The following is a 60,948-nucleotide window of genomic DNA, read 5'->3' on the forward strand; positions in this document are numbered from 1 at the left end:
CTTAAATTGATTGTGTTTAAGTTCCACGACAATTACATAGGATGAGTTTTGCATGGGGTTGATTTGTTAGCGTAAGGACTAAAGAGTCGTTCTCACAAGCTAATAAGTATGTCCTCTAAATCATAGTTGTTATCTGCTTGTATTCTAGCAATTGAATTTGGGTAAAAATTGTTATGCGGATCATCATTGGACAAATTGAGGTCTCGCTATGCTATAAGGGAAGGTGTTTAAACACGCTCAAACAATCGAGGTCTTTTTCGGCTAAGTGCTATGCGTCTTTGAATAGTATAGCATCCACGATCGTATTGTAAATGATTGGATATGAATGTGTCAACTTTATATTGAATTGTAAACAAAATAGCAAGCCGTGTAGGTAAGAGAAAACGAGATATATAGAGAAAAACAACGGTGAACTATAAACCTATAAGACTGATTGAAAGACACATGAAAAGAGAGAAATAGTTGACTGAGATCATGTCACGTAAGTAACATTCAATTATTTGGAGTATCGTTATAAGCATGTGAACTATCATTGTACTCGTTTAATAAAGTATTATTAGGTCGATTACACTACAAATTGACTTGTTAGCTATGCAGTGAAACTACTACATTCATTTTTTCAATATCTATGAAAATGCATGCCATGTTATGCATTGGCTAATTGCTTACTCTATTGCTTAGTAGTTAGATGCCTCTTCCATTGTCTTACTTATACTCTTTTTCAGATACGCTTGGCAATTGATCAGCTAACCTGCTAATTTCCTCTTTACACCATGTCTCATTACTTACAAAGTACTTACTTTAGCCCTAAAATGAAAGTTGCATTAGAATTAAGATCGAGATGTACAAGGGATAATATTGGACTGTAAAATAGCCAAGAATCTAAAAAGTAATCTAGAGTTTTAGGAGACATAGAGAATTTTTTCCCGAGGAGATCGGGATAGAAGGATAATAAAGAAATATACGTGTGAAATTCTTTTCTACACATGTTATAATGAAGACAATTATATATTGATATATACTTCCTCGGTTCCAATAATATTGCAATAAGGATGAAATTACGTATCGCAAAACACATTTTAAATGTTAAATTCTATAATTGTATAAGAGTAAAAATTATAAAAAGTTGATGTTGTGGAATTATTTTATGAGACGAATCTAACAAGATCTCACATGACTATATTTTGCTTAACGTATAAATCATATTATATGATCAAACAGTTGTGATGAATAATACAAAGTCTAATTTTTGCAATAAAATAATGGAGGAAGTATATAAATATTTCTGATACTTCTAAGCAATATTCCATATTTTGATAGATCAATATAAGATACACTACTATATATAAATCTATGATGTGATACACTGTTACTTAATAATCATAGATGCCCTCTTTCTTTTTTTTTTTTTTTATTAAATGATAAGTAAGTTGGATGCCCTATGTATGTGCATTTCGACAAATTCCAAATTAAAATACTACCAACTTTTTAAAAAAAAAATAATATAAAGGAATATACTAATTAATATGCCATTATACAACTAACTTATTCCCTAAGATAAATTGGAATTATGGAATGAAATTAGAGGATGAGATTGAGACAAATAGTGGAATTTTCCATCTTTTTTCATCCCTCTCATCTTTTCATTAGGGTTGGTAAGATTTGAAAGTTTTGAACTTTTAAATGAGTTTGTGAAGAAGTTAGGTGGATGATTTACTTGACCAACTTCATAGGCATGGGCAGTCGACTTTCTCCTAAAAGTCATATCAATGATTGTCATTTAATTACTTAATTAATTAAGGTAATTAGTTAATTACAAGTGGCTATATATTATTATCAGAAACAAAGTGGGTGCATCACATACTAAACTACTAATAATACTAAATAATGTATTTGGTCTTTCTTATTGGCATGTATTATTTTTTCTTTATATTTTTTTAAGTAGTATTTCTTATTATTATAGTGTTATCCTAATGTCACTAACATGTTTTTTCCATTCGACAAGCTTATACGTTGTACGGTTGTACCATGACTTAGATGAATTGTTTACCTCTTAATAGTTTTTCATTTAGTTTTTAGTATTTGGCAAAAAATTCTTTGTATCTTGTATCAATTATTGTATGTATATAAAGGTAGAAGATATATTATTTGGATCCATTAGTTCAAGTCATATTTGAGTGATCAATCTGATGAGTCAATCAAATCAGACATGACTATAACCATGCATGTTATCAACGTTTTTATTATGCAAATTTTAGATTGGACTTAATTTCGAATCTGGTCAAACTTGATTGTGTTGCTTCAAAAACAGCTCAATGTAGGATTTGCTTATTTGAGGCTTATATGATGAGGCAATTCAAAAATGGAGACATATAATAAAAGAGATAAGACAATAGTACATCCTCTATTTTATGATATGTTGCATTTAAAAAATAGCTAATTAATTCGGCTGCTTATGCTTTTTAGTCAATTAATGCATCCATTATCAAAACAACAAATTAATTAAAACAATGAGTAGGTATCTCTGGGATAGATTTTAAAAATAATATAGGAATAGGCCATGCAACTTATATGGCATGTGTGCGGTGTGCCTAATTGCCAAATTCTGTCTGCTCAATCTGGTACAAATTATATATTCGGGTGGTGTTATATTGGGCATTCATACATAATACAGGAAACTATAATACTATTCTTTCCAACTTGTGATGAGTTAATCTCTCACATTTTGTTGAAAATTGTTAATAAAAAATCATGATAAAGGTAGGTCTTGTTGATTATTATATACTCTGAGTGACTCGGATGTATGGTGCAATTAAGAGTATTTTTTTTTGCTCATTTAATGATTAAATATGCCTTCTTTTTTTTGTTAAAAATTGTTTATAAAAAAGCGTGGAAAAGGTGGCTCTTGTTATGCAAATTATTACACACACTCCGATGTATGATGCACTTTAGGGTTTTTTTTTTTTTGTTTGCTACTTGATGATTAAATATGCCCTTTTTTTTGTTGAAAATTGTTTATAAAAAAGCATGGATTGTGCAAATTATTATATACACTCGGATGTATGATGTACCCAAATTTTATTTTTTTTGCTCATTTGATGATTAAATATACCGTAATCATCATTAAAATAATCATATTACAATACCCTTGAGTGCACCGTCCATCCAGGTGTATCAGCGTATATTTATAAGAACTTTCCTCCCATCATGTTAATCATATAGATTTGATTGATTAGTGATGGTCAATTGGTCATTAGTTGTTAAGTTATACAAAAATCACTCAAATAGTTTTACTAGCACTCATTACTCTCAAGAATCCTTGTGTAACCATGCTGACACTAATTTATCATACAACCAATCTATTTGGTAAGTAATTAATAATAAATGATAGTTATAGTAATGAATTTGTAAGGAAAATGTCATATATTTTCATGGTACGTAATGCCACCAAACAAGTCGTAAGAATAAGGTTAAGAGTGTATTACTAGCTCTTTCATATATTCATTTGTTTAAGGCAATCAAGTAATATCACGATTATCTTTCTCTTGTCTTTTTTTAATCCATCATGCAACAATGTAATACTAGTTATTGAAAATGATAATTTCGTGATGTTTAATTTAGGAAACTTTACTTATGTGTTCATTAGTTCGACCATACGACCACCACATAATTTCAAGCTGTTTACACATTCGCATATACATGTTTGTTCTACATCAAATTCATAAAGCATCATCGTTTTTATTCAATAATCAAGACAATTCAGTTAAAAATTAAAGAGATAATTTAGGCTGTTTTTGGGTGTTTTTAATTTTTCTGCTTGCTTATATTGGTGAACTGATTACAGCATTATATATTAGTTCCTCTTGCCTTAAACGGCATAAATCACTCCCTATAATTACTCCTAAAATCATGGAGTAATTTCACACAATCTGCCTAAAGAAGGAAGGTAAATATTTTACAGAGTATTATAGAAAAATCTAATACATTCTGATATGTTCTAGCATATTCTGGTATGTTCTAACACTCCCCCTCAAGTTGGGTCGTGGGATCTCCAACACCCAACTTGCGTAAAGCTTCTTTAAAAGCTTGTGTAGTCACAACTTTGGTGAGGATATCTGCTAACTGGTCTTCTGATCGGATAAATGGCAGGCTTATTATCTTTTCGTCCAAGTGATCTTTAATAAAATGTCTATCGATCTCCACATGCTTTGTGCGATCATGCTGAACTGGGTTTTCATATATTCGTATGGCTGCCTTATTATCACAATATAACTTACAACTTCTTTTAGGAGCATGCCCAAGTTCAGTCAGCAGTCTTCTGAGCCATAGAACTTCAGTGATTCCCTTAGCAATCCCTCTAAATTCTGCTTCAGCGCTAGACATGGCAACCACTTTTTGTAACTTGCTTTTCCAAGAGACTAGATTTCCACCTACAAGAGTGAAATATCCGGATGTGGATTTCCTGCTATCACGATCCGCTCCCCAATCTGCGTCTGTGAAGGCATGGAGATCTAGGTGGCCATGGTTCTTGTAGATAACCCCTTTTCTAGTAGTACCCTTTAAGTACCTTAGGATTCGATACACTGCTTCTAGGTGCTGTTTCTGCGGTTTGTGCATGAATCTGCTAACAACTCCAACTGCATAGGCTAAGTCCGGTCGAGTGTGAGACAAATATATCAATTTTCCAACAAGTTTCTGATATTGTGTCTGATTTACTGGCTTAGCTCCTTCAACAATTTGAAGTCCATGGTTCATCACCATAGGAGTATCCGCTGGCTTACAATCCAACATACTTGTCTCTGCTAGGAAATCCAGAATATTCTTCCTTTGAGATATAAAGATACCCCCTTTTGACCTGAGTACCTCTATTCCAAGGAAATACTTTAGATTTCCAAGATCTTTCATTTCAAATTCTTTAAAAAGTTTTCCCTTCAACTGCTTTATTTCTTCTTCATCATCTCCAGTTATAATCATATCGTCAACATATATGATGAGACAGGTAGTCAATCTACCTTTTCTTCTGAGGAACAGGGTATGATCTGCATTACTTTGTTTATACCCAAACTTCTTCATTGCTAGGGTAAATCTTCCGAACCATGCCCTGGGAGACTGTTTTAACCCATACAATGCCTTTTTTAATCTGCATCCTTCTCCCTTTTTGAAGTCCTGGGAAAAACCGGGGGGGGGGGGGGGCTTCCATGTAGACTTCTTCAGAAAGCTCGCCATGTAAGAATGCATTCTTAACATCAAACTGGTATAGTGGCCAGTCTCTGTTTGCGGCTACTGAAAATAAGACCCTGATTGTGTTGAAATTAGCTACTGGTGAAAAAGTTTCATCATAATCTATTCCATAGGTCTGGGTATATCCTTTTGCCACAAGCCGTGCTTTATATCTTTCGATGCTTCCATCCGCCTTGCGTTTGATTGTGAATACCCATTTACACCCAACCGGTCTTTTCCCATTTGGAATAATACACTTGTCCCATGTTTTGTTTTGGACTAGTGCATTTATTTCACTTTCCATGGCTGTCTTCCAGTTCTTGCTTCTAAGAGCCTCTTCTGTAGTGTCAGGAATTTTTTCAGAATATATGGCCTTATTGTAGTCCTTGGCTCCCTGGGTCAGATTTCCTTCCCCTGGTTTCAGGACTGGATATTTTGACCTCTTAGCTTCAAGATCAGGGTCATATCGTTTCGGTGGAATTCCTCTTGTACTTCTGGGAAGAAGCTGATATTTGTCAGTTTCAGGAGCCGCCTCATCTTTACTTAGGCCTTTTGAGATATCTCCTGGTTCATCTGTTCCTAGTCCTGCATCACCTGATTCTAATTCTATACTCCTTTCCTCAAAAGGTGTATTAGTCAGCTCAGATCCAGAAATATGACAGATATCAGGAGTACATACCTCTTTATTGTGAATCGGATCCTCAGACGGTAGATCATTAGTCGTGGCAGTCGATTGGGTGAACTGTATAATGTCAGCAGTCGCCTCTGTGGTTTTGCCTACTTGATCTTTTGGATCAGGATCAACCAACTCTGGATAAACTAACCAACTGAGATCATCACTATTATTCGTCTCCCCCTGCGATCGAAGTTGGGGATAAAAATATTCTGTTTCGACGAAATCACAGTCCATCTTAGTATATAATTTGTTTGTTACTGGGTCGAAACAGCGATACCCCTTTTGATTAATTCCATATCCTACAAACACACACTTAACGGCTCGGGGTTCAAGTTTATTTCGGCTTCGTTTAGGTAGATGAACATATACAACACTTCCAAATACCCGAGGTGGCAAAGAATGAGAAGAAGGAACACTAGTATAATTTTTTAGTGTATCTAGTGGGGTGGCAAAGTTCAGGCTTTTGGTTGGGAGACGGTTGGTAAGGTAGTTGGCAGTTGCAATGGCTTTAGGCCAAAAATGAGCAGGCATATGAGATTCTATCATCATAGCCCGAGTCATTTCTAGCAGGGTTCGGTTTTCCTTTCAGCAAGGCCATTTTGTTGTGGGGTGTCGGTGCAAGTGGTTTGATGAATAAGGCCATTTGTGGAGATGAAGGCTTCCATATCAAGATTTTTATACTCGGTTCCATTATCAGATCGTAGGATTCGTATTCGGGTTTGAAACTGTGTTTGAACCATTTTGTAAAATGAGATAAAAGTATTACGAACATCTGATTTATTTTTAAGAAAATAAACCCAACTCATTCTTGTACAATCATCAATAAAAGTAACATAATACAAAAAACCATGATTATCAAATTCGGGAGCTGGTCCCCAAACATCCGAGTGAATTAAAATAAAAGGAGTATCAGTCCGACTACTACTACGAGGATATATATGTTTATGACTCTTTCCTAGAATACAGGCTTCACAATCAAAAGGTATGTTTAAATTAGATAAGGAAGGAAAGAGTTTTTTTAAGTACCCCAAAGAAGGATGGCCTAAACGACGATGCCACATCCAGAGTTGGTGTTCAACCGACCCGTGAACAAGCGCTGCGCTACCTTTTTGAGGCGTCTGATCAACATAATATAGTCCATCTTCCTCAATACCACGCCCAATAATCTTCCCCGTTTGAGAGTCCTGCACGATACATCCATGGGAATCCATAAAGACAGAACAGTTTAGGTCTTTTGTTAGTTGGCTAATCGAAAGTAGTTTATGGGAAAGATTCGGAATAAAGAGACAGTTGGATAATTTTATTTCATCAGAGATTGTAGCAATACCTGAGCCGTGAGCTTTAACAGCCTCACCATTAGCAGTCTGTATATAGTCTTTTGTGGGTTTCTGGATTTTTTCAAGGTCATTAGCATCAAAGGTCATATTATCAGTTGCTCCACACTAAAAAATCCACCTGTTATTTTTCTTGGGTTCACAGACTAATCCAGCAGATTTTTTGCAATAATTTGTTGTACTATAATTGGGCTTGTTCAAGGCTTCAAGTTTATTAATTTCGGCCCAAGGAGTCTTTTTTGTGATAATGGGTTTATGTATTGTGATAACGGGCTTGGGGGTTTTTTGGTTTGATGGGCTTTTATTATTATCCAGTTTTATCAAATGTGACTTGAGATGGTTCTTATTCGCCATTTCTGCTGGTTTTATCAAAGGTTTCGCTACATAAGATTCCTCAGATAAACAATCAAACCTATTTTCAAGAGGTATATCTCTAAAATATCTGTCATATGGAGAAGAAGGATCAAGAGCCATACCTTCCATGTTCTGTCCTGAGGTTGAAGAGGTCACGGCCGCCGCGGTGGCTGTCTCCTCTCCTTCAGTGGATGCTTCACCGGAGGTGTAGGCTGCCTTGCCTGAGCTCGCCTTTCCTCCCTTCTTTTTCCGATCTGCCCACCAGTCAGGGTAGCCCACCAATTTGAAGCACCCTTCCTTCGTATGCCTCGACCCACCGCAATGACTACACCGGAGTTTTGCCTTCTCATCTTCCTGCCGGAAGTTCGGTCTCTCGGTTCTTCCTTTGGCAGCGAAACCACCACCAATTTCCGATGAGTGGTTTGACGAGGGATTTGGTGTGGTCTTCATAATATTCTGGCGAGCGATTTCTCTTCGGATGGTTGAGTATGCTTCTTCCACGGTGGGTAGGGGCTCTCGATGGAGGAGATCTCGTCGGTCTTTGTCCTAGGATTCATCTAATCCTGCCAAAAATTGGTATAGTCGGTTTTGTTGAATGATTTGATTATATTTTGTTTTATCTCCGGGAGACTCCATGGGGTTTGGTTGCCTTCTGTCAATTTCTTTCCAGATTGAAACTAGTTTGCTGTAGTATGCTTCAATCTGATCTGTCCCTTGTTGCAGTTTGTTAGCTTTGACGGTGAGGTCAAAAATTTGTAGACCATCCCTGCCACTGCCATACATTGTTTCTATGCCTTTCCATAGTTCATAAGCTGTTGTATAATCGAGGAATTGATTCTGTAAATCGGGATCAATGCTCTCGATTATTAATGCTATGACCCCTGAGTCCCTCTGTCGCCACTTCACGTAGTCTGGGTCGGTTGTTGGTGGAGGGGAGGCAGTGATGTGATTGAGCCTCCCCCTTCCGTCAAGGACTAGCTGCATTATTTTTGACCACTTTGTATAATTGTTGTGGTTTAATTTTTCAGAGATTTGGACTATTTGATTTTGATTTTCTATGGACGTTCTGTTGGTGTTTAACTGTGTGAAAAGTTGCAACAGATCTTCCATGGTTACAGGCTTTGGAACCACGGCTTGCTCCTCGGTGTCCATGGTATATGATGAAGCTATCGGTTGCCGGTCGCCGGAGATCGGAACCTGGCTCTGATACCAAGTTAAAAATTAAAGAGATAATTTAGGCTGTTTTTGGGTGTTTTTAATTTTTCTGCTTGCTTATATTGGTGAACTGATTACAGCATTATATATTAGTTCCTCTTGCCTTAAACGGCATAAATCACTCCCTATAATTACTCCTAAAATCATGGAGTAATTTCACACAATCTGCCTAAAGAAGGAAGGTAAATATTTTACAGAGTATTATAGAAAAATCTAATACATTCTGATATGTTCTAGCATATTCTGGTATGTTCTAACAAATTCAATTGATACATGCAAGAAATTGGCCAATCTAAAAACTTTTGTTCAATTTCTAGTGGAGTCAAATTCATATAAGTAAGAGTCAAATAAATGACTCATTGACCTCTGATCTGATGATCTCCATGTAAAGGATACCGCAAGTATAGTTTCTGATGGAATCCTATTCTGATAGATTAATATCTCGTGTAAAATATCAGAAGAAAATGTCATGATTTTTTCCAAGAAATTTCCCTGAAAATTTCAGATTAATTCTTCTTTTGTACTAGCTCAAAAAAAAAAAAAAAAAAAAAAAAAAAAAAAAAACACTTCTTTGTAGAAGAAAACTAGTATTTAGCCCGTGCGATGCACAGTTAATTATTTTGCTATTTTTTTTTTCTTAAGCATTGTTCAATTGCATATTGAGATTGCTCCTGGATTGAATTTATGCCAAATACATGTGTACATAAAGATTGTATTTTAATTAGTAATTAGAAAGTAAGCATAATGCAAGGAATCAATCTACACCTTTTAAAAAATTCTATAGCATAGTAACATACAATAGCATATACTTGTACAATATTGGAAATCCAATATTTTTACAATGTAAAAGAACATGGTACAATCTTAGATATAAGCATCCAACTATGACACTTATTCATCTTTATTATATGTATTTCTTTTATGAAAAAAAAAAGACCTATACAGTTCTTCAAAAATAAATAAATTAACCTATACATTTCAAATCGGCAAATAGTGCACAAAGTCAAAGACCCCACATGAATATATTTTTATCTAACACTAAATTAAAAAACAAAATCAAAGTTATGTGAATAGTGCACAAATTCAAAACGTATCAACTAATAAAAACCGGAGGTAGTAACTCGGATAGATCAAAACTACAAATGGAAGTGAAAATTGATAAACTCCACTCATAACCTGTGCAAACCGATCACCTAGTCGAAAGCAAGAGTAATTGACAAACTAATGAAATTGATTTAAGAGCAAGAAACTAACTTGTTTCTGAAATACAGAAGGAAGAGATTGGCTAGAATCAAGAGGATTTGGAGAAGAAGTATGAACACCAAGTTTTGGTGATTTAGTTGAGTGTGATAGTCGATGGATCACATACAAAATCACAATACCTTCCACCGCAATTACAGCTAAAGCACCAACTATGATCCCCACAATCAACCACACTGAAATCATCACCATTTCCAATTCTTCAAAATATACCCAATTTCATTCATAGATTTATGTATCTAATTTTTGATGCAAAAATTGAATATCTCAACCGTATTATTATTTTATTCAATTCTGGATTATGAAGAATAATGACAAAGAAAAGGTAACAATTATAGACTTTGGGGGTGTTTGGTAAATGGGAATTGAAGGTGGAAATGGGACTTTTAATCCCAAATAAAAAAAAAAAATCTCTTGTTTGTTAAATAGGATTGAGAATAAAGAAGGGAATGGGATTGGGAATAAATGGGGTGAATAAATGGGTGGGAATGAGAATAAGTGAAAAATGATATTTTTGCCATTAATGAAAAGAATGGAGGAGAAAGATTAATAAGGGTAATTTTGTATTTTTACTATTTATTCTCCATCTATTCTCATCCACTATCCAAATAAAGTATTATCATATTTTTATATATTCCCAACAATCAATTCCAATCCCATTCCCATATTTTAATCCCCAAACTCCCATTCCCATATTCCAAACGGCCCCTTTATGTATAATAAAAAATAAATAAATAAATAAAAACTGATGATACAAACTGAATTTTTCAAAAGATAATAAATAGACCACATACATCATCACAAATTGCATCTGTTTTCTTCCAACATAATTCAGAAAATTAGAATTTAAAAATCAATCATTTTATTTAATCAATAAATTCATCAAAATTAAATTTAATTGCACAATCGACACGAAAAAATCATAACCAAAAAATTATAGAGAAACACACCTAATTTTGTGATATCAATGACAAAAATGGCAAACAAAAAATGCCAAAATTAGTATGGTTTATGACATAAAAACTGTAAATTAGAATCGCCCATCAATCCCATAAACAGAGTTCAAAGGACACATAAGGAAATTGAAATTTCTGACAAAATTTATAGACATTAAAATTAAAATTTACTAAAAATATGAGAAATCGAGGGGAAAGAAAATTACAACTAAGCTTGAATAAATTGAAGAGATTATCTGGAAGGGAGTGAAAAAGGTTGCTCGGGTAAAAGTGACTAATTAGAATCAATTTATGTATAAAAAAAATAGTGAAGGGAAATAACGTCGTTTGATAATCTTAGACAGGGATTGAATGAAGTGTTATTTGGAAGAAATAAAAGGATAAAACTAGGAAAAAAACCCCTCTCGAAGAAAGAGGAAAAAAAAAAACTAAGAAAAAAATTAGTGAAACGCTGAACATCGCCCGCAATTTACCATATAAAGCCCACAAATATGATATGGTTTGACCATTATGCCCTTTTTCTAAAATTGAAATAATCTCGGTGTAAAAAATGTGGAGCCGTACTGGCTCGCCGGGGGAGACCGGAGGGCAGGCCGGAGATGCGGGGGACGCCGGAGGTACGTCGTCGTCGACGGAAAACGAGGTAAGTCACCGTTAAAATTCACGGTTTACCGTCGGAGTGGCTCCGGCGCCTAGGGTGGACGCCCAAACCGTAGCCTGGACGTCCAAGCCAGACGCCAGAACCACCAGAGTGGCGTCCAGCCCAGACGCCCAGACCACCAGACTGGCGTCCTGGGCAGGCGCCACTCCACTAGGTGAGGCGGCCCTGCCAGGCGCCAGTCCAGTGGTTGTGGCAGCCCTGGCAGACGCCACCCTTATAAATTAATCGCGTGAGACTGTCACCACACCGGTCAGAGAGCTAGCTATTGCGTTTCTTGGGTCGTCATACAGACATTTCATCCGACTAGACATGTCAACCGATTTTCCAGTGCCACCGATTATACCTCGGTGGTACAACATTCGCACAGCGAGCGTAGAGGGTTGGGATGCGCTATATCATGACCGGATCCACGAATGGAACACCCTAGCTGCATTTTAGTTTTTCATGTTTACATTCTTTATTTGTAATCTTATTTGTACGTTGCTCTTTTAATGAGAACATTAATATTTTATATTGTATTGCTTACTGCATTCTATATGTTGCATGGGTAAGTTGCGCGGATCCACGAACGGTTATATCAAAATTTAAAAACAGCACTGATAATATGTTTAAGTTGGAAGCTAAAAGAACAATGTAAAATGTTACAATTTTACAACATAATGTCCAACATAATGCTCTATAAATAAAATACAATAACCATCAGTAATCCCTCCTCGACGACGACTCCCACTGCGCAAGGGTCTGTTCCAGACTATCAACAACAGCTCTCCCTGTTGCACTCATGCTGTCCTTCTCAAGAGAGAGTTTCTGTACGTCCTGCATTGTCTTTCCCATCCACTGCATACAACAAAAAACAGAAGATGAAATACAATAACAACATATAAAACTTAATTAAAAGACAACGATAAATATAATAAAAGACATACCGCTTCCGTGGCAGTAGGCGGTGGCACGTAATCATCATCGCTGTGCTCGAGATCTGCGATCAACCTCGGGTGCGAATACCGGTTGAACCATTCCATGTAGTAATGGTCACACATGGGAGTAACCCCAGAGGGCGGCCGCTGCAACTCCGCAGTCCATAAGCGGGCCACCATCGGAAATTGGTCCCACGTCCCGGTCATGATATCCGGCCATTGCACGACGTAGTCCCTCGACGATGCAGGTCGGACCGCCTTCATCGGGCATGCCGGGGGAGGAGGGACAACTTGGACAAACCCAAGCTGGCGAAGACAACGCTAAGGCATGTACGCCTCGACGATCTCACGATACTGAATGAGTCCCGTGTACAGGGTCCTGGGTACCCTAACACTAGGGTTCGGGCCGAAAGGCATCCAGTTCACCTGTACAATAACAACATATAAAATTTAATAACATGAATATAATATGTGCAAATAATAAAATGTAGACTCTATAAATAAACGTTACCTCTAAGGGGGACAGCCTGTCCAGCAATAACCGTATCGATCGGAGGCGGTCAACGGACTTCTTCTCCGAGCGCGGACTCCACGCACAAGCACGCGGCATCCCCTCATCAATAGGAACTGGGTCACGATGTGGTCGCAATGCAGGAAAGTACTCGTATATCCAGGTCTGCAATAGAGTCAGACACCCAGTGATACCTGCCGCGTCAGCCCGACTCGCAAATCCTAGTTGGCGATACAAATACGCCAACGTAGCCGATCCCCAGGAAAACTGGCCTACACTGTCGGGGTCACACGCCTCTACTATGTCGCGTGGCCTGAGCTTGTTTCCGCCGCTCTTATCCGGAAACAAGGTACATCCGAGGAGTAGAAAAACATAAGCACTCAGCTGTGCGTCGGGCGTCCTACGTGCACTGGGGTACAAACACCGCTGCAACACGGATGCGATCTTCACACCTCCGTGTTCCCAAACACCTAGCGCCTCGGTGTACAGTGCAGCCCTGTCCACCGCCAACAACTCCGCCAGCGAATCTGCCTGATCCGCATCAGCCACAGCACAAAGTCGTTTACCCTCAACACGAATCCCCAGAATGGCCTCGACGTCATGTAACATGATCGTCATCTCACCGAACGGAAGGTGGAAAGAGTTTGTATCCGGCTGCCATCGCTCAATGAAAGCCGTGATCAGCGTACTGTCAATCTTATCGTGCATGGTGGCAGGAACGTGATTCACCCCAGTGCCCTCCAGTCGCTCGAACATCTCGCTCTCCGCCGGCCAGGCCTCAGCCCATGTACGCAAAAAGCTACAAGTCTTTTCCCGGGTATGACATTTCAACAACCCCGTAACTGAAGGCCTCTCCTGGTCCTCCCAAATACGGGAAGCTATGTGTCCTAGAAAGCTAGGAATCACACTCCCGTCAACAGGCCCACCGGGCACCTCACTCCTAACAACCCAAGAATCATTACCGGCCCTCGACCGTTTCCTGCTTGCCCCAGATACAGTGGACGCAGATGATGTGCCAGATCTACTAACAAACCTACCACCCCTACCCTTACGCACCTCCACCATATGCGTCTCGTACATGTCATCAACCCTCTGACTGAATGGACCGTAATCATCATACGGTCCACTGCCATCGTCCACATCCTCATCCTCATCTGCGCCCTCCTCCTGCTCCTCCTCCTGGTCACCCTCCTCAGCATCATCATCGTCATCGTCATCCTCATCCCGACGGTGGATCCGTTCTCTACGAGCTGAGGCCGAAATACCACGGGATCTGACATGTCTATGCCCCAACCTCTCCACTGAATAACTTCTACTAAGAAGCTCTATATTCTTCCCCGCACCATGACGACCCAGTGAATTCTACACAAAATTTTAAAATATATAAACATACAAAAATTTATACGATAAATAATCATCATCGCAAATCAAATAAACTAAAAACATACAAATAATTGTAAACAAAATATAAACGTAGAAAAAATACAACGAAATTGAAAAAATTTATAAAAATAAACAACAAAATATAAAAACAATTCAAAAATATATTACACAAAAAAAAAAAATTAAAAACAATTTTTTAAAAAAATATAAAAAAAAGGGGGGGGGCCTGGCTGGACGCCCAGCCAGCGGTGGTGGCGCCAGCTGCAGACGCCGCCACCAGTTGGCTGGCGCCTGGGCTGGACGCCACAGCCACGGCTGCGGCGCCTTGAATAAACGCCACAACCGTGGCTATGGCGTCCAGCCCAGGCGCCAGCCAACTGGTGGCGGCGTCTGCAGCTGGCGCCACCACCGCTGGCTGGGTGTCCAGCCAGGGCGCCCCACCGCCGTCACGGCGGTTTTTCCCTTTTTTTTTTTTTTTAACAAAATGTACCTTTCCTCCTTGGGACATCCTTCCCTCCGCCGCCGCCGCCAATTCCTTGCCTTGCCGCCTCGACATTGCCGTTATTTGAATTTTTTTTTTTTTTAGAGAGGTTGAAAGAAGATGAGCAATGAGAGTGTGAGTGTTTTTTTTAAGGTCAAGGGCAATTTTGGCAAACCAAGTGAATTTTGTGGGCTTTATGTAGTAATTTGTGGGCGATGTTTAACAAATCCCAAAAATTAGCCACACTATATTTTGTTTTAAATTTCTTGTTTTAAAATATAGTATAGATGTGACGATTTCTTCCAAAAATGTGTCCCATGAAAATTACAGATCATTCCTTCTTTATATGGAATAATCTAACCCTATTAAATCACATTACAATTAAGGTAAAAAACAGTGTAAACAATTTCGTTTGTTTTGCAACGTGCATGTACGTACGTATTCGTTTGACCCTTTCCAATTAGTCTCCTTGTCAAAAATCTTTAAAAAAATAGTCGAAAGGAACCAATTCTTTCTGGTATTCAACTATTGAACCAAACTAACATTGAATACGTATTTATTATTAAATTTGGTCCCTCAAACTCAGCTCATGAATATAACAATGATACCAGACTACTACTGCAGCTGCCATAACTCTGATTTTATTATGCCGAATATATATAATACGGATAATACAACTACTTCATTTATTTCAAAATATTTTGTCTTTGGCCCTGTTTACTTTACCTTAATTTTGCTAAACTTAAATTATTTTTGTTGAACATAAATTATTTTTACTGAACTAAAATTATTTTTGCTGAACTGAAATTATTTTTTACTGATTTTCTATTATATTTCTTATTTATAGTTACTGAATTTTACTAAACTGAACTTATTTTTACTTAACTGAAATTATTTTAGTAAACTGAACTTATTTTTAGTGAATTGAAATTATTTTTACTTAATATTATTTTTTTAAGGTGAAGTGAACAGGGCTTTATACAGATAATTAATATAGTGATTAAGACTAAAGGATAGTGTAAGGTATTCAATGATATATATCTTACAAAACTATGCTTTTTAAAATTTTTATACATATAATAACAATTTGTGGTCAAATATTTTAAAATTTAACCATGAAATTAAAATTAGACCCTATATTTTGGGATAGAGAAAGTATACTCCATAACTTTGTCCATTATTAATCCGATTATAAAATTGAAAATAATCACACTTATCAAATAACTAACATACCTAACGTAATTAAAATTTTGTTTTTCCCTTAATGCAAATAAACAGTATATAATAGCAGAGGTTAAAGTGGTTGATTAGTGATATCGCTTCCCGCTTTATATCCCTGACGCTTAAAGATCAAATTTCATAGGACTCACTTAAAGAAATATCCCTTATTTGAGTTATCTCCTTCCCTCAAGTAAGGCCCCCTCTTCTTGTCTTACAAAATAAATAAATGAATACAAAGTAGAAAAAAAATAATTGTGAGCGAATGCCGAATGGTGGCTTCGTGCACTAAGCCCAAATAAGTTGGCGCAGCAGAATGCCAGCGAATTAAAAATATAGAACTGTGACGAATTTGCGATTAGTAGGTGAGAAGTGAAACCACATTATTTTTAATTTTTATCTATATAAATTACCTTAAATTTACACTGAAATTACACAAAAACCCTCAACTACCACCACCACCACCACTTCCCCTAAATCCCCACTTCTCACTTTTTCTTTTTCAGTTTTTCTTCTACTTGATCTTTTTTTTTTCTTTTTTTTTTTTAGAAAATAAAAGTTCTAAACCCACTGTTTACAATTATACTACTTGAGTATATTTAAAAAGCTTTTCTAAACATGTTTATGGGTCACATATATAACATTATACGTATTCAATAAGTAAGTCTTTTATTAAAGTAAACATCAAAGTTTTAACCATAATGTTAGAGTTGGCAAAAGTTGACACGATAGAAACTGGATACCAAAAAAATAGATACTAGAATTAATGGTTTGCGACCTATTTAATTAAACATGATGGGTTGGTTTTGAGATTCCTAACACGATCCAACTCGTCCAAGAAAGATAATATGGAAATGATAAATATAATTAGACAATATGACACGAATATGATATGGAAAAGTGGGTTAGTGTCAAGGGTTTCTGACATATTTAATTAAACGGTCGGGTCAAGTTAATATTGAGGTTCTCCAATGCGTGAACGCGAACATGAATAGGACACGACACGTTCGTCAACTCTACACTACACTATGTCATACGATCTTTGTCCTCCAATAATCTTTATGTTAGGTTTGCACATTCATATTAAGAAGGATGGAAGGAAATTGTAAGAGGAACATAGCCAGGTCCGTTCTTTAGACTTGAAATGAAATGAGCAGAATAGAACTAAAATGAAGTAGATTAATTAACTGAGATGACCTAAACTAAACCAAATTGAAAAAAATTCAAAAGATTCGAGCCTAAATAGAGGGGGTCAACTTCACATTGGTTGAGAAGAAAGAAATTTACTACTATTTGAAAACAAAGGGGAATTACTTATGGATATTCTAAAGACTAAGTAGCAGAAAAGATTATATGTGAACAGATTGAATATAATATGTTGTCATTTCAAAATAATGCAAGTACATTAATAAATGAAATACGATCGAAAAGAATCAATCATGACAATCATGATTCATGAGCTAGTAAATATAAATAATTAAATAATTTATGTCAGTGAGATCTTGATTAGAGGTGATTGTTTGCAGGTTTGGACAGAAAACAGGCTCGGCCTAAACTTCAATTTTTGTAGAACATGCCTAATGTAGCAAAACCAAGCCCTTTTATGTGAGGTTGGCAATATTTCTATCCTCGATCGCCCTATTGAACGGGTCGGTTTAGCAAGTCTATAATTATTTGAATTATTTTTTACCAACACTAATTAATCTTTTTAATATTTATAAATGTTAAAAAATTATTTTGAAATTTTCTTGATCACAAATGATAATAGAAATTAAAAAGTTGGAATTTTGACATATATTAGTGAAAAATATGAAAGAAATTATTTAGCAAGTCTATAATGATGAAATATCAAATAAAAATTAATACTTGTAAACTATAAAAACTTAGAATTCAATAATATAAAATCATCGTAAGTGTTGAATAAAACTTTCCTGAAGTGGGTTTTCTCTTTTAAAACTTTTTTAAATTTGGGGGTGTTTGGCAATTGGCTTTTTGTCTAGCTTTTGGCTTTTGAGTTTGGTCAAACAACCAAAAAAATATGTTTGGTAGTTAGCTTTGTTGTTGGCTTTTAAGCTGACTTTTCCGCCAAAAGCTAATATGAGTAGCTTTTTCTATTGGTTTTTGGCTCGTTAGCCCACTTTATCACTAATAAACAGCTAATAACCATAAATAAATTTACCAAACACTTTTGTAAGCAACCGGCTTAAACAACTAACTTAAAAAGCTAATTCATACAGCTACTACTTCCAGCTAGTCAAACAAGCCAAGCAAACAAGCCAGCAGCCAACCGCCGATTGCCAAACAACCCCTTTATTTGGATTCTATTTCTTTTTCTCACTTTACAGTTTACGCACCCTTTTTCTTTTCAAACTTTTTCAACTGGTAATCTTGTTATATATTTTTTTTTTTCTCGATTGGGCAGTATTTTATGACAATTCATGTTAGCTAACCCCAAATCATTTTGAGACTAATGTTTTGTTGTTTTTGTATACGTGTAGAATAAACTAACTAAAAATATATTGATTTTTTTTATAAACTTGCTACGCGGGCAGGCCCGTAGCTTATATTATCTTGTCCATACCCGTCCATTGACATTAACGGTTTAGGCTTAGTCCGCCAAAATATTCATTTTTTAAATTGTTGTCCAAGCCTATTCGTTGGCGGGCCGAATTAGGCTGGCTTAATGGGCCGTCTAACCCATAAATAGCTCTAGTCTTGATCTAGTGGTGACACCATGAAGATTAAGGGCATCTATACAATAAGTTACATATTTGAATTTACTTCTTAACTAGATGAAATTCGTGTAATGCATGATTTTTATATAATATTTTGTACTTCCTCTATTTTTTATTAAATCCATTACTTTCTAAAAATAGAAGTTTCAATTTAGGTCTTGTTTGGTTTGATGTAAAATGTTTTCATGGAAAACAAATTTTTCGTTTTCCTTTGTTTGGTTTTTGAAGGAGTGGAAAACAAGTTTCCCAATGGTGGAAAGTTGCAACCTTAATAGTGGAAAACATTTTCCTTCACAAAACAAGTGAAGCCACATTTTCCTCCCTCCTCCTTACCTTCTTTTTTACTTTTCTCATCCATCCTCACATTCTCACTCCTATTTTTCTTCTTTTTTTTTTCTTTGACTTTCCTTGTAATGCAACCATACAAAGGAAAACTAATTTGCAATTGTGCGTTTACTTGAAAATATGGTTTCCATGAAAACTATTTTTTCATTGAAAATGTTTTACATCAAACCAAATAGAGCCTTAGATGCATCACTTTCCCTCTCAACTAATGAAATCTATCTATCTCTTTCTTATCACATGAGCCCTCTTTATTTTTTCTCTCTATCTCTAGCTTTCAATTCCAAAAATTGCGTAGGAGTTTACAATTACAAAAGTGATGCTACTAAAAAATGAAGGAAGTATAATTATTGTAATCTTTTAATATCTATGACATTTAAACATAGATTTTTCGCTAAAATTTCTATTGGAAAAAAATAATTGTTATTTTGTTAGTTATTTCAAAATTGATAAAAAATATATTTTGTCATATTCTGGTGAACATTTCATTTTGTATTACTGTAATATAAATTGTAATTTTTTTTTCCTATTCAATAGATGTTTAGATAAAAATTTTAATAAGAAAATTAAAGTTTTATTTATTAATATTAGATTTTATTTTTGAATTAATTTTAAAACAGTGATGATTATAACTTGAATATATTACTACTCCGTATAAAATAAACTTAAACCTCTTTTCTCTCATATTTTATTGCTTTTGCTTGGTAATTGAATTTTTTAATTTTAAATTAAATTATAATACTCTTTTTCAATCTTAGATTTATATTTTTGTGATTTTTATTTATTCGTTCAATATTGAATTAGATACAATCTTTAAAATTATAAGATAATTTTATTTTTATTAATGTTTAACCACTCACATTATCTTTTGTAGTTTCCGTAAGGAAAAAAAAAACCCTCCCCTTTTTATATTCCCCTGTCTCTTAATTAAGAATCTATTTGGGTTTTTTCACAGGAATTAAGAAAGTTGGTGGAAGTACATAAGTGCATGTGAGGATGGAGAGAGATAGAGAGAAAAAAAAAGTGGTACGAATAATTGAAGAGAGAGAGAGAAAAAACGTTGAAAATTGATGTAAAAAATCATAATTGACAACTCATAAAAAAATGGTGAATATTCCTAAATACTATAACCTTAAAATAGAAATAAGTTCTTAATTTTGGACTCCCAAAAAAAGAAATACAGGCTCTTAATAAAGAAATGGAGGGAATACTTCGATAAATTTGTAAGTAATTTTTACGGAATATTAACTCAGGACATCACCCGAGTCTAAAACCTAGTTCCGACTTAAAAATTGATTTATTTTGTCCCACTTCTTCTCTTTCCTTACCTGTCCCATCTCCGTTCCTAACACCAACACTTCTCCAACTACCCCCTCTTCCCCCACCTTATAAAACCCCCTCTCTCTCCTCTCTCTCTCCTCAACTCAAAACCCCGTCTTTCTCTCTCCAACTTCGGCGGCAGAACAACAACAACAACCCCATTAACACTCCAATCAAATTCAACAACAATGGCTCTTTCTACCAACACCATTCTTCCTACCAAAACCTCCTTCTTACCTTCCTCCTCCTCCGCCGCCGCAAACACCGCCACTTTCTCTCTCCTCCCCCGCAAACCCCGCCACATCTCCGCCGTCCAATCCTCCGATAAAAACACCCCCATTACCTCCGCCAAACCCACCATCCCTTCCGCCGCCGCATCAACCACCACTATCCCCTCCACTACTCCGGCGAAGACCCAGAAATGGACCGTTGATAGTTGGAGGTCCAAGAAGGCATTGCAGTTGCCTGAATACCCAGATCAGAAAGAACTCGAGAATGTTCTTAAAACTATCGAAGATTTCCCCCCAATTGTCTTCGCCGGAGAAGCTCGTATCCTTGAAGAGCGTCTCACTGATGCTGCTCTCGGCAATGCCTTCCTTCTTATGGGCGGCGATTGCGCTGAGAGTTTCAAAGAGTTCAACGCTAACAATATTCGTGACACCTTCCGTGTTCTTCTTCAGATGGGTGCTGTTCTCATGTACGGTGGTCAGATGCCCGTCGTCAAGGTTAGTAACTTAGTTACTTACTTAATTTTCTTTGATTGTTTTGGTAAATTCAATTAGTATTGACATAACTCATTAATATTAGGTGGGGAGAATGGCTGGCCAATTCGCCAAGCCGAGATCAGACGGTTTCGAGGTTAGGGATGGAGTAAAATTGCCGAGTTACAGAGGGGATAATATCAATGGAGATACATTCGACGAGAAATCGAGGATTCCCGATCCACAAAGGATGATCAGGGCTTACTGCCAGTCGGCTGCTACTCTTAACTTGTTGAGGGCTTTTGCAACTGGTGGTTATGCTGCTATGCAAAGGGTTACTCAGTGGAATTTGGGATTTGCTGAGCACAGTGAACAGGCTGATAAGTATGTTTTACTTTGATTTTCTCATATCATGTCTTGTTGACTTTTTTTCTAACCCTTTATAGTAACTGTTAATAGTTAGATACTTGTAAGTTTGTTCTTTTGTGTTGCTTGTTACATGTTTAACTCTTATTTTGTTGAGAATAGTAAGGGGATCCTTAATTGGAACAATAGTAGAATTCATTGGATTTCGCATATTGCAAATTAGGATGGAGGGATTATTCAATAGGTTTGTGGTACAATCAGTTTGTAATTGTACCTCCCTACGTATGGTACACGCGATTATACAATAGAATTCAGAAAATTTCGTGGTTGAATTGGTCATAGTTGGAATTGGACCATTGAAGGGATACTGAATCAATCTATAGGGTTGAGATTTTATTGATGTGGGTGTTTTTCGCTGTTATCGACACGTCTTGGGGTGTTTTGGGATCTTGTTTTGGGCTGAGTTTTTTTTTTTTTCTTCCCTATCATTGTCAACTTTAAGGTCAATGAATTATATTCCATTATTTGTCCTTGATTAAAAGGAAGTTCTTGGTGAAATATACTAGGATGAGGGCCTGAGGCAGTTGATTTTTCCTATTTGGGGATTAATTCATGTCTTCATTCTGTTATGGGGCTTGATAACTGGGGACAGTATAGTGGCATTGATTTCCATTCAATTTTAAATGCGCGTGAATTCAATTTGCTGCCTTAGATGCACCATCATATTTCTTGACCCTTCAGCTTTTGAGTGGGCACCAAGTTGGATGCTCTTAAATATAGGTATTAGAATTGCTCATGTATCTGGTATATAAAGATTTGGTTTTTTGTCAAATAAGGTCATGTAACTGTAATTTGTCAGATTCTCTTCTTATGATGCAGATCTTTTCTGCTTGGATTGTGTGATGGTATTTATTTGAAAGTGTAGTTCTTTGCTACCTTAGCCATTTACTAGTATATGTTGCTTTTGACCCAACGTCTTATTGGCATTTTTGCCTTTGGTTGGGCCTCTTAACTTTGGGATGAATGTATTTAGCTGGTGACCTCAATTTACTCCACTTGTTCCCAAAACTTTTGTATGAATTTGCTAAATGTTGCCTTTTTGCTTGGTTTATGATGTTGACAATTTATGAAAATTGCACACCTGAGTAATGAAATTGTTGATTAGGGCTTTTACCGTTAATTGATTGTGTCAGCCTCAGCCATGTGCAATTTTTGAAATTTTTAATCAGAATTTGACATAGTACCATGTTAAACGATTCCAGGTACCAGGAATTAGCTCACAGAGTTGATGAGGCCCTTGGATTCATGGCTGCTGCCGGGCTTACACTTGACCATTCTGTAATGCAAGCTACTGAATTCTGGACTTCCCATGAATGTTTGTTGTTGCCATATGAACAATCTCTCACAAGGTTAGATTCAACTTCTGGGCGCTACTACGATTGCTCAGCTCACATGCTTTGGGTTGGAGAACGTACTAGGCAGCTTGATGGTGCTCATGTTGAGTTCCTTAGAGGAATTGCCAATCCCCTTGGAATTAAGGTAACTGAAGCATGCATTATCCATTTCAAGCCCCCTTTTTTTTTTTCCCTACTGTTATTTGATTACATGTAAAAGTCAGATTTTAGCAGCTAATGCAATTAATTGAACTAATGTGGCTCAACATGAATATTTGTCGGTGGTACAGGTGAGTGACAAGATGGATCCAAATGAGCTCACCAAGCTCATCAACATAATGAATCCTGACAACAAGCCAGGGAGAATCACTATAATCACTAGAATGGGAGCTGAGAACATGAGAGTGAAGCTTCCTCATCTGATTAGAGCTGTCCGTAGGGCAGGTCAAATCGTGACTTGGGTCAGTGATCCTATGCACGGAAATACCATTAAAGCTCCTTGTGGTCTGAAAACTAGGCCTTTTGATGCTATTCGGGTATGTTGCTAATATTATGCAATGGCATTTAATATTGTCCTGATTTTGTTAAATGCGTGTTACAATGCTTACAAAGTCATAGTTCACCACATTCAATTAGATGCTAGATTTGGGTGTTTGGTCAAATTATTGATGCAGTTTACCAGTAGGGTGTGGGTTTCAAAGGAATATGGGGTTGGATTTGGGAAGTATGATGCCAAAAAGACAACTGACCACATTCGTATTAACTCAATGTACTTGGGGAAAAAATAAATTTGAGTCATTTGTTATGGTAGGCAAGATATTTTTGTACGAGGGGCCACTTTTTACATGCTTATGTATATTGCTTATTGCTTTTAGATCTTGTAGTAAAGTCATCTTATTACAATGTATATGGTGAAAATATCAATTATAACCAATACTTATCAAATTACCATTTATGGTCCCTCTAAAGCTATAGTTGGCAATTTGGAATCTAATCAATGCTTGCTTGAATCGTAAGAATCAAGAATCGCTACAATTATTGTGATGCACACACAAGCATTTGATCACAAGGCAAAAGCCGTATCTCCCAGTTATTGGGGCTCCGGTATTTGGCTGGAACTTTGTAGTTGCTAGAACAAACTAATTACTTCCCACACATAATTCTTCCACTCTTGTGGATGCTTATTTGTAAGTTTTGGTAGGTAGGGTGTGGTAGGTGGGAAGATGCTAGAGGGTGTAGCTTGATGGTCTCTTATACTTTCATGATTAGTAATATGATTTAACATGTTGGCTTGATATTTTAAATTAGATACTTTTAACTTTGGTGGGTGGACATTTGATTTATTGCGTGGATTGGATTATACTTGTCAACTTGTGGCATCTTTAATTTTGTTTCCCTTGCAACATGCCAACGTGCTTACATTGTTGTTCCTTTTCTCTTATTTGACAGTCCGAAGTCAAAGCCTTCTTTGATGTCCACGAGCAAGAAGGAAGCCACCCAGGTGGAGTTCACCTAGAGATGACAGGACAAAATGTGACCGAGTGCATTGGTGGGGCCGAAACTGTGACCTTTGATGATCTGAGCTCACGCTACCACACACACTGTGACCCCAGGCTGAACGCCTCCCAATCTCTGGAGCTTGCTTTCATCATTGCAGACCGTCTAAGGAATAGGAGGATGAAGACCCAAGCATCTCTTACTTCCTAAACAGAATCCCCTTCTTTTTTACTTCTTTTTGGTGTGTCAAAAGTGTTGTTTAGTTATTGTACGAATATTTATAACAATACATGCTTAAGTACCGGATTCTTTTAGAAGTGTATTTTGTGTACTGTATGTGTATACCGTTGAATACCAAAAATCGAGTATTCTGGTGTTTGAGACCATGACAATTGACAATAAAATGTGACTACTTATTTACAAAATTTGTATTGTTAAAATAATACTTCGTCTTATGATAGTATGATTAATTAAAATAAGTAAACTATACTATAATCATGATTGTTGGCCAGATAATACCTAAACAGTTGACCATGACATGTTATTTTTGAGTGCAGAGTGAGTAAGAAGGAGCTTGGTCAAAAATGGCGATTGATCATGATGACATTTTGGTTGGTGTATGATAATATGAATAATGAATGAATTTGTTGTCCTGCCTTGAAGGACCTGCTTTAAAATAGAATATACGAATACTTAATAAGTTGGTAGTTTAAACTTTAGACTTTAGAGGACTTTTATGTTTTAACCCATGAATTCTAATTCTTGTTGGCTCGGCTCGGCTCGGCTATACTTTTGCAACCGAGTGAACTACATACAATTATACAAAGTACTCTGGATATTATGGTTTCAAAAATAAAAAGTACTCTGGGCATTAAGCATTAGTGAATTAGTGGAAATTATACTATTTTTTCGGGTATGTGGTGTTTTTTAATCATTGCAACAACAAAGGCATTTGGGTAAATCACATATGATCCAGTTCTGCCATTATCTGGTTCAAAGGCAGAACCAGAAGAGAATAAAAAGGATGTATCACCTTTATTTGGATACCTATTAAAAGGAGGAAATTGGAAGGATTTATTTTCCTTCCTTATTAATAAATCAAATTCCTCCGTCATTTGAAAAATTTGGAAGGAAATTGGAAGGTGACCTTCTCCCTCCCCTCACCTCACCTCCCTTTTCCTTCCCTCTTTTTCCTTCACCTCCATTCCCCTTCACTATTATTATCCAAACATAGCGTTAAGGAATAGAATTATCCACTTTAATGATTGGTAGGTAATTGAAGTTATGGTAGATTTATAGTTGTGAATTAAATATGTCATAGTTTGAATTTTCTAAAGTCTAAATTTAATTTTTTTGATGTGATTTGGTCTAATTTAATTGTTTGATTTAATGGACTTTGACCTTAATTATGTTGATGCATAATAATAACAAAAATATATTTTCAAATAGAGTTTTTTTAGACTCGTATTTTATTTTCAAATATCTTATTTTTATAATTTTTACAAATACGAAATTGAAGGTATATAACAATAATTAAATGAAAATAAAGGCTACAAAAATATAACAATAATGTGTTTGTTTAATCAAAGGAAAAATGGTGTGGCGTGACATTTCGTCACTGAATTTGAAAACGAATTCCGGCACAACCGGGGTGAACGTTGTATCGCCGGTACGTTTTCTAAGGTTACATACCACTCTCACTCAAAGACACTTTTGGGTGAGAGGTGGAGCCATATAAATTTATGCCCAAAAGAAGAAGAATGTGTTTAGCTCTTTGTATTTTATTTTTCCTCCCTTTAGTGGGGGATTGTTGGAGTAAAGAGTGTAAAAGTCATTTTTTTTAGTTGGTTTGTGGTCTTTATAGAGCTTGATTAGTTTGCTTCACAAGTAGGTTGTGGCCTACCATGTTTTCCCACAGGTGGGTTGTGGATTAGACTTTTTCATGTCTAGATTCATTCAACAACATGTCTTTTGGCTTTCTCCTCTTTCTTTGTAACCTCCTTGTAACTCCCTTCAATTATGTGCAGTGGTTGTTTATGGTGATTAATCTTCATCTTTATTCTGATTAATTCACTTGTTGGAGAGTGGTTACATTTGCCTTTTATCTTCCTTGTATAGTTTATATATTGTTTGGAATTTTTTCACAAATACATAGATATACACATATATACATCATACACAAAATACAAAGAGCTAAACGCATTCGGCTCCACCTCTCACCTAAAAGTGCCTTTGAGTGAGAGTGATGTATAACCTTAGATAACGTTTCCGACGATACAATGTGCACCCTGGTTGCGCCGGAATTCGTTTTCAAATTAAGTGACGAAACGTCACGATACACCATTTTCCTTCGATCAAACAAGCACATTATTCTTATATTTTTGTAGCCTTTGAAACACTTATTTTACAACAAGATTAATAGTTATTATAGTATAAGCAGGCTTTTCAACAAAAAAAATGTAGTCCTGAGCCTATATGCAAGTTTTATGTAAGGATTAACTCTTATTCTTAAGTTTATTATTTACTAGAGTACAAGTATTAATCTATTATTTTAATTAATAAAAGTTTGCATTTGACTTTTAGCACTAATTATTACTTACAAACTCTACTTTAATCCTCGTTTATAATTTATATTCAACGAAAAATATATTTATAGATGATTTTCTTAGATTTATTTTGATAAAATATACAAGTAGAACATTAATAGCCAAACAGGTCATCTTTAATAAAAATAAAATAAAAAAAAAAACCTCATGTAGTAGAGATCTTTAAATCACTTATCTCCCCTATAATCAAATGTAAACCACTATATAAAGATGAAAATATAAATAATTAACCATCACACACAAGGGTAAAATCTCAAGTTTTTTGACATCCTCGTTCAACCAGTAAGCAACATTTAGCTAGGCTTATTCCTTTTGGTGATGAGCAACATTGGATAAATCATGTTCCCTGTGAGATTTCCCCATGTGCAATTATGGACTCCGAGTCCTTGAGTTAGTTAATGATAATGCCTTGTTTTTTTATTTAAAAAAAAAAAAAAAAAAAAACCATTAAGCTACATCCTCGATTTATACGAGATATATTTCCGGCCCAGCCCAATAAAAAGAGCACTACCCAAAAGGCCCAAATTTAAAGGCCCAATATCAAAAAGCCCAACATCAAAGGAGAGTTTCATACAAACAGACGCGTAAATAGACGAAGTAACACGGAGAAGAAAACAAGGCCCCGCATAACATCCACGCAACCCACAACTCTTTACATCGTCAGCTCGTCAATGCTTTTATTCCCATTTTCAACCGCTCTTCTTCGAATCATCCCGCAAATTCAATTCCAATTTTCGTTAAATTTTACATTCGATTAAAATTTGTTGTTCTTAAATTTGATCCTTCTATAATTCAAAATAAAAAATAAAAAATGGAAATTGATGGAGGTGGAGGAGAAATGGTGATGAAAATTGATCGAAGAGTAGAAGCACTGGGTAATCTTAGAGTTTTACCAGATGAAGTTATTTCTGAAATTATCAGTTTTCTCTCTCTTCAAGATGTTGCTCGTCTTTCTTGTGTTAGCAGGTATTTTAATTTGATTATTTGATGAGATTATGAAAATTTTAAATCTGTTTTTATAATGGATGAATTTGAAGTTGAAATGTTACAAATTTTTTAATTGATGTGTTCTTGTCAGTTTTGTTTGTTTTAATTTGTAATTTTGATTGATTGTCTGTTTTTGTGTTTATTTAGCTACAATGTACAAGTAGTAAATATTAAATCTGTGGTGTGGACATGATCTCATGCATTTGAATACTAGTAATTTCGTCATATTATGATTGAATTGACATTGGAAATTTTATTGGATTCGAATTCGGTTATTATTAACAATTAACGACTCCAAAGTTTGTCCTATACTTAAATAGGATGTCCGTAAAAAGTTGTCACCTTTGCTATGCTATGTAGTGATGGTTTATGATTTGATTTCCTCACTATGCGACTATTCGAATTAAGTGATGGGGGAAGGAAAGAATTCCGAAGTCTTTTTTTGCAATTCATATCATAGTTTTAGTTACGAGAGGTTGGAACAATGTGATCACATGGAGGGAATCAACTTTAAGGACTTGTGAGCTGGTGTGGATGTCATAGGGTTTTCTACTTTGTATGATGCATGCATTAATTCTATATGCTGCATCTCATACGTTTAATTATTTAAGAGAAATACGCCTAAATGGAGAGTACAAAGTTGAAAATTAGAACGTAGGGAGTATAGTATATAGACTATAGAGGGGTACAGGCAAAGATTAATTAGTGCTTTGAATTGGATGATGATGGGCTACATTATTGGCTCATCAAAATACTTACACTTCTTATTTATTGAGAAGTAGGAGATGGTCATTGTATATCAGCTTAAGGCTTATACAAATAGTTATTAGTGAAATAAGAGATGTTTCTGGTTATGTGTTACTAAAATTTAACTTTTTATTATTTCATGGTACAATTGCATACATTCGTCTTCCGCTACCCTATCTGACACGAGGGTCTCTTAAGAGGCATTGGGGTGGTAATGATGTTGTAATGAATATCAGCAAAGGTTTATGGATAAATGGTGGAAGAGATCTTATATATGGTTGTGAAGGGATAAAGGATATGACTCATGTATGAATTGCAATTCATTTTTCAAATACACTATAAGTGAATCAACTTCGTTAAATTTTGGGACATGTTGACTCAATGTTGGGTTCTAATAGAGTAACAGGGTTTAAATTATTTTTTTCAAGTATTGGAGATTGGTTAATATCTAAAGTGTAGTTAAGAGTGTTTAAATAGATTTGATGGTACTATTACCAAGGAGATGTACTTTTTTTTTCAAGTGTCCACTGGCTGAGATAGTTTATTTTTAAATTTTGGGTTGGAAATTAGAAAATTGGAATCAATGCTGCATGAAATCTGGTACTTTTATGGTAGTTGGATGAAGTAATTTGCTACTGATTTTAATTAAAGTACTAACGCAGTCAAACACGGTACATATGCTAATGTTTGAGTTTACTATATATAATAAAATATTTAAAAAAAAAAATTATATAAAAAGTTAATGTTATGAAACTTCACACTACAACCTATTTAAAACATTTTATATGACAATAATTGCCATTCATACAATATTAAAAAGCTATAGTCAAAGTATGTGAGTAGTAAGAAAAACTCTAAATTGCGTATTCTAGAACGGAGGAAGTAGCTCACAAATGAATTTACATTTTGTACCACACACTAATTTGGGTATTCTAGATAGTGCTTTGTGAAGGTAGGGGGAGATGATTAGCTAACAGTGGTTTTAGACTTGTGTCTTTGGACGGGCATCTCTTGAGAAGGTATTCTAGTATGCACATGCATGAGGCAAATCGCTTTTGAAGGACTTGTGTTTGTTTGTGGGTCTAGCTGTTAGTCCCACATGTTGTATCTTAAAACTTTACATAGCTCTAGAGGATAAAGAATTACTGGAATTCTGAGAAGTTAATGCATTATTTCGAAGTGTTCCCCATGTTTTTGTGCATGGTTTCTTAATATTTATTCTTATGAAGCCATTTTCTTCTTAATATTATATGCAGTGTAATGTACATATTCTGCAATGAAGAGCCTCTCTGGATGAGCCTATGCTTGAAAACTGCAAGTGGTCTCCTTGAATATAAAGGTTCATGGAAGAACACGACACTTCAACTGTATGTTTTACAAGACAAGTCTCTTGATTAAAATGCTTGTGTATTTTGAACTATTTTCCAATGAATTTTGCATCTTATGAATGTTAATTATAGAAATACTGCACATGGAAATGAAGCACCTCTAAGGAAGCGCTTGCATTTTGAAGGTAATGTTTCCTCATATTGGATTCCTGGTGTCAATCAAGAGTTTCATTATAGGATGATATGAATGATTGAGGTTGATAAATCACTTCTGCTATGTTCTCGTTGGCTAAGCTTTCATCTATATCAACGCAGGATTTTACTCATTGTTCTTGTACAAGAGGTGGTATCGGTGCTATACCTCACTGGGCGGTTTTTCTGTGGATAATGGAAATGTGGAGAGGAAAAACAATCTTTCTATGGAGGACTTCCAAAACAAGTATGATGGAAAGAAGCCGGTATGTTTGACTTGTATCTGGCTGTTACAGGAATTGTAACATCACAGCAAGTTTAGTGGGAAAAATACTTCAATTGGAAAAAGAAAAAAAAAAGAGTAAAATAATAACCCCACCCTCCCTTCCCCAACTCCTTTATCCACCTTTTCTTCATCAATTCACCACTCTGAACAAGATGCAAACTCTTTGATTGTGGGTCCTTCTGTTACACAGCTCATAAATAGCTACAATTAACTGAATGATTTGTATGTTGGCTTTGACTGATGCTCTGCCTGAAAATACGAGAATTTCCATACTACTTATCTGACTATTGACTGCTACACACAGGTTTTGATTGCTGGTTTAGCTGATTCCTGGCCAGCAAGAGAGGAATGGACTTTAGACCAACTATTGCTCGATTATGGGGATACAACTTTCAAAATTTCTCAACGGAGTCCTCGGAAAATTAAGATGAAATTTAAGGATTATGTCTCCTACATGAAACTTCAGCGTGATGAGGATCCTCTATATATATTTGATGAAAAGGTGCAATCACAACTATTCTTACATGGCTGAAGTTTTATTTATCTAGTATTCTAGTTGAAAACTTAAACATATGTTGCTTGCAGTTTGGAGAAGTGGCACCAGGTCTTCTGAAGGAGTATGCTGTGCCTCATCTTTTTCAAGAGGACTTATTTAATGTTCTGAACCCAGATCAACGTCCACCATATAGATGGCTCATCATAGGACCAGAGAGGTCTGGAGCTTCCTGGCATGTGGATCCAGCTCTTACTAGTGCTTGGAACACTCTTCTATGTGGGCGTAAAAGGTGAAGCTTGTGTTTAATTTTGTTCACTAGTGGTTACTAACATTAGCATCACTAAATCAAATTTATTACTGAATTTATGGCGTTGAGAATTTCTGTTGCTTACATGAAAATTTATTTGGCCACCTCTTTACATTTCTTGGGCCTGTCCCAAACAGCCAGTTTATCATCAAAATGGAAGTTGTGCCTTTGTCAGTAATAAGCTACTAGCTAACAATAGCTTATAGTTTTTGTATACATGCATGTTACAGGCCAATAATCTCTTCTTAATCCCACTAGATGATTTCTTATTATAGCATCCATAACAAGCCATTGTCCATTTGTCCCTCTATCATGTACCACTTATTATAACCATGCCATTCCTACAGGAGGATTTGTATTAAGTGGATGTTGATGAATAGAAGTCTGTGTAGGCCTCTGCATGTTAGAAATGCTTTTGTGGAATTTAAGCTCAGTTAACATGTGTCCTTTGGATGGGGATCCTCAGCTAACATGCATCCTTTGTATGGAGACCATATTGTTGAGGGATCTGACAGGAAATTTAAAAATTATAGTTATCATAAGTAGCTTGGTAGAATGCAGTTATATCTCCTTAATACTGATAGTGTCTGCGGCTTTCAGACTTTCAATGGTGCTAAATCTTCCAAAACTCTTCTAACCAGAGCTGCAAGTGTGCTTCTGATGTCATCTCCTTATTATCTCTTATCTATTTATGCTGAGGATATTAAATTTCTAGCAGCAATGACTGTCCCTGGTTACTTTTTTGAGGGTGGAGGATGGCAATATCTTACTTCTACCCTTGTTAACTTGGCAAGACAATCAAGAAGCGAAGCTAAAGAAATCTCCGTAATTAAGAAAAAAGTGGAAATTTGATTTTTTATTTTTTTAAACTTACATCAGCAACACCTTGTCAGTACTCATTATCCTACAACTATTATGGTCTTAAATGGTCATATTGTATGCATGTATTCCGTGATGGATCCAATAAGAGTTTTCTTTTGAAAGATTATTAGAGAATTTTTGAAAGAATATTAGAGAAGACATATTTGTAAAATTAGAAATTGGTAAGGGAAAGCAGTAATACTAGTTAGTGAATGATGATAGTGATTGTACTTGTGACAGACAATATGTAAGAATAAAATGTAACAAAATTCATGAAAATAATCGAAGTCTGATTTCAAGTTATGTATCAAGCAAAAGATAAATGATTAGAGTGCTTTATCACTTGAAAAGTTGAAAGACTTTGAATCTGGTACGGAGTATTAAATAGCATCACATTACAGATATTATTGATTTCAAGGATTTTACATTTAATTCTGAAATGAAGGATAGAAAGTTTGGGATTTAGTTTTATAAAATAAGTGTTCTATTTATCACTGAAAAGCTTGGTGGATAAGAGAATAATTGAATTTTTGCCTTTATGCTGTGTTTTGTATTGTGTTGACTGTAGTATTAATTTTTTTTGCTGTGTTTGGTTGATTAGCACTTCTTGCTGAATGGCTGGATGAGTAATTAAATTTTCCTTCTTACCATATTTCCCAAAAAAAGAGAAAAAAGAAAAAAATAAAAAAATCCGTAGCAGTTAAAATCACTCTGAGGCTCTCAGCTGCCAATATATCCTGGAGTGTAAAGTATACAGTTGTGAGCCTCGGAAGTATGTTAAATTCAGCCACCGTTTATATTTTTCTGACAAATTATTTCTGCTTCAACTTATTTTGAATTCTTTCATGAAATTCTGAAAATGTCATTAGTTGGCAATAATATTTATTAGTTCTGCTGAACATTACAACCCGGTATAGATGCTAATTATGAATGGATTTAAACTTGAAATTATGAGAAGAAAAAAAGGAAACCGGGGGAAGGATTGTATTAATGGAACTAAAGCAACTTATTTATCCACCTTTTGACCTCTTACATCACTTTCTCACTCTACAACCCTCTGCCACACTCAGCCTCTTCCCCAAGGCCTTAACTGATTTGCTGATGTCACTAAGGTATATTCTCCAAGTTGTTCTTATTAAGTCTCCTAGCATAGGTAAGGCTAATCTGAGGCCTGGGGTAGCTTGGTGGCATCACAATACAACCCCTTGAAGGAATAGCCAAGCAAAGAGTACAAAGGTTAATGAAAGTTTGGGTTCTGGAAAGTGATCAAGCTGTTCATATTCTATGAGGTGATTACTTGTGTAGTTGCTCTTGTTAAAACTTTCCAAGAAGTACATGGTATTATGGTCATTCAGGGGATATTACCTAAATTAGAAGTTGTTTTAAACTCTTCTCTCTGCACTTTTCCCTCTTGGTTCTTGCTTATTGATTGTCATATTCTTCAGCTCAACAATCGTATGTGAGGGGGAGATGAATTCTTTTGACATATTTTTATTTGCTTATGGTTGACAATCTTGACATTCTTATAGGTATAATAAAGCTGTAGCCTATCGGTATAATAGTAAAGCTTTCAATTAAAAAATGACAGATTTTTTTTTTTTTTTTAATTTTTTTTTTTAATTTAATGGAAAATGAAGATAAGTAAACGTTCCCTTTTTAAGGCTTGATTGCTGACCCTAAAATTTCTGTCACAATAGGTGGGCACTGTATCCTCCAGGTAAAGTACCTTTAGGTGTTACTGTGCATGTAAATGAAGAGGATGGTGATGTGAATATTGAGACCCCATCATCTTTACAGGTAAACTGATGCTAACTTGTACTAGTGTCAATTCATGTAATTGCTGGTTCTACCAGTCACCTTTATGTATTTATTTAGTTTTGATTTTGTCTTAGTAGTGGTGGCTTGAATTTTATCCACTCCTTCCTGATGAAGACAAGCCTTTGGAGTGTACTCAATTGCCTGGTGAAACAATATTTGTCCCAAGTGGTTGGTGGCATTGTGTGCTGAATCTGGAGCCCACTGTTGCAGTTACACAAAATTTTGTTAACTCCACAAATTTTGAGTATGTATGTCTGGATTTGGCTCCAGGATTCCGTCATAAAGGGGTTTGCCGTGCTGGATTTCTTGCTCTTGTTGATGGAAAATTTGAGGATATGGATGAGGTTACATCCTTTGCTAGAAATTGTTCGAGTCCAAGAGATGTGCTTAGGAAAGAAAAACGAATCAGATCAGACCATGTGTGCTATGATAGTGCTAGCAATGCTGCTGCTGCTAATTGTTGTAATGTCTGGAATAATGACCTTCCATATGATATTAATTTCTTATCAAAGTTTTTGGATGAGCATCGGGATCATTACAACTCTATGTGGAGCTCTTCCAACTGCATCGGACAGAGAGAGATGAGAGAATGGTTATGGAGGCTTTGGATAGGAAAACCAGGAATGAGAGACTTGATATGGAAGGTATGTTTTCCTCTCATTGCTATAACTTCTCCCTTCTGTAGATTTAATATCAATGCTCCAATGCCTTGAGTATGGCAATAATTTCCAGCAGCACATATCATGATTCTGAGGAGAAACGTAACTAAGGATACATTATTCATTTATTTAATATAACTCAGTAATATACTACAGCATTTTCTGATGATTTACTTATATGAACACTATTCATGCATGTATAACTATGGATGTCTGCTATGCTGTCTGTAGATATTGTAATGCAAGTGCTTTTCCTGGCTGTGACATGAGTTTATGTAATGCAACTGCTATTCCAGGCTCTCAAATATTTCTGTCTCAAAAAGGGACTCCTCTATATTTAACAAAGTTTAAGGCAACTTTGCTTTTATAATGTATGTTGTTTGACTTGTCCACTTTGTTTGGTAGTTGGGACCTATAAAAACTTATCTTCCATATATACTAGGTACATTAGGTATGGTAATGAAATAAGACATTTTTAGGGTTTGGGAGTAATTGATTAGGAAGAGTGTTTTGAAAGTGAGAAATGGCACACAAGCTTTATTAAGCAGACATATACATTGGGACTTTTCTGTGTGTGTGTTTGTGTGTGTTTTTGTGAAGAACATATGCATTGGGATTTTTAATAATGCAATGAGACTTTCTTTTATGGATGGATGAATTTCATCATATGGCTTCAGATGTTGAATCCTTCAGAAGCATGTGGCTAGTAAAGTCGCCCTGGGGACCCCTTTACCAAGGAAATGGATTTGAATTGTAGCTGGCATAGTTTCATTCTTAAATTATCCTGTTTGTGCTAAAAAGGAAAGGTCAGTTAACTCAAAATTCTATGAGAAGTAGGCGCGTCTTGTTGGCTATATTTGGGCAAGGTATGTATTAGTCACCACAGAGGGGTTTTTAAAAAACTAAAAAATAAATAAAATTAAAAAAAAAAAAAAAAAAAAAAAAAAAAAAAAAAAATTGGTTACCAAATCTCTGATTCTGCTGGATTATTGTCATTTTTTTTTCCCGCAATTAGGGATGAGGTGGGTGTGTCTATTTATAACCCATGTCTGTCCTATTATCCCTCTTTATATTATGACAACAAGGCTAGTGGATGATATTTGTGTGAAAACTAGCATGATTAAGTGAAATTATCTTGATGGGTTTCCCTTGCTTCTTAAGTGATCATCAGGATGTTGGATGTACACTGGTAGCTGACTTTATTCTTTACTTCAAATCACTCAAATTATGATGACTTAATGAGAACATGTTTATTGGTTAAATTTTCCTTTGTCTTCTGTTAGTAAACGATATATTCTTCCCCATTCAGTTCTTGTCATTTTATTGCATTTTCAGAAATAGTCTATCTAAAGCCTATATCCTCTTAGGTATAGTATCCACTTTTGCATGGGCTTTAGTAAGCTGGGCTAGTGATGATGTTGCCCAACAGCTTCATTGCATGCTATTCAATTTACGCAATTATTGCAATGAGGCAATTTCCTACAATCTGCTTATTTGTAAAATTTTGTATATGTTCAGGGAGCATGTCTTGCCATTAATGCAGGGGAATGGTTAGAATGCATTGAGCAGGTTTGCAAGTATCACAATTTGTCTTCTCCTAGCAATGATGAAAAGTTGCCTGTCGGCACAGGCAGTAATCCTGTAAGTCCCTTGTCACAATGAGCTATGCTAATTGAATGTTGGTTTCCTGTATTATATCTTGAGGATTAGACCCTTCAATGTACCTGATAGAGAATGGTAGTTAAGCTTTCTGTATTTTCTTTTTGTAAGTTATAACTATGATACTATGTAGATCCTTGTTTCTGCATGTTGTAGCTAACCGAAATTTTTCTCCCCACAACTCCCCTCTCAAATCATGAAAAGATAAGATTATTAGACAATGAGAGGTCCCATGTTCAGGTGTTATAATGCTAAACTATTTTGGTGTTAGAATCACTGGGTGCTCAGAGGTTAAGTTTGGCTGAAACCAAATTCTCTTAATAAGACAAGTTCAGTGTTGGGGTTTCAATTTCTGGATTTCTTCTTTGCCTGATTTCTTTCTAGCTTTTTGACAAACTGGTCTCGTGGTCTTAGAGATTTTGACTCCTTACTATGATACATTAGGTGCTAAGGTGTCAACTGAAGTGTTTTTGCTCTCTAATGTTTCTGTACAGGTTTATTTGATTGCGGAGAATGTAATTAAAATCTATGTTGAAGGAGGGCTGGAATCTTCAGTTTATAGTTTGGGCACTGAGGTATATTGTTTGACTCTCTAATATCCAGAGGGATGTTTTCCTTTACCTTTAGAACAAAGATAGTGGGGCCACCAGTTTGACCTTTAATTAACATGCAGCTTGAGTTTTACAATCTACTATTGCAAGTGAAATCTCCTTTGAAGGAGCATGTTCCTGATGTCTTGGCCAGTGGTTTTATTTCTCTTGACAATGGATCTTACACTATCGCACCTTGGGATGGTAAAGGAATGCCTAATGTGATAGCTGACAACATTTCAATGATCGAGGACTGCAATGGTTATGGAAATTCTTTTGGTTTATGGAGCAAAAAGTTGTTTGATTACAAAAATGCAGGACTCCATGCTTCTGAAATCAGTAATCTACCTGAAAACACAAAGATCTGGCCTTACATTGTGACAAAAAGATGCAAAGGAAAAATATTTGCTGAGCTGTAAGTTGACCTTGGAAGCATAATTCAGTTTTTTTTTCCTTTTCCTTTTTAGCATCTATAAAAAAATAAATAAATAAATAAATAAATTGTTAGTTATCTGACTGAATTTATCTTTGGTTACTGCAGACAGGATTCACTGTCTTGGGAGAATGCGCTGGATTTGGCTTCTTTCTTAGGGGAGCAACTACATAACCTTCATATATTGCCCCTTCCTCAGCATGATAACTTAAATTTCGCAAATATTAGAAGGGAACTTGGCTTGGCTCCCAGTATTACTTCTATGAAAATTGATTCTCTTGATTCTAATGACGCTGCAGTCTGGGAGATATTTCTCCACAGCCTTATTAAAAAGGATGTCGTGAGCCACTTGAAAAAATGGTAATCTGAGATATTATATGCCCTTTTTGTTGTGTTTTGAATTCCTTGCTTTATAAAAAATGTTGGAAAAGCTTCTATGTTGCTGATAAAAGTTCTTTATGCCATGCTTTACTTACTATGCTGCCTGTATCATTCTTTACAACAGCTTTTGTCTTCATGTTTCCTGAAAACTCCTCCCTCCTCTATTGGGAAAACCATACAGTAAGAAAGAGACTTGGGAACCTTTGTGTTCTTACTATGACGTTTGGTTTTTTTTATCTTATAGCCAATTTTCCATCAAAGCAGAGAACACATCATGACCCATGACTTTTGAGAAAAGTCATGGGTCATGATGTGTTCTCTGCTTTGATAGAAAATTTGTTACAAGGTTTTTTACCAAACTTCTTTTGAGTTCCAAAGTTAAAGTTAACCAGAATAATTCAAGGCTATAACAACTCCTGAAAATTTTAAGCCAACATACACTTTTACCTTTGACATATATGACTTGAGCAATGCAAACATTCCATCCTTTCTCCTTGAGGAAGATATGGTTAGATGAAGCCTGATATACTTCTTTCTCTGAATTCAGAGCTTTATTGCTGTAGTTTTTACTGCTTACTGTCACAGCTACATTGTCCACTAGAAAAAGAACAAAAAGGAGATAAGCTGTTGCTGTTGAATTAAAATAGTCGGTGACTTTCAATTTATTATGCTCAACGACTCAAAGTAAATCAGAACAAGCACTAAAACACCTTTCTGTATCATTTACAATATTAAATTTATGCAACATTTGGGATGTTTCTGCTTTGAGCACCTCATCTAATGTCTAATAAAATTTAGGATACTTAGTAAATCTTGGATCCACATTGTTCCTGACTATATTGGCGTGCTATTTGCAGGGGAAACCCTATACCAGATAGCCTCATTGAGAAAGTTGTTGGATACCTTCCCAATGATATCAAGAAGTTGCATTCTATATTTGAGGTACAATTCTGAACCCCTAAATTGATAGTACAAAGTATTTTCATGTTGTAATCCTGTACTTTGTATTTCATAATGTACTCGTTAACAAATACAAAATCAGGAAATAATGATATATTTCAGGGAGCAACATGTTCTTGGATACATTCGGACATCATGGATGACAACTTATATTTAGAGCCTCAAAGTAGCATCCATTTATCTGACCATTCTGACAATCAATCTGGAAATGGAAGCATGAAAAACGGAGAAGTGGAGTCATGGAAGGCTTCTCACATTCTTGACTTCAGCAATCTATCAGTTGGTGAGGCTCTTCACTAATAATCTGATGTTCCTAGTTTATTCTAGCACTTGAACAGTACTAATTATCCCATGCTTCCATCTCCAGGTGATCCTATTCTCGACTTAATCCCTATTCACCTAGATATATTTAAAGGAAATCCACACTTGCTTAAGCAGCTACTATCCAGATATAAGCTTCCATTTTTCAACAAGGGCTCTCAAAATAATCTGACCAAAGAGGTCATGAAGTTTCAGCGGGCCTCTTATCGTGCAATGTGAGTTATAGCTATTTTATACAAAGAATCTTATGTGACTCATGCTGTCATGCAGACTGAATTGCTTAATCAATTGAACTCTTTTGTTTTTGTTACTATGCATGCATCTGAATGTGTATTTTTGCTTGCATGTCAACACATACATGGAGCCACGCACCTTAAAAACTTAAACATTTCAGGTTGGCATTACTGTAGGATTTCCAGGAATGTAATATGGTTGCTGTTTCAATTGAATGTAATACATTCTCTTTGTCTCTTTCTGCCCTTGATAAAAGGTCACAATTCTGTCTAGGCATACCCAATATATAGGCCACTGTTGAAATTTAATAGGCTTTAATATCACCCTTAAGGCCAGCCTTAACAAAGAAGTCCGAAGATTTTATTACAGAAAATGATACAGTAGGATTTTCAGGAATGTAAATTAAACATAGTGATATCTATGGTAACTCAAGTTCTTTAATTTAAAGCGGGAACTCCACGTCTCTTTCTAATTTGAGATGTACAGAGCATTTTAGAATTTTATGCCTGAACCGTGTAATTTGAATGCTTGCTGACAGGTGTTACTGTATACTCCATGAGGATAACATTCTGGGAGCTATTTTTAGCATATGGGAGGACTTGAAGGACGCCAACTCTTGGGAAGATATTGAGGAACAAGTTTGGGGAATTCTGAACGAGAGTATGGATTTATCTTAGTTCTGTGACCAAAGATATTAAGATAACATCCTTTTTTTCAAAAAAAAAAAATCTTCGTCTCCAATTCTCAGACCTATTTAGTCAGTGCTGTGACTTTCATCTTTCATGAATGTATTTCCAATTGTAGATTTTTATATACCATTCTTTGTAACTCCCTTTCTTCAGCAATAGAAATTTTTTCACTTGCCTGTAAAATTGTGTAAAAACAACTTTTTTTTTTTTTTTTTTTTTGAAACAAGTGTAAAAACAACTTTGTTTCATAAAAATTTTAACTGTTAAATTTTAAAATGTTGTAGTTGTCCTTTTCCAGAGTTTAATTTGGATTATGACCAAAGATCCTAAATTTAATAAATTCATAGATTCAAACATTATAAGCTTGTAACATACTTGAGTTCCAATCTTATAAATGGAATTGCTAAGTTCACACTAGTTTTAACAAATTCATAGATTCAAACATTATAAGCTTGTAACATACTTGAGTTCCAATCTTATAAATGGAATTGCTAAGCTCACACTAGTTTTTAAACTCATATCAGGAAATTTTCTATTGGTCGTATGGTAGTAATGGTACAGGTCTACAGGAGCTTGTTCACACTTGGTCTTGAGCCGTGGATGTGTACTAGCTGATTCAAGTGTAATTCCCCTATTTTACTAATACTTTGTTTGGATTGAAGGATACGGGAAGTAAAGTTAAAATTCCCACCATGGACTAATGGCTCCCCCAAAGGACTAATTGCTTTAGCTTTAATTATCGATTTTTGAAACAGCAATTACAGTTCCATTTAACTCAAATTCGGCACATAAATAAAATTTAGGGGATAGGGGGAGATGGTCGTTATTTTTAATTTACACCAGCACAAGTCGTAGAAACTAGATTCCTTAAAAATCGATACATCTCAAAATCCGTCCTTTAAAAGAAAATGAGCAGAATACACAAACTCAAACAGATTAAGACAAAGGCAAGGTAGAACACACTTTTAAGGAAGAAAAAATTCACAGGCAAACTTGGTTGAAAAGATAATGCCTGGTGTAATAAAAACACAGGTAATATACTTCTAAGAAAACATGTAATAATAACCCAAAGCATTTGAGCAACTTTGAAACAAAAAAAAAACAAGCATCCACAAGAATGTTACTCTCCTGATTCAAAAAGATGAAACTAGATATTACTCAGGTCTCTAACTCAAAATTTTGAGAAACATATTAAATTATCTCATGACAATACTACTTCAAGACAACATCAATGATTCAATCAAAACGAGAAAGCATCAAACTATGCAGCCTCAGATGGTCGCTTGGTAACGGCAGAGAGCTTAGACCTCCTCTTTGCCAAACTTTCACTTCTCCTCTCCCTCTGCTCCTTCAACCTGGAAGCAAGGAGCTTTTGGTACTCAGCAGCATCAGACTTGGACTTGGCAATCCTCTTCTTCTTCAAAGCAATTCTTCGGCGCTTCCTTTGGAGGGTCAATGGAGTAACAAGACGCTGAATCTTAGGAGCCTTGCTCACCTTCTTGCCTGTACATCCAATTAGGAAAATATTAGACAACTTTGGAGTAAAAGAACACAGGTTATATCATACATCTTAAAAAAGAGAATTAGTTCATACCATTTTTGGTAGTGAATTCCCTACGGTATGTGTTGACATACTTGCGGACATCATCCTCCTTGGAAAGGTTGAAGAGCTTTCGGATCTTGGATGCCCTCTTGGGACCCCTCATCCTAGGCTTTTCAGTGTCAGTAAGACCGGGGAGATCATTCTCACCCTTCTTAACAATAACCAAGTTCAACACAGACAAGTCCTGGCTCACAATGCACCCACGGACAGATTTTCTACGACGCTCTCCATTACGTCTTCCGTGACCACGGAAGCAAGGTGTTCCTGCAAGCAAAGAGAATTATGAAAATAAAAAATAAAAATAAATAATTAATTAAATAGAAAACACACCAAGTTTTACTACTATAATTGCGCACAACTCAACAAATTAGCAAGAGAACAAAAGCATGAAACTATAACATACCTCTCTGGAGCAATAGGCGAACTCTTCCAGAAGTCAACACACCCTGCTTCATGGGGAAACCTTGCTTGTCACAGCCTCCCTTGATCTTGAACACGTACCCTTTGAACTCCTGCAAATAAGGATGGCAACAAAACATTAGTCTTCCAGCAACATTCAAAGCTTTATAAATGCATTAAGCAAAAGCATACATACATCTCCAAGGGCATCTCCATTGACTTCTTGTGAAATCCTCTTGTCATAGAAAACACGGCTGTTTAAAACAAAAGGTACATAAGCTTAGTCCAGTAAATCAAATGCACAAAATCTTAACTATCTCACTCTATGAAATTATCAACAAAAGCCATCAACACATGAATTCAAAGAAGATCTCCCAATGTCAACGGATTAAACGAGAAAATCAATCCACATATAGTCCAATGAAATGCAAACTCATGTGACATATACGAGAACCTGAGTGCACGCAGCCATCAATAGTAAGGGCAGTAGCGCAAGCATTGGTTAGCTCAAATAGGTATCGGCAACGCAAAGGGCTGAAAGCACCATCTGCTCAACGAGCACAGCGCCCCAGCAACGCTAACGATTGCCTTAAAACTACTAACAAGCAACTAACATGGCAAAACAATTAAACACATTCACCCGGATCATCTATTGCATAATGATTAATGAAACATCTACATTCTCCTTAAACATACCCCAATCTAGATTCCAAAACACACCCTTGTAGCTCAACCACTCAATCATCATAAAAAGGAATACCCTCATTTCTGTTTAATCAGTAATTAAGCACAATCACTCAAACAATCGATATAATCCAATTATAAATACAGGAAAACATACAATAAAATAAAAATCATATTCGAAGACAGTAATTCACATCTTACACATAATCGTCATTTAATCAATACATTACTACCTAACATTTATTAATAATCAAGTCTAATAACAGACGATTTACACTATATACAAACCTTTACACACTAATAAACAGAAATGGGCAGATTCAAATATATGTAAATAAAAATTCAAAAACAAGTGAAAAATAAGGAATAAAACCATACATCATATTTCTCATAAACCCTAACAAAAATAATCAAAATTTAATTTCATTGATAAAAAAAAAAACTCACAGTTTCTGGTCATCATCGATCTCGACCTTCTTCTGGCACCCTGTAGTAGGGTCAGCAATATTGAACTGCAAACATCAAACATAATAAATCAACAGAAATCAAAACCCAGAAATAAACACATTGAATAAGAAAACCCCAGAAAATTGTGGAATTCAAAGAATCAAGTAAAAACCCAGAAATTATTGTAAAGGAGGAGGATGACGAACAAACCTTCATGGTTGGAGAGCAAGAGCGGCTGAAGGGAAATGGAAGAGAGAGAGGGACTGATATATAGAATAGAGGGTTCTAGGGTTTTAAGTAAAGATCTCTATATATTTGAAAGGTTTGACCCGTTTTAATGTGAGACCATTTTTAGATCCGAATAGATTAGGGCATTTCTGGCCGTCAGATATAATCGTTTCTTTTAAATGGGTTTCTTTTTTAAAATGGGCTTGGCACCGTTGTTTTGATTTTATGAGCAATATTTCTTGTACGGAGTACCTTTTTTTTTATTTTTTTATTTTATGGATATTATACTAGATTAATTTCCGTGTCATGTATGGTTATAGTTAAATTTAATTTTATTACAAATAAATTATAAATAATGGTGTTAATTCAATAATAACTTACCCAAAAAAATTATTTGTATCAAAATAACTTGAATTTTAGTTTATATCAATATCAATTACCAAATATGTAAAAGTTATTGAATTGAATTGTATAAAAAAATAATATAGTAATAGAATTAGAAACTATAAAGTAGTTATATATAAGAAAATTAAAATATTAGCTTAGGTTAGTACCCATATACAAACTCATATACATTTATCCTTAAATTGTTAACACACTTTGACCGGCATAATATGAAAATATATAACGGATTTTATTTTACTTTAGGATAATTAGTATTCCGTAATCAGCTTTTTAAAATATATTTTTAGTGAGTAGTAGAGGTTTTTATTTTTTAAATAATCACATAAATATTTAGAGTAACTAGTTTGAATATTCCTATATATATTATGTATACTATAATAAAATGATTTTATTCTTATAAATGTTATGTAATTTTTAAATTTATACAAAGTATGCTACCAAAATGATTTTTCTTTTTTAATTAAAATAAATTTTATTGTCAAATGATAAAAGTTGGAGAAAAAAATTGATATTGATAATATTATAATATAATCTTGGAATATAATATATTACAATACCTTATTTTTAATCTATGTTATCTATGTTAGTATTTTTGTAACTAAAAGTTTCTAATTATATAAAATATATGTACAAAAATATTGAGTATAATTGGATTAAATATGTTGTCAAAATGGAAATAACTATTATTGTAGGTTATAAAATGAATGTCATAAAAAATGGCAAAAAAAAAAAAAAAAAAAAAAAAAAAAAGGAAGGGAAAAAAGGCGGAAAAATTTGTAACATGACATGAAATGACAAGTGTCATTTCAGATTTTCGCCTTTAGTATATAATTATTGATTAATATGGAGCTACTAATTGGTTGTAGGTGCAATGGTGATTGGGACTGCACTTGATAAGAAGGACCGCGTGTTCGATCTTCCGCAACAACAAGTGAGAGGGGACTGGAACCTAACCATCCAAAACTGATCCCGAATCCGAATTAGCCCAGAGGATGAACCGCGTAGAACAGTAGCTCTTAAGGCTAAAAATAATACGTAGAATCTTTTTAATTTGGTACTCCATGTTAATTTAAGAATGCATGACAAAGTTCACATGCAGTAAGTATCGTACCATTGCGATTATGTATCTTTTTTTTCTTTTTGAAAGATTGCAATAATGTATCTCGTAGGGTTAAAAGTAAGTATTTGCCCATGTTTAGTTTAATTTATTAATACATTTTTTTAATTTTTGGTATTAATTTAGTAGTGCATGACAAAATCACGCGCAAACCATTATAGTTAATGTTTTTTTTTTTTATTTGATAGGAGAATAATTAATGTTATATATTAATTTATTTTTTTTAAAAAAAAGGGCTCATTATATGTAGCCCTAATTGTTTTTTTTTTTTTTTTTTTTTTTTTGAGGAAATATGTAGCCCTAACTAAGGGCTATGTATTGTATACTTTTATAATATAAATTAAAATAAAAATAAAAAAGGAAAAATACACTTTAATAATTCCGACTATTGGCGATTTACTTCTAATAATCTCAACTAAGGTTTATCATCTAATAATCCCAATTATGCTATGTGTTTCCCTCCAATAGTCCCAACCGGTCAACATAAAATCAATGACCTATTATAACAAGTTACCATGACACGTGTCAACACGTGATTGGTCCAAAATAAAATTAAATAAATAAAACCTAACCCTAACCCGTGATCAGCCACCTTCCCCCGCCACCAAACCCTAACCCACCTATAAACACGTCGGTAAGCGGTTGGCCACCCCCCGTTAATCACCAAAACCGGTCGGGCACCCCATCTAACCTACCCCCGACCCCCGAAACCACCCAACCAGCCACACCGCACCTGTACACCGTCACCAACATCAACCCCTTAATCCCCTCACCACCAATTCCAACCTGCACTGCTCCATTGTCTACCTTCTCGCCACAATTGCAACGACAGCCACCAACTACAGCACCCCCTCGCCATTTCAGCCACCAACCCTATAACCTCGTTGCCCCTACACTCTTGTTAGCGCACCTCTCACACCAAATGTAATACCCCGTATTTGTAAGATGTATTTTCTATATATATATATATATATATATATATTTCGATATTTTAATAAAGCAAAAATTATATTTTCCTATTTATTTGAAAGGGCCGAAATTTCCCAATAATTAATCTAGGATTTTCGGATTTTCTTAACGAAGAAAATCTGATTTTTCTTAGTTAAATTAATCGATGAATAATTGGTATTTTTCTAATTAATTATTTTATACAAAATATATTAGTTACACAATTATTTTTATTCCTTAAAATCTAGAAAAATAATTCTTAAAGACCAATGAGGAGGTTCAAAAATATGATCTTACAAGGCTCAATATTTTCGGCCACCACATGGTAATTTTGAGCAAATTATTTTGGTAATTCTTGTATTTTAATTATCTTCCTTAAATTCTCTTATTTCCTTAATTCTTATTTTTCATCTCCCAAATATTTGATCATCGTATTTATTTACCTTAAACCATTCTTGATTATTCCCCAAGCAAAGCCACTTACCATTTAATATTTTATGACTGCATACTTACCTATTTTCTTATTCCTTAATCACCATAAAACTAAACGTTCCATAGTTCTTTAGCTCTCTTTTCCAAATAATTCCTTAAACCAAATTTGCCATAATTCTTCCTACATTTTCTTACCTTAATTCTTGCATGAGCTAGCCTGTAAATATCTCTTGAATCATAGCTAAAAACTCACACCAAAACTCTCTTCTTTCTCTCTAATTTCTCTCTAATTCTCTTATCTCTTTCTTTTATTTCTTGCGCCAACCACCACCACAAATCACCACCTTCACCGTGAGCCACCACAAATTACCACCTTCACCGTCAGCCACCACCTCCATCGCCGGCTGCCACCTTCTCCGGCAAGCCCCGACGCCGACCACTAGCAGCAGCCAACTGCCGGCGTGCTGGTGCTCCTTGCCGAGCCTCTTCTTCCCCCCTTCTTCTTCGGTTTTCAATTTCTTCTTCGCTTCTCCTAATTAATTTTATTATTAATACTATGGGGGTTTTATAAAAATTATTATGAGAGTTTTTAATTAAATAAATCAGTTTATTATTCAAGTTTATGAAATGAAAATTTATAAGGTTCATGTACATATAATTGGGGGATTTTATTTTAATTGTTGTGATTATTTGATGACCTTATATTGATTAAGGTTATATTTAATTGTAGGGTGTTTTTGACAAGAGTTCATGAGGTTCTTTGTGTGTTTTCTAAGCGAGGACCAAGGTACGTTTAGGTGGCTAGATACCTTTAAAGGTGATTGATTTGAATAGCATGTTTTGTATGATTTTTATGACGATTAAATGAAATTGATTTGAATTGTGAAATAAAGTATGTTTGGAAGAATTGATTTTGATATATGTTTTTAATAAATAAATTTGAAAGATTGATTTTAATATCATGTTTTGAATGATGGAATTATTTATCATATATTAAAGGTTTGATTTTTGAAAGCATTATTGAATTGAATAAAAAGGAGTTTTGAGCTGTAAAGGATTAAATTATTGATTTAAAGAGGAACTATTAAACTATTGAATTATTATTAAAGCTTTACAATTATGATTATATTAATTCCACTATGCGGATTTGGTTGATAAGACTTTGGACTTTGTATGACCGAGTCTTTCCTCAAGAATAGCCTTTCAATATAAAGATACTAGCTTGAGGGGTGTGCCCACTTAGGAGAGGAATTGATTTTAATATTCATTATTATCAAATTATTGAGTTATTAGATTTATTCTGAGAATTTTGAGAATTGGTTTTGAATTATGAGGTTTGAGTTATTTAAATAAATATTGGAATTTCATGATCAGTTTTAAAAGCATGTTTGATAATAATAAATTGAGTTTACTTATCTTGCACTTGAATGTACTTGGCATACTTTACTAACTCGTATTTGTTTTGGTTTTGGTTCGCCTAGTTTACCTTAATGGTAAGCAATGTTGACTATTTTCAGGTGGAGTCAATAAATGAGCATTTGGGAGTCTCGGGATATTCTTCACCTAGTTTTAGGGATGTTGGTTTTATTTCAATTTTTGAGTATTCATAACAATGATTACTATTTCTATTAAGTATTAATAAAGAAAGAGTTTGAGTTTCCACTACGAAGGTGTTGTTTTTAATTAGTAGTTTGAGTAGCCTTGCATAATCACGCAGCGGTAATATGCTAAGTCAACTCTACGGTATAATTATACGTACTATACTAGTATTTTCGTAAAGGGAGATTTGAGGTTGTTACACCAAATCACTACACAACCACCCTGCACCCACTAATAACTAAACCAGCCCCACAATTCTCTTCAACGCCAGCCTCAACAATCAACAACAACCCGCGAGAACAGAACAAATCGCGATCGTTGGCAGTTAGATAGAAAATTGAGGGGTTTACCGACGATTGAGTCGATGATCGCGTTGATTGTTGTTGTTGGCCGGAATTCCCTGGTGGCGAGCGGGACCTGACTTGCGGTCGGAGTGAGGCTTCAAAAGGAAGTGAAACCCTCGACTGGGTTTGACGTTTGGCTGGAAATTCGGGGATTGAGAAGGTCGGACGGCGAGTTTCGGGGGTGGGAAGGGACGGGCGACCGTTTTCGGGGGGTTAGGGAGGTGGGAGGTGGCCGATCGGCCGGTTTTCGGTAGGCTGGGGTTAGCTTATGATTTCACGGGGAAGGGGAGGGTCGGGTGTGGCTTGGAATTTTTTTTTCCTTTTTTTTTCTTTTTATTTCTTGTAAAAATATTACACCAATCACAAGCTGACACGTGGCTTTTAAAAAACAAAAAAAAAAATTACCCTTTCAGCTGGTTACTGACCATCGGAGGCAAACAGACCCTATAATTGCAATTATTAGATAATAAACCTTAGTTGGGATTCTTAGAATTAAATCGACAATATTTAGAATTGTTAAAGTGTATTTTTTCTAAAAAAAGGGCTATGTATTGTACTTTCCTTTATTTATTTATTATTTTATTTTATTCTATTTTGAATAAACAAGTGCAGCTAAATCTAATGGGTGTGGGTTGGCCTCTTGTTCCATTAAACATTCAGATCACCTCATGAGCTGGTTCATGAGTGTGGTTAGATCAATGGGTTGGCCTCTTGTTCCACCACTAATCTGCATCACCAATAAGAAAACAAAAATAAAACCGAGTTAAAATGAACAGAGTGTGTGACAACTGAGTATATTGATGATTAAAGTCATGACAGATCTTGGTTCCATTGGTATGGAAATTACACATATGAACGCGACAAATATATATTGCCTCATTCGGTCATTTTCTTTGCACAACACTCATGCTCGATTACTCATGAGGGCAAAAGTGTTTATGATTTACATATGATACATTTTTGTAACACTGTAAATGATTCATCATAATCATACAAATTCACCACTACTTTCCATGTAATCAAGATCTACATCTGCATCCACATCGTCAAAATCCATGCTACCACAATCAAGCAGTCCGCTTGTAATATTAGGTGGCTGATGGGGTTGTCGTGCCTCCTGAATTACAGACAGTATCTCTTCGACGCTTTGGGGTGGTTGATTAATATCATTGCTTTGCCAACTTCCACCTTCCCCAAGCTCCACTGGTAAGTTTTTCAAAAACCAAGGATGGTTTTTAATTTCTGGAATTGTTATTCTCTGTTCAAAGACCCAACAGGCCAACATCAACTCAGTTAGGTGCCTTTTGACGCAAAACTTAACTAATTAGTTAAATTTCACTACGAATTGAAATATAAAGAGCGAAAAAACAGAACAAAATTTAAGGATGAATAATAACGAGAATAGAGTATCAAACAAATGAACAATGATACAACAGTATAACAGTATCCACCGTGAAGTGATAGGGGAATGAAGCCGGAATTGATCATCCAACAGTTCACTGTAAAGGATGCGGAACCTTAAACCTAGCTAATAATTCAGAATCTTCTTCTTTCTAAGTGATACTTTGTATGAATCTATTTTTCATATAGGAAAAGGTGAATTTACAACATTAACCTCTCCATGTGGCTTGGTCCGGGGGCTTTAAAGTGGATTTCCAAAAGTTCCAAGCCGGACATTCAATGGCAGTTCACAACTTCAGACTATACAGTCATAAATAAAGTAAAAGATTAAAACATAAATTACCTTCTCTGGGTTGGCCACAAAGATACGAGATAGAAGGTGCCTGCACTCAGGGGATATCGGAACATTATCAGGGACCAAGTATAGTGCATTAAGTATCCGCTGTCAAATTATATACAAGTAGTCATATTAAATAAACTGTGTGACAATGATAACAATAAGTTGGATTCAGCTGCATACTATAATTGATGTCATAACTTACAACGAGGGCTTTCTTGAAGTTTTTTGGGTCAGTTGGATCTTCAAAGGGATAAGCTCCAACCAGCATAACGTATAAAGTGACACCACAAGACCAAACATCTGCAATCTACAACCCAGAAAAAGTACAAATGTAATATTATAAGGCTCGAGCAAGTGCCAATAAAAGGTAAAGAAAAATTAAGTAGAGTATATGCTTGAAACTTCAAATCACCTTCCCATCATACTCTCTTTTGGATAACACTTCTGGTGCAATATAGGCTGGTGTTCCAACTGCAGATTTTGGTTGGGAATGCAACACTGAAGACTGCAAAGACAAGAAGTTAGTTTCTTTCTAGTTCATGTAGCATCCAGGTTGTAATCAGAATGCTCACCCATTCCTTACCAAGTTATTTGATACAGATTAGCAATTTTAAGGGGGAAGATGAATAATAACATTTACCTTGGAGTAACCAAAATCGCATATCTTGACTCGTGGTGCAGCACTTCCATCTAAGAGTGTGTTTTCTAGCTTAAGATCTCTATGACATACTTCCTGCATAAAGGAATCTCCTTTAGGATAATGACTAATGTTTTTAAGCAGAGAAATGGAAAGTAAGAAGCAAGTAAAAGGAAGATCACAAATACTACCATCGAATGACAGTAACTGACTCCGGATATTAGTTGCTGAAAGAAAAACCTTGCCTGATACATACAATGAAAAAAGAGGAGAGAAGTGATTAGTTATGATATAACTTATTCACCCCTTCCCCCTATTTGGTGAGGTGAACATATTGATACAAAAGGGAAAATAAGAAGCCAATTTATGTAAGGGAACATAGTCACATACAATGATTATTACAACAGCATAAATCAGAAATACTAGTAAGTAAAAAGCAAAAGAAAGCGAATATGAGGGGACATTCCAATTTCTCATATAGTCATCCAACTAGTATCGAGTTATACTTTGTTGAATCTAATGGAATGGATAACAATAATTCTTTTGATTTTTTCTGAAAAATTCTACCACAATAGAAGGTTCAATACCTCATCCTCCCTAAATTTACCAGCTTTACATATCCGTTCAAAGAGTTCTCCACCTGAAGCATATTCCATTACTATTGCAAGATGTGTCGGAGTAAGCAAAACCTGCAAGAGAAGTTCAGATCACATTGATCGTAAATTTCTACACAATACCAAGTCTAGAAATTGCAACCGAAATTCCTCTTTTAACATATTTTTAAGTACAAAATAAAAATTTGTTGATTCTGTTTTCACTGTAAAATTTTATTCCTCTAAGAGTAAGCCTGCAATTGTCTTATGTAGTAATCCCATCATTTCAACTTTTTAAGCACTCGATTATTCCTTTCATTCATCAAAATATGTGTATCCCAACCATGTTGTCCACATCAATTCTATACCAATGAGCACTTAAGTTCCAAGAAAATGGTGCAATTACCCAGCAACTGATTGGCCAAAAATTGATTCTGGACATCAAGGAATAGATCCAGATGAGGTGCTGACACCATTTCCTCAGAACACGAAGCATATTGTCAAGGAAGGAACGACGAATTGAATAGCTCTAATCGTAAGGTGCATTATTTGCTAGTATATACTATTACTAACAAAAAAAGCCAATGTTTGTTATTGACTAATAACTAATGTCTTTGTCATCCTCCACCTTACTTAAGTTCGTGGTTTGTCCACTAATGTTTCCTAAGTTGCTTGTACGATCCAAATTATATAATTATTTATTCTCGACATAGTTTGTACTAGTATTTGGTAGTTGTTGATCAACCTTTTCCTTTCACTTACAATTTTTCAAGTCTAACAACAAGCCTAGCTTGAATGAAAAAGCTACAATAAAGCACTAACATTCCATCACATCAAGTTATACTATTACACGAGAAATGCTTGGCCAATCTCCGCCTCCCCGGGATTGGCCTCAATCTCTCGTCGATGTTTTTATTCCAAAACTACCCTTATTAAATTAAAAAAAAAAAAAAAAAAACGAAAACACACCCGAAATATCAAATTACTGCCAAAATCTTAGTCCAATTCATAAACAAGCTTGTAATAAACCACAAACAAAAACCGTTAATTAATTAATTGATAAGCAAACTAACTAATACTCCGTACATTAAAATAGCAAGCTTTTATATCCTAATTCCAGCCTGATTAATTCATAATTTTTATAAATAATTTGGTAAGAAATAAGTAAAATTACCTCCTTGAATCTAATAATATTGGGATGCTTTAAAGAGCTGTGATTCATTATTTCCCTTTGCACATGTTCATCAATCTACAACAAAAAAACATCACAAAAACCTTCAAAAATTCTAAACAAAAAAATTTACCATTAACCCAGATCAAATCACCCACCAAATTTACTTTTGAACATCAAAAAAGTAAATTTTAGCTACTTAAAAAAATAAAAAAATAAAAAAATAAAACTGACCTTATGACCTCTTTCAATGAACTTAACAGCAAGAAATTCATTAGTCCACTTATCTTTAACAAGCTTAGCAACACCAAAATTTCCAGACCCAATATCTTTTACTATTTCATATCTCTCCATTTTTTTTCCCAATCAAATGAAAATAAAATCAACTCTTTTTTTATTATAAAATTATTTTTTTGGGTTGAGGAAGTTCTTGAGATTGGTAGTAGCGTGGGGTGGTTTTAAGTACTAGTAAGATATATTCTGGGTTTATGAGCACATGAAGAGAGGGAAAACGACAAAGAGTAAACAAACTAGAGAGAAAAAGTTAAATTTGTTAAAATGAGGAAATGATTTGGAGAGAGGAGGAAGTGGAAACGTAGCAAAAATTAAAGGGGAGTATAAAATTTATTTTATTGGATTTTTCTAAGTTATGCCATTGAGTTTTTTGAGTTTCTAAGATATATTTATATTTTCTCAAGATTATAAGTTGTGCTTTCAATTTAAAGTGTTTAATTAATCGTATTATATAACGTTAATTCGACGTTAGTAATTGTAAATGAATGGGAAGTAATAAGAAGCAGATGAGGAAAAAAAATTCGAGATTTTGACATATTAATAGTTGCTTTTATAATAAGAAAGAAGAAAAAAGTAAGAGAGAAAATGTGGAAAAAATGTTTAATGTTAATTCCCTTATATAACTCTAACCCAATATGAACGTGAAATTTTTCTCCAAAGTGGGTAATTAACAGTTAACACAACTATTAAATTGTCTTAACATAAGAGGATACGGTTGAATAAACACCTTAAATTAGAGGACATATATTGTAATTTTAAAAAAGTATGGGCACACCATGAAACTCAACAACTATAAGGGCATAGCTTTGAAAAACCCTATTTTATGTTTTTCAATTTGATACATTTTACGTTCTTTTAGATGTATTATTTTTGTAATTGTGGACTCCTGATTAATTTTTAAAGTATAGAGAGATAGCGAGAAAAAAATAAAAAAAGGTTCGTGTTATAAGAAGAGATAAAGAGAATTGATGCATCTACGATTGTTTAATTTATATTATGTATCTAGAGAATGTGATATATCTAAATTGAAACTTTCATTTATAAATTTATAAAAAGTAATGTATTAAGAATACGGAAGAAGTATTTGGAAGTTTTGATATTGAAGGATTAGATTTAGCCGTAGGAAAGACAAGTATGAAAGTGATGCATTATGAGCACGATTTACAATGACAATTGAAGATAAGAGAGAAAGAGGAAAAGAAATTGGGAGATTCTTTTTTTCTTTGAGAGGAAAAAGGAAGTTTGCTTCTTTTGGGCCCTTGTTCTCGTTAAAATACAAACGTAGCCCATCACGTTTTCCTCTTGTTTTCTATTTTTTGGTTTAGGGGAGGATGATGATGATGTAATCAATGTCTTCATGGACAATGATATTAGGTGTACTACGATTTCTAGGATGGTTTTTGATTTTTGAGCATATGGGTTCGTTTGAAATCTTTGATTGCTAACGGATTGGTACGTATGGACGGTGTGTTTATGCCTGTTTTGATTGTTTTAAGGTCTGTTGATTTGACTAGATATTGATCGTAAGTAGACTTTTTAAACTACTAATCTTTATAACTTTTAATAATATGAATTTTAAATATATATTTTGTCATTAAAAAATGTATGAAGATTTGATATGGTCTAATTTATTTTTATTTATTTTGGTCGGATATGAAATTTGATAACAGTAAGAATTTGAAATGAATAAATAGAACATAGCCTAAAACGACTCTTGTTAAGTACCAAAAGAATGGAGCATGTTCAAAAATCACATCATAACACTTTTGATAAGGCGAAGAAAACATGACCTTTTTTTACGAGGAAGAAAATATATCCTCGCTATGCTCACTCATTTACAATCACTACTAAAATAAAGGGCGTGTGAGAGTGGAGGATAACTCAAGTGGTTAGAGCTTCCTTCCCGATTTCAAGAGATCATATGATCAATTCTCATCACCCCCGCCCTAGTGACTCTTTAAACACCCAAAATAAGGGCGTATTCGGCAAAATGCAGTTGTTGATGTACTCCCTCCGTTTTTTTAAGTGCCCCATATCCTTTGTCACATAGTTTTAGGAAAAAGAATAAAATAATATATAGGTGGGTATAGTTAGGAACATAAAATTTGAAAAAGTAAAAAAGAGAAATATGAATGGGGACCACTAGGAATAATGTGAGAGGGAGAAAAATATTATAAAATGATAATGGGGTTAAAAGGAAGAGAGAGAAATAATATATAATGTGAGTGGGGTTTTCACTTTTGATAATGGGGCACTTAAAAAAAAAACCGTTTACGGGAAATGGGGCACTTAAAAAAAACGGAGGGGGTAGTTGTAAGCTGTATGTATAGCTATTGACTGTCAACTAGCTGTTAGTTGTGAAAATAAATAATTAAGTATGAGTGTTTGGTAAATTAGCTGTTTATTAGCTATTAGCTGTAAAATTCTAAAAATACAAAAGAAAAATTCCAACAGCTACTTCGATTTTTACAAAAGCTAATAATGTTAACTTTTTACAAAAGTTACTCCAGTGATTAAACTCTGCTCCCACCACTACATTGCCAAACACTCATATCTTTTACTAGTAATGATTTGAATAAGTCAAACCACTAAAAACTACCTAAAATCTATTCAAACGCTAGGTCAAACACGCCCAAAATGTCATTTTTTTGAACTATAAACAACTGACTCTTCAAATTCATAATCCTCAATTGTTGTGTACTTTTTGAAAGAAACAAAACAATGATTTCACACAACTTTCAACATTATTTTCCTTTGCAAGTTTTTATATCCTGTACAGTTACACAGTCATATAATATTTTCGCCGTAATAATATAATCAGTTTCATAATCTCCGGAAGTATGTAAAACACCATATGAGTATTTCCACTCAAATGCATCAAGTACTTGTGATGAAATTTTAGATTTCCTATAAACTGTTTGACTATTATTTTTTTAAATTAAATTCTTTTTCTTTCCGTTAAAAAAAAATAAGGACGAGCCCAATGATCGATAACCAACAACCCATTAATCCATTCTACCAGCCATGCTTAACTAACAGCTTGGTCCAAACCACAAACCAAATACAAGCCCAGCCCGCTTTACACCAACTTTCTAAACCTCATTATCATGGACCACCACACATCTCCGCAGCCCAAACATTCAAAGTCAAAAACACATGATCGCCGTACACCACGCTGTCAATCAAATCCTAAAAAAAAAAATTAAAAATTAATTACACATCACTAATTCACTATTCAACAACTGACACCCCTCTTCCCACCGTCCGATCAAAATCCAACGGCCCTCATTCACCCCCACAAAAGTTGCTCCCCCCACACAATCATTACCAATTTACAGCTTGGCACCAATCAAATACACCCCCCTTCTCTCTCTTCCCCTTTCAATTCAAAACACAAACCTAAAAAACTCAAGGATCCCCAAATTAACCTCTTTCTCTCTCTAAAAATTCCTCAAGCTTTCTCTCTCTAACTAACAATGGCGGTCTCAGCAAGGGAAGAGAGCGTTTACATGGCGAAACTGGCGGAACAAGCCGAGCGTTACGAGGAGATGGTGGAGTTCATGGAGAAGGTTGTTTCAGCGGCGTCAGAAGGCGAGGAACTCACCGTTGAGGAACGAAACCTTCTCTCTGTTGCTTACAAAAATGTCATCGGAGCTCGACGTGCTTCATGGCGGATCATCTCTTCGATTGAGCAGAAGGAGGAGAGTCGTGGTAATGAAGACCATGTCTCTGTTATTCGTGATTACAGATCTCGCATTGAGAAGGAGTTGTCTGATATTTGTGACGGTATTTTGAAACTTCTGGATACTAAGCTTGTTCCTGCTGCTAGTAATGGTGATTCTAAGGTGTTTTATTTGAAGATGAAGGGAGATTATCATAGGTATTTGGCTGAGTTTAAGACTGGTGCTGAGAGGAAAGAAGCCGCTGAGAGTACTCTCACCGCCTACAAGGCTGCTCAGGTATAATTTATAAATTTTTTTCGTTTTATTTGGTAGATCTGTTAATTAGGGTTTGGATTTGGTTTTTGTTTGTGTTTTGTGCGTTGATTTGCTATAATTTTGTGCATTTTGCTGGAATTATTGAGTCTTTGAGGAATTGTATTGAGGATTTGATCCGGTTTAAAGCCACTTGTCCAATATTGTGCATTGTATTTGGATTGTTATGTTTCAAATTTTGGTAGATTCAGAAAATTGAGGTATGCTGTAATTCTCATTTAGGTTTAGAAGATAATTGGAATTTGGACATTGAATTAGGATATTCCGTAATATACTTTGAATTTCAGTTGGTGTCAAAATACTGAGGCTGTGAATTTGAAGCTTTCATTTGCTACAATTTGCTCAATGAAGTTTAACTTAACCTTCGGAAATTATTTACTTTGTTAATATCTTTCTGTAACGCTAATGGTATGAATTTGAGAAGAGCAGGATCAAATTTTTGTTGGGATGATATTCATGTTATTTCTGAACAAATTATATCTTTTAGTAGAGTGTAATTCTTACGGTCTTTATGTTTGTGAATTGAATTTCAGGATATTGCAAATGCCGAGCTTGCTCCTACTCATCCTATTAGACTTGGATTGGCTCTTAACTTCTCTGTGTTTTACTATGAGATTTTGAACTCTCCTGACAGAGCTTGCAATCTTGCAAAGCAGGTATTTGCTGTTCAAATTGGAAGATATGCAAATTTTTGTTATAAAACCATAATATTTCGAGATATGTATGCCATCTAATGTATCTAATAGAAGTTACATAAGAACATCTCATTAACTGTATTCAGAAAGGTGTATGCCTCATATTTTTGCTCTGTTCCTTTTTGTTCAGGCATTTGATGAAGCAATAGCTGAGCTAGACACCCTAGGAGAAGATTCGTACAAAGATAGCACTTTGATTATGCAACTTCTTCGTGACAACCTTACTTTGTGGACATCAGATATGCAGGTAAAGCATCTTTACCCTAATTAGGTGGCTTTATGTTTAGTATCTCAGGAAAATTGCTTGTGTGGAGGATCTATTGTTTCTTATATGGATTTGGTTAATGTTGTTGCAGGATGATGGCGCTGATGAGATCAAGGAGGCTCCCAAGCAGCCAGAAGGCGGTGAACAACAGTAAGAGTGTCTTAACGTTGGAATTAGGGTTTAAACCTTCTCCATAGTGGTTTTTAAAAGGAGAAGGGTGCTTGTTTATGATTTTAGGGGTTTTTCTCATTCTGAACAAGTATTGCTTTGATTCAACATTGTCAACTTGGGTGATGTCTATGATTGCCATTCTTATATATTAATATGGCAAATCTGTCTGCCTCTATTTTCTTGTGTAGTTTGATTTGAACTGGCTTCAATTGCTTTTTAGTGGTTCAAGTGCAATTAATGTGATTCCTTACAGCAATGTAGCTGTGGAATCCTATCTAATATTTACTTTAATTTTGAGGTCTGTGGTCGATTAATCTAGCAATACTGGTCACTGAGGAAACTTGTGATTAGGTTGTTGGACCTTAGGCAGTTACGCAACTTGATTGATTTTAAATAGTTAACGGGTTCATATTTCTGCTATATGGTTTGGCTCATGATTTACATCTGAATTATGGAAAACTTGATGCTTTATTGCTCGAGGGTGTTGTTTGTTAGTGACATTAATGGTTTGGGCATGCACTTTTGTAGAAAAACTTGAACTCCTTTGCACTGTAGTTTCTGGAGAAGTTTAATCTCTTCGGTGCAGTATTCAATTTATTGGCCACTTAAACCTTTTTAATGAAGTTTGGTTTCAGAAAACTGCTACATATGTGAAGGAATTGGTATATTGGCTGTAGTACATAATTGGGGAATAGGAATAGCGTTGTCATATCATAGATTCATACTACGTAGTACATAATTGAACACGGTCTATTAAGCAATCAGTGGATGGAAGTTTGTTCATTAGCGGAGTACATGCCCTGTAGTTTTAGCAGCTAATTCAATTTTATTTATTTATTTATTTTTTCTAACAAATGTTCGGTATCATTATCTTTGAGTTTATCTGATGGCTTTTAGCCCTTTTGATTAGATGGTTTTAAGTAAATACTTTGAATCTAATAACCAATTGCAAAATTAAGAGGTATTATAAACACCAATTTTTTTGTTTATTATATTTAGCTGAACTTCAATCAACCACAGAAAAACTATTGCCTTTTGTTTTCAACAATAGGTAGTGTGAACACTATACAGTTTACGGCGGCTTTGAAAAACAAGGGAGTATGTTGTTTATTGAATAGCTTTAATCTATTTATAATTGGCAACACAGCAAGAATGAGATAAAATTTTATAGTCCAGTTATCTTTAAATTCTTATCATACGGAGTATGATTCATATAATTAAATTGGATTGTATTGCTCGACAATAATGTATGAGGATTGAGAAAGGTGGGATTGCCACGTCCTTGCTGATGGTAGTGATGTCTATTCCATAAAGTATTAAAGTCATTGACTAAAATCGGTAGACAGTATTACGTAGTACAATTTGATATTCTTATGTCCAGCTCAAATTGGTGAATTATAATCCTTTTTTATAATTACTTTTCGATTTAATGAATATGACTTGTGATGGTATGCAAGAATACGGTGCGGGTCCACGGGCCACGGCACTCGGATAGTGATATCGGATATGTCATCTCTGTCAAGTGGGCAGTCTTAAGTCTACCCTGTGAAGGTACTATGTAGTATGACTGGGTCTTTTATGTCCTAACAATGTCGTGTTGATTGAAATTATAGAATGCTTACTTTACATTAGGGTGTATCTTGTTCTTTTTACGTTCAGACTTGAAATCGTAGAAGCGAAACTAGACACTTGATTGCATGATGAGAAATGCCTATAAATTATCATAATGAATCATTATTATGATTATTGCTTGATGCATATTGGTTACCAATACTTTGTGGCCTTTTGGGATTTTCTCAAAGAAAGAATAATGTGACGAGACCGATAAAGGGGGATAAGGGATGGAAAGAGATTGTTAGCTTAATGCCATAGAGCTGAGTCAGGTGACAACTGACGGTCGTGTTGTTTGAATTTATTTTAAGTATTAATGATATTATAAGTGATCCTATACAAAAATAAGAAGTATTTAGGAATGGTTAAAATAAATGTGTTGCAAGTTTTGTAGGAATTAAGGGAGTAATATACACTTCAAACGTAGACTTAAAAAGCGGAATGTAATATTCCGTAATATGAAGTATTTTCTTTCAATTATATTCTTTTAAGTGGATTAAAATATTATCATAAAATTAGCAAACAATAATAATGTTATTTTAGTTGATTTATATGTTCTAATGTCAATGTTCCTTTGAATACATTATTACGTTCTTTAAGCATGCAACAAAGTCTTCAAAAGGAACGTAATTCTACTAGAAGTCCACTAAAACCAGTAAAACGTCGCTGGATAAACATGTTTTTGTGTGTGTGTGTGTGACGTTTACAGCGTGAGAGGTAAGAGTTGAACCAGCAGCAATACCTCTAGTGGGCAAATGAGACAACCTAGGGGATATTGGCCTGCACAAGTTTTATTAGCTGTTTGGTGTAGTTGGTGAGAAATTCACCTTACAATATTGAGTTGTTGACTTTATAAGGTCGAATTCTTTTAGGGATGAGGATCCATTATCCTTCTTCCTCACTTTTCAAATACTTGACCCGTAAATTTCTGGCCAAGAAAACCTTAAGGGTTGAGGTTTGGTAAGGATTATTCTCCTAACCGTATGAAAAATACTCGTACATTTATAATACTATGTAATATTAGATAATAAAAGTGTAAATTGCACTTACAAAAAGTAAGTTGCCGATCTTTTATAATTTTTGGTGTAAAGAATTCTGGTTTGATTTTTCCAACTTCATGTTTAGTCGGCACTTTGGTTTGCTTTAAATTTTCTAATCGGATCTGATATGATTTGATTGTTTGATTTGACGTTATTTGTACATCAATGTATAAGAAAAAATATTATAATATAAAATCTTATTTTATTAGTCTCAACACGTATTTTTTTTTCACAGCTACGAAATTAAAGATATACAATTATAAGGTCAAAAGAACAAATCACCCCCAAGTCTTTGGCATCCTTTATGTTACCTAACATATTGGAGGATGATTGTTTTTTTATTTGACTAGTTGGATTAAGGACAAGGTTTTGTTAAATATTCAAATGGGCTTTTTTTTTCTTTGACGACTCAAATGGGCCTTTTACAAACTTCT

The 60,948-nt window shown here is 34.9% G+C and overlaps 5 protein-coding genes across 6 annotated transcripts; 3 read left to right on the forward strand and 2 right to left on the reverse strand.

The window, feature by feature from the left end:
• The first annotated feature begins 20,618 nt into the window (after positions 1 to 20,618).
• On the forward strand, positions 20,619 to 24,966 carry LOC110709664 (phospho-2-dehydro-3-deoxyheptonate aldolase 1, chloroplastic-like). Its single transcript, XM_021887882.1, has 5 exons — positions 20,619 to 21,308; positions 21,391 to 21,668; positions 22,913 to 23,189; positions 23,335 to 23,580; positions 24,494 to 24,966. The coding sequence occupies exons 1-5, from the start codon at positions 20,772 to 20,774 to the stop codon at positions 24,749 to 24,751; spliced, it is 1,596 nt and encodes a 531-aa protein (XP_021743574.1). The 5' UTR covers positions 20,619 to 20,771; the 3' UTR covers positions 24,752 to 24,966.
• A 2,397-nt stretch (positions 24,967 to 27,363) lies between these two features.
• On the forward strand, positions 27,364 to 40,278 carry LOC110709663 (F-box protein At1g78280-like). 2 transcript variants are annotated; one of them, XM_021887879.1, is made up of 16 exons: positions 27,366 to 28,113; positions 30,138 to 30,248; positions 30,342 to 30,394; positions 30,525 to 30,667; positions 30,992 to 31,189; positions 31,273 to 31,472; positions 34,049 to 34,148; positions 34,247 to 34,813; positions 36,347 to 36,469; positions 36,982 to 37,062; positions 37,161 to 37,492; positions 37,619 to 37,870; positions 38,749 to 38,833; positions 38,954 to 39,134; positions 39,219 to 39,387; positions 39,945 to 40,278. In XM_021887879.1, the coding sequence occupies exons 1-16, from the start codon at positions 27,959 to 27,961 to the stop codon at positions 40,081 to 40,083; spliced, it is 2,889 nt and encodes a 962-aa protein (XP_021743571.1). In that variant the 5' UTR covers positions 27,366 to 27,958; the 3' UTR covers positions 40,084 to 40,278. The 2 variants fall into 2 exon arrangements, with proteins under 2 accessions (XP_021743572.1, XP_021743571.1); XM_021887880.1 differs by lacking the exons at positions 39,219 to 39,387; positions 39,945 to 40,278 and having other exon boundaries at positions 27,364 to 28,113; positions 38,934 to 39,132.
• A 797-nt stretch (positions 40,279 to 41,075) lies between these two features.
• LOC110709665 (40S ribosomal protein S6-1) lies at positions 41,076 to 43,553 on the reverse strand. The gene is made up of 6 exons (XM_021887883.1): positions 43,439 to 43,553; positions 43,229 to 43,293; positions 42,294 to 42,351; positions 42,102 to 42,210; positions 41,690 to 41,962; positions 41,076 to 41,598 (listed from the first exon to the last, which is right to left on the reverse strand). Exons 1-6 carry the CDS (start codon positions 43,442 to 43,444, stop codon positions 41,357 to 41,359), a joined length of 753 nt encoding a protein of 250 aa, XP_021743575.1. The 5' UTR covers positions 43,445 to 43,553; the 3' UTR covers positions 41,076 to 41,356.
• Positions 43,554 to 49,081: 5,528 nt separating this feature from the next.
• LOC110709666 (serine/threonine-protein kinase SAPK2-like) lies at positions 49,082 to 53,124 on the reverse strand. The gene is made up of 9 exons (XM_021887884.1): positions 52,678 to 53,124; positions 52,447 to 52,521; positions 51,267 to 51,368; positions 50,871 to 50,924; positions 50,683 to 50,775; positions 50,455 to 50,547; positions 50,245 to 50,349; positions 50,046 to 50,144; positions 49,082 to 49,559 (listed from the first exon to the last, which is right to left on the reverse strand). The coding sequence occupies exons 1-9, from the start codon at positions 52,795 to 52,797 to the stop codon at positions 49,290 to 49,292; spliced, it is 1,011 nt and encodes a 336-aa protein (XP_021743576.1). The 5' UTR covers positions 52,798 to 53,124; the 3' UTR covers positions 49,082 to 49,289.
• Positions 53,125 to 56,104: 2,980 nt separating this feature from the next.
• On the forward strand, positions 56,105 to 58,154 carry LOC110709667 (14-3-3-like protein). Its single transcript, XM_021887885.1, has 4 exons — positions 56,105 to 56,696; positions 57,266 to 57,388; positions 57,558 to 57,674; positions 57,784 to 58,154. Exons 1-4 carry the CDS (start codon positions 56,214 to 56,216, stop codon positions 57,844 to 57,846), a joined length of 786 nt encoding a protein of 261 aa, XP_021743577.1. The 5' UTR covers positions 56,105 to 56,213; the 3' UTR covers positions 57,847 to 58,154.
• Positions 58,155 to 60,948: the final 2,794 nt, after the last annotated feature.

This window comes from Chenopodium quinoa, unplaced genomic scaffold (assembly GCF_001683475.1).
Source record: "Chenopodium quinoa cultivar QQ74 unplaced genomic scaffold, ASM168347v1, whole genome shotgun sequence".
NCBI classification, from domain to species: domain Eukaryota; kingdom Viridiplantae; phylum Streptophyta; class Magnoliopsida; order Caryophyllales; family Amaranthaceae; genus Chenopodium; species Chenopodium quinoa.

Excerpts from the sequence above, each read along its gene's own strand:
- LOC110709666 (XM_021887884.1), bottom strand. The coding sequence starts at position 52,797 with ATGGAGAGATATGAAATAGTAAAAGATATTGGGTCTGGAAATTTTGGT. Across the intron at positions 52,522-52,677 it reads TCATTGAAAGAGGTCATAAG|ATTGATGAACATGTGCAAAG; the intron begins GTCAGTTTTATT and ends TTTTTGTTGTAG. Across the intron at positions 50,925-51,266 it reads GTAAATTTAGGGAGGATGAG|GCAAGGTTTTTCTTTCAGCA; the intron begins GTATTGAACCTT and ends TGTATGTATCAG.
- LOC110709664 (XM_021887882.1), top strand. The coding sequence starts at position 20,772 with ATGGCTCTTTCTACCAACACCATTCTTCCTACCAAAACCTCCTTCTTA. Across the intron at positions 21,309-21,390 it reads GTCAGATGCCCGTCGTCAAG|GTGGGGAGAATGGCTGGCCA; the intron begins GTTAGTAACTTA and ends CATTAATATTAG. Across the intron at positions 21,669-22,912 it reads CACAGTGAACAGGCTGATAA|GTACCAGGAATTAGCTCACA; the intron begins GTATGTTTTACT and ends AAACGATTCCAG.
- LOC110709665 (XM_021887883.1), bottom strand. Across the intron at positions 42,211-42,293 it reads ATGGAGATGCCCTTGGAGAT|GAGTTCAAAGGGTACGTGTT; the intron begins GTATGTATGCTT and ends CCTTATTTGCAG. Across the intron at positions 41,963-42,101 it reads TCGCCTATTGCTCCAGAGAG|GAACACCTTGCTTCCGTGGT; the intron begins GTATGTTATAGT and ends CTTTGCTTGCAG.
- LOC110709663 (XM_021887879.1), top strand. The coding sequence starts at position 27,959 with ATGGAAATTGATGGAGGTGGAGGAGAAATGGTGATGAAAATTGATCGA. Across the intron at positions 34,814-36,346 it reads TGAGAGACTTGATATGGAAG|GGAGCATGTCTTGCCATTAA; the intron begins GTATGTTTTCCT and ends GTATATGTTCAG. Across the intron at positions 38,834-38,953 it reads AGTTGCATTCTATATTTGAG|GGAGCAACATGTTCTTGGAT; the intron begins GTACAATTCTGA and ends GATATATTTCAG.
- LOC110709667 (XM_021887885.1), top strand. The coding sequence starts at position 56,214 with ATGGCGGTCTCAGCAAGGGAAGAGAGCGTTTACATGGCGAAACTGGCG. Across the intron at positions 57,389-57,557 it reads CTTGCAATCTTGCAAAGCAG|GCATTTGATGAAGCAATAGC; the intron begins GTATTTGCTGTT and ends CTTTTTGTTCAG. Across the intron at positions 57,675-57,783 it reads TGTGGACATCAGATATGCAG|GATGATGGCGCTGATGAGAT; the intron begins GTAAAGCATCTT and ends ATGTTGTTGCAG.